Source organism: Muntiacus reevesi, chromosome 7 (genome assembly GCF_963930625.1).
Source record: "Muntiacus reevesi chromosome 7, mMunRee1.1, whole genome shotgun sequence".
NCBI classification, from domain to species: domain Eukaryota; kingdom Metazoa; phylum Chordata; class Mammalia; order Artiodactyla; family Cervidae; genus Muntiacus; species Muntiacus reevesi.
This window is the reverse complement of record NC_089255.1, coordinates 26,000,257-26,072,345: the sequence shown is the minus strand read 5'-3', so window position 1 is coordinate 26,072,345 and position 72,089 is coordinate 26,000,257. Positions and strand designations below refer to the sequence as shown.

At 37.6% G+C, this 72,089-nt stretch overlaps 7 protein-coding genes across 7 annotated transcripts in view; all 7 read left to right on the top strand.

Moving 5' to 3' along the window:
* Positions 1-2,449: 2,449 nt before the first annotated feature.
* Positions 2,450-3,385, top strand: LOC136171997 (olfactory receptor 11G2-like). Its single transcript, XM_065941100.1, has one exon. The coding sequence runs from the start codon at positions 2,450-2,452 to the stop codon at positions 3,383-3,385; it is 936 nt and encodes a 311-aa protein (XP_065797172.1).
* An 11,453-nt stretch (positions 3,386-14,838) lies between these two features.
* On the top strand, positions 14,839-15,792 carry LOC136171974 (olfactory receptor 11G2-like). The gene has a single exon (XM_065941080.1). The coding sequence runs from the start codon at positions 14,851-14,853 to the stop codon at positions 15,790-15,792; it is 942 nt and encodes a 313-aa protein (XP_065797152.1). The 5' UTR covers positions 14,839-14,850.
* Positions 15,793-31,363: 15,571 nt separating this feature from the next.
* On the top strand, positions 31,364-32,390 carry LOC136171988 (olfactory receptor 11G2-like). Its single transcript, XM_065941092.1, has one exon. The coding sequence runs from the start codon at positions 31,455-31,457 to the stop codon at positions 32,388-32,390; it is 936 nt and encodes a 311-aa protein (XP_065797164.1). The 5' UTR covers positions 31,364-31,454.
* A 13,163-nt stretch (positions 32,391-45,553) lies between these two features.
* On the top strand, positions 45,554-46,586 carry LOC136171986 (olfactory receptor 11G2-like). The gene has a single exon (XM_065941090.1). It carries the CDS (start codon positions 45,651-45,653, stop codon positions 46,584-46,586), a length of 936 nt encoding a protein of 311 aa, XP_065797162.1. The 5' UTR covers positions 45,554-45,650.
* Positions 46,587-58,933: 12,347 nt separating this feature from the next.
* LOC136172569 (olfactory receptor 11H4-like) lies at positions 58,934-59,863 on the top strand. The gene has a single exon (XM_065941998.1). It carries the CDS (start codon positions 58,937-58,939, stop codon positions 59,861-59,863), a length of 927 nt encoding a protein of 308 aa, XP_065798070.1. The 5' UTR covers positions 58,934-58,936.
* Positions 59,864-66,208: 6,345 nt separating this feature from the next.
* LOC136171983 (olfactory receptor 11H6) lies at positions 66,209-67,201 on the top strand. Its single transcript, XM_065941086.1, has one exon. The coding sequence runs from the start codon at positions 66,209-66,211 to the stop codon at positions 67,199-67,201; it is 993 nt and encodes a 330-aa protein (XP_065797158.1).
* A 4,614-nt stretch (positions 67,202-71,815) lies between these two features.
* Positions 71,816-72,089, top strand: part of LOC136171982 (olfactory receptor 11H7) — a 972-nt gene continuing 698 nt past the window's right edge. The window contains exon 1 of the mRNA XM_065941085.1: positions 71,816-72,089. This exon is cut by the window's right edge and continues 698 nt beyond it. Within this exon, the coding sequence (XP_065797157.1) occupies positions 71,843-72,089 (247 nt within the window). The 5' untranslated portion in view covers positions 71,816-71,842.

Genomic DNA, 72,089 nt, shown 5'->3' with positions numbered 1-72,089 from the left:
ATGATAAAGTGATTAACATACACACAAAAATAACCTTTTAAAAGGTTATTTCTTTAAATCATAAGGCTGAGCACAAGACTCAAATTTCATATAAGATAAAGATGACTGTAAATTACATACATTAAAATGTTCTCTTAAGCCAAATTTGAAGACAGTTTTCTTTATAATTTCCAGAATACTTTCCCTTGAAAATAAAAAATTTCTTTTTTTTTTTATTTGGGAGGAGGTTTTTTTTTTTTTTTTCCATTTATTTTTATTAGTTGGAGGCTAATTACTTTACAGTATTGTAGTGGTTTCTGTCATACATTGACATGAATTAGCCATGGAGTTACATGTGTTCCCCATCCCGATCCCCCCTCCCACCTCCCTCCCCATCCCATCCCTCTGGGTCTTCCCAGTGCACCAGGCCCGAGCACTTGTCTCATGCATCCAACCTGGGCTGGTGATCTGTTTCACCCTAAATAATAAACATGTTTTGATGCTGTTCTCTCAAAACATCCCACCCTCACCTTCTCCCAGACCCAAAATTCTGTTCTGTACATCTGTGTGTCTTTTTCTGTTTTGCATATAGGATTATCATTACCATCTTTCTAAATTCCATATATATGTGTTAGTATACTGTATTGGTCTTTATCTTTCTGGCTTACTTCACTCTGTATAATGGACTCCAGTTTCATCCATCTCATTAGAACTGATTCAAATGAATTATTTTTAATGGCTGAGTAATATTCCATGGTGTATATGTACCACAGCTTCCTTATCCATTTGTCTGCTGATGGGCATCTAGGTTGCTTCCATGTCCTGACTATTATAAACAGTGCTGCAATGAACACTAGGGTGCACATGTCTCTTTCAGATCTGGTTTCCTTAGTGTGTATGCCCAGAAGTGGTATTGCTGGGTCATATGGCAGTTCTATTTCCAGTTTTTTAAGAAATCTCCACTTAAAATCTTTTGCACAACAAAGGAAACTATAAGCAAGGTGAAAAGACAGCCCTCAGATTGGGAGAAAATAATAGCAAACGAAGCAACAGACAAAGGATTAATCTCAAAAATATACAAGCAACTCCTGCAGCTCAATTCCAGAAAAATAAATGACCCAATCAAAAAATGGGCCAAAGAACTAAAAATTTCTGATATAAGCTCCTACTCTGAAAGAAGCAATACTGCCAAGAAGACAACTATGCAGTCTTTTATTACAAAAATAAAAGAAAAGAGAGAGAGAGAAGTCATTAAAATGCAGTGTATATCTCACTCCCTGTTGCTGCTGCTGCTAAGTCGCTTCAGTCGTGTCTGACTCTGTGTGACCCCATAGACGGCAGCCCACCAGGCTCCCCTGTCCCTGGGATTCTCCAGGCAAGAACACTGGAGTGGGTTGCCATTTCCTTCTCCAATGCATGAAAGTGAAAATTGAAAGTGAAGTCGCTCAGTCATGTCTGACTCTTTGCAGCCCCATGGACCGCAGCCTACCAGGCTCCTCCGGCCATGGGATCTTCCAGGCAAGAGTACTGGAGTGGGCCGCCATTGCCTTCTCCAAATAGAGACCTTACCATTAGAAAAGAATGTTGAAACTGGAGCTTTCACACACTATCAGTAGGAGTGATAAACAGTGCAATAATGATGGAACACTGTTGAACTTATCTACTGAAGGTAAAGATACACATGCCCTTATGATCTAGCCTACAGAAATGCATGCATGTGTGAACCAGGAAAAGAGAACTATATTCATAGTACCATTACTCCTAACAGCGCCAAACTAGAAACAGCCAAAATAGTCATCTATAGTACAATGGTTTAATAAGTGGTGGTTTATTCATTGAGTATAGTGGAGTATAAATGGGCACACTCTAGATGCATGTAACAACATGAATGTAAAAAACCTTACTGTTGAACAAAAGAAGCCATCCAAATACTACATATACTAGGATTTCAATTATGTAAAATAAAAACCAAGCAAAACTAAAAAAAAAAATTTTCAGAATGCTTTTATTAAAATAACTTTTATTTTAGTTATTAAAATAAAGAAAAATAGGGAGGTGATTATCATTAGGAAAGGAGAGTGTTAACAATGGAGGGACTAAGAGGCAGAGGACAGTCATCCTCTTATTGGGATGGAGCATAAGAGCAGATTCTAGGGTACAAGTGATCCTCTATTTCTCAACTTCAGTAATAGTTACTGCAGAGTTTTATAAATAAAGATTTAAATGTTGAACATGTTTCCATACCTTTCACAATAAGTAAATATCTCTATATATACTGATATTCATTGACTTGTGTTTTTATAATCCAACTGCTAAACTAGGACAGTAAATCAGGTTTAGACTAAAATAGTAACTATTGATACATAAATGTCTATTTCATTTCCTAGAGTGACTTCAATTCATATCTGGATTCTCACCTGTCTTTACAATCATTCAACAATGTGATGGTGTTTTCACAGCTCGCAGACTCATGAAAATCTACAACAACCCCAACACCTCCAGCACCATCACTGGCTTCATCCTGCTGGGCTTCCCTTGCCCCAGGGAGGGGCAGATTCTCCTCTTTGTGCTCTTCTCTGCTGTCTACCTCCTGACCCTCATGGGCAACGGTTCTATCATCTGTGCTGTGTGCTGGGATCAGAGACTCCACACCCCCATGTACATCCTGCTCGCAAACTTCTCCTTCCTGGAGATCTGGTATGTCACCTCCACTGTCCCCAACATGTTAGCCAACTTCCTCTCTGACAACAAGCTCATCTCCTTCTCTGGGTGCTTTCTCCAGTTTTACTTTTTCTTCTCCTTGGGTTCTACAGAATGCTTTTTCTTGGCTATTATGGCATTTGATCGATACCTTGCCATCTGCCGACCTCTACATTACCCCACCCTCATGACTGGACGTCTCTGTGCCAATCTTGTGATCAGCTGCTGGGTACTTGGTTTCCTCTGGTTCTTGATTCCCATCATCATCATTTCCCAAATGTCCTTCTGTGGATCCAGGATCATTGACCACTTCCTGTGTGACCCAGGTCCCTTGTTGGCCCTCACCTGTACTAGAGTCCCTGTAATAGAGTTAACTAGCTCCACCCTAAGTTCTCTCCTCTTATTTATCCCCTTTCTCTTCATCATGGTGTCCTATGCTCTGGTCCTACAAGCTGTACTGAAGGTCCCTTCAGCAGCTGGACGAAGAAAAGCTTTCTCCACCTGTGGGTCCCATCTGACTGTGGTTTCTCTTTTCTATGGATCAGTGATGGTCATGTATGTGAGCCCAACATCTGAATATGATGCTGGAATGCAGAAGATAGTGACTTTATTTTATTCTGTAGTTACTCCACTCATTAATCCTGTAATATATAGTCTGAGAAACAAAGATATGAAACATGCTATGAAGAAATTATTAGGAACATAAAAGTGAGGATCTTGATTTAAAATATTTGGGGGAACAAAAGCTGTTTTAATTTCTTGGTTAAAAAGAAGACTAACTGAGTATAGGATTATAAGGCATCTCAAAGATGCACTGCATATCCCCAATTTTGCAAATGATAGAGCCATAGATTGAAAAACTGAGTTTAGTTTGCTGGGAAATATAATTAAATATAAATTTCCTGCCAATCTAGGAAACCTCTCCACAATGGTGGAAGAGAATAAAGCAGTTCTATTACTTATTATCTATGGGTGTGAGAGTTGGACATAAAGAAAGCTAAGAGCAGAGGAATTGATGCTTTTGAACCTTGGTGTTGGAGAAGACTCTTGAGAGTCCCTTGGACTGCAAAGAGATCAAACCAGTCAATCCTAAAGGAAATCAGTACTGAATATTCACTGGCAGGACTGAAGCTCCAATACTTTGGCCACCTGGTGTGAAGAACTGACCCATTGGAAAAGACCCTGGTGCTGAGAAATATTGAAGGCAGGAGGAGAAGGGGATGACAGAAGAAGAGATGGTTGAATGGCATCACTGACTCGCTGGACCTGCGTTTGAGCAAGCTCAGGGAGTTGGTGATGAACAGGAAAGCCTGGAGTGCTGCAGTCCCTGGGGTCGCAAAGAGTCAGACATGACTGAGCAACTGAACTGAACTGACTGATTATTGAATAAGCATTAAAGCGTTTTCAACTTGGAAATTAGGCCACCAATGTTAGGCTCCTATCTTCCCACAGGAAATGGAAGATTGGGGCCTTTCTATCTTGATTATTACATTTCAGAGAGACTTCCCAGGTCCTTGACAGAGACATTCCTAGGTCATAAATCTGGTAATGGTGTTGAAAACCCCTTAAAATTTAAAACTTTTTAATTTTATATTCATTTCAATGACAGAGAAACAAGTATAAGTTTTCTAAAGTAAGTGCTCTGAGGAAGAGGGGAAACTCCCTTCATCTTCAGCATGGATACTTACACCTCTTTTTTTCCTTTCTTTTTTTTTTTTTTTTTTTTTTTTTTTTTTGGTATTTGCTTTTACATATTGTACAATCCTAGGGCAAAACTTGTCTCCTATTACTCTTCCAACACCAACAAACTCTTTACTCTTCTGTCAGTGCTTATATTTCTGTCTTCTAAAACATCTATCATGATAACATCAATTTTAATATTGTATATATCTTCATGTCAATATGAAAAATAGCATCAGCACAGTAAAAGTGGTAAATATATGAAAAAAAGTAAAGAGCAAAGGAAAGAATTTTAAATATCTAAAAAGACATTCTATTTTATTCAGAATTAGAGAAGTACAAAGAAAGCTATAATAAATTTATCTCTTTTCCCCCCAAATTGACAAAGATCAAAAATAATGTTGAGAAAAACAGCAATCTCTTCCCTTACTGGTAGAGCACAAATTAGTACAATATATAGGAGGACATTTTGCCAAAAAACTATCAGAATTTAAAGGGCATTCCCTCTGACTCAGCAATTCCACTCTTAAGTATTTATCTGAGGAGTATACTCACAAATAAGAAAAATGACATGTGTACAAGAATGTTGACTACTGTTTCTAATAGTAAAAGATTGGAACAATCCAAATTCCCATTAATCAAGGACTAATTAGATAAATTATTGTATATACATAGGGTGGGATATACTATATAACTGTTAAAAATGAAGATCTGTACATGTTAATATAAAAGTACCCTCAAAGTTAAAGGAAAAGTGAGATGAAAGAGATCTGTGTCTTGGGAAGGCCATCTTTTGTATGAAGGAAGATTACATAAATATCTACATATTTATGTTCATAAACACATTGTGTATCTCTGAAAGAAGAAACTAAGAACAGTGATGCTTTTGGGAAATAGAATTGGGTGTCTAGGGACAGGGAAAGAAGAAAATATTTTCACTATATGTACAAGCCTTTGTATATTTTAAATTTTTCCATATGCATGTATTTCATTTAAACACACATTTAAACAACATTTATTATTATCATCTAAAAATAAATTTTAAAACTATTTTACTATGAAATTGGAACCAAGGTAACATTTATTCATAATTCTGTGATTCTTTAGGAAAATAAAAAGAAGACTGTTTCTCAGAGCAAAAGAAAAAAAGAAAAGAAAACTGACAACCACTTCATGTCATCTCACTAAAATTATTTTGTTCAGCTGGAGCAAAGTAAGAAATGTCCTCCTCTTCTGAGGACCTATGAGAGTAATGAACTATGAAAAAGTGAAAACAGCTTTTTAAAAATAATTGTTGTATCATCTTCCTCCATAGTCACTTATTCACTAAAACACATTCAGTATGTTAGGTACTGAGCCTGAAGGGACAAGTCATATACAGAAGTAATAAGACACATTTCCTTCTCTTCTGGGGCTCATGAACATGTAGTAAATGAAGCAAGATGTTCTATAACAAGGGAATTAAAAGTTGCTATGGGAGCATGTGAAGGAAGACACAGATAAAAACCCATGAGTATGAAAGGGTAAGAAATCATGGCAAATTCTGAAAAATGCATTTAACCATTCCCAGACCACTGTCTATTTACAAGTATACTACAATATACAGAATAGAAGTATTCCTCAAATAGATGTCCATGTGGCATTTACCACCCATCATGACTTATACTTGGCCAAACTTATTAATATATTAATGAGCATCCTTAATCAAAATAAATACAGCTTCAAGATGTAATATAATTCAAAATTCAACAAACAGGTATAGATAGATAGAAAAATGGCTGATTCATGTTGATGTTTGGTAGAAACCAAAGCAATACTATAAAGCAATTACCCTTCAATTAAAAATAAATAAATCAAAAAAAGGCCCAAAAAAAGACAAATAGAGAGAAATAAAGAAGTACATCATTGGGATATAGGTATTAAAATATAAAACTCAGTCTTCAGCTGCCATCACAGTACAAGCATTACTGATATTTATTATTAGTATTTGTTTCCAGGGAACCCAACCTACAAGACCATGTCACTTAGAAAGAAAATAGCACGTGAGTGCTTAAGTAAATCAGTGAGCCAAAAAAGACATATCAACCTACCTCTTATCTTTCATGAGAATGAAATATTTCAGTGCATGGCAGATGACCAAGGGCTGATCATTTTCCATGACAAAGTAGAACTGTGCAGTTGTGCTGGTGAAAAAAAGTAGAACCAAGTGATGCAACCAGAATAGGAAATGGTCTTGGTTTTTTAAAGCAAATTGTCCTATATGTTGGACTTAAAAGTTGTGAAGTAATTTTCAAAATCATGATAGCTGCACTAGCTAACTCTCAATGTGCCTAAAATGAGCTTCCACTTTAGCCATTCAAGTAATGTACAGCCTCAAGCATACCATTCATATCTTCATTTTATAGATGAAGTAACTAAAGCCTAGATTGAATAAGCAAGTTGCTCAAACAGTTAGTGAGTGTTGGGACCAACTATGACTCCAAAAACCATACTATAAAGTGTTATGCTATGGCATCTCTTAATGTTAGGTTATCATATGTGAGCTCCCGAGCTAAGCATTTTGTATACAGTCACTCTTTTAATCCTCATTACATTTTATGAGCCATTATTTTACATGTTTTACAAAGTAGAAAACTAAGGCCTGGAGAGAATACCTAACAATTTACTAGTAATAATGTCTAATGGTAACTAGGAAAGCAAGGATTCAACCAAGTCTCTCTGAGTCCCAACTCATATTCATCATCACTACTAATTTGCCATAGCAGACTTACATATATTGTTTTAAAGCAGGAAAAATTCTCCATGTACCTCTAAAGCTGAAATAATATCCAACTATTATTGTTTGGGTAAATGGTTGATAAAAACTTAATGAGTAAGTATAGTATTGTAAATACAATATGACACATGTGCAGGAAAGTTAAAATCTGGTCTTTAGGAAAAAAAATACAAAGGGAAGCATTTCAAAATATTTGAAATGGCAATGTTTGGGCAGTAATATGGAGGTTTTGGAGGTCTTTTGTTTTTTCCCTTTTTGGATTTTTTTTTTCCAATTGTATGCTTTATTTTCAAATGTTTCAATACCAAGTACAGATAGTCCCCACCTTACTATTTAACCAGTTTTCAACTTTACTGTTGTGAGAAAGTAATACACATTTGGTAAAAACCATACTTTGAATTTTTACATTTTCTGGCCTGTTGATAAGTAGTATGATACTCTCTCATGATGCTAGGTTCAGCTCTGAGCCACAGCTTCCAGTCAGTTACATGATCACGAGGGTGAACAACACATACACTTAAACCATTCAGTGCCCATGCAGCCATTATGTTTGTCATTTTCTGTACAGTACTCAATAAATCAACAATAATATCTATTATGAAAATTCAGCAATTTTATTATGAAATAAGCTTTATGTCAGATGATTTTTGCCCAAAAGTAAGCTAATACGTGTTCTGAGAACATTTAAGGTAAACTAGGCTAAACTATGATATTCAGTAAGTTGGGTGTAATAAACACATTTTTAAGGCTCAAGAGGGAGGAGATATATGTATAATTATGGCTAATTTGTATTGTTGTACTGCAGAAACCAACACAACATTGTAAACCAATTTTCCTCCAGTTAAAACTGAAAAATTTTAAAGCATTTATTTACTTATTATATTTTCAATTTTAAAGGTTTTATTAGGCTGTAAACCTATTTCAGGTCAAAGAAGATATGCAATAGTATATAAAAAATATTTTGAATCTCCAGTAAGTTATTTTGTAAATAATAATAATGATAAATCTAGCTCAGTTTCCCAGTTTAAAAGAACTAGCATACCTTAAAGATGCTCATCTATATAAAACCTCATGACCACATTACAGTATACTAACACATATATACGGAATTTAGATAGATGGTGGCGATAACCCTATATGCAAAACAGAAAAAGAGACACAGAAGTACAGAACAGACTTTTGAACTCTGGGGGAGAACGTGAGGGTGGGATATTTCGAAAGAACAGCATGTATATTATCTATGGTGAAACGGACCACCAGCCCAGGTGGGATGCATGAGTCAAGTGCTCAGGCCTGGTGCACTGGGAGGACCCTGAGGAGTCGGGTGGGGAGGGAGGTGGGAGGGGGGATCGGGATGGGGAATACGTGTAACTATATGGCTGATTCATGTCAATGTATGACAAAACCCACTGAAATGTTGTAAAGTGATTGGCCTCCAACTAATAAAATAATATTAAAAAAAAAAAAAAAAAAACTCATGACCATGATGTCCCTTATTTTTTCTAACAAAACTAATATTTGTAACTTCAAAACTGTGTTTTCTTAATTTTCTGAGAATTAAATTAAGAGGCAGCCACTAGGTCCCCTGAGGAAATGGGAGTCAGAGTTGAAGATTGAAAAGTGAGCCCTTAATACTGGACAGAAGGGGAAAGGCCTGTTAGCCCATCCAGCTTCTCATCAGTCAGTTTCACTGGTACCACGCAGAAGAGGGGAAGTTTCTCAATTTTGATATATCAGCTGATATTGTATAAAGGGAGGTGAAATCATGCTAGCAATATTTCAAACTGAAGACTGTTCTCAATCATACTGCATACTTTCTAGCTCTGAACTAATATGTCCCTACACAGTTGGCCACAGTTTACATCTCACTACTATATAAATTGATATTTCTCATAAGTACAAATGAACTTCTAGAATAAAGTAAATAGGTCTGCAAAATTTAACACAAATCACAATTTACAACTGTGTTTATAAATATGGATATATGCATACTTAACTATATATATATAAGCATATTTGAGAAGATATGGAAAGTAATTCTAAAGAAATATCACAAAGTATAAACTGAAGAAGCTTTTGCATTTTACTTCAGTGATACAGTCATATGAAATATGTTTTGAATCATGAATGGACCTTTATATCTAGGATATAGTTCATTTCCTATCCCAAGGTCAATGTTCTTTAGAGCTCCAAGTTCTTAGTCATTAATAATTGTATAAAATATCTGTGGCATCTTTTTCATATTTTTTCTTCTGAAATATTCATGTTAAATCCCGTGATAAATGAGGGCAAGTTTTAATGTTCTTTGCATTTCTCTATTTTTCCAATTTTCATATACATTCACAATTCAGAGGAGTGGTACATACATAGTAAATATTCAGTGATGGATTTCTGAAAGTCATACATTCAGTCAGGCATAAGCCACAAAAGATATGCAGCAAAAAGCAGAATTACATTTACTTGCTAATATGTTACTACAGCTGAAATAATTCCCTAAAACCTTTCTCTATATTTTTGCAATTTTTCTTCTTTTTGTTATCTTCTTTAGGACCCAGCTAAATCATAAGAAAAAATGTATTTTGTTTGCAAATGTTTATAAAGACTAACTGCTCCCAAATAAGACCTTGAGAACCAGGGGAAAAAGGCATATTTGAAAAATAAAAGTGAGCTGATTAAAGTTTTTTATTATCAAACAAAACTTCAGCTTTGCAGAAAAGTTGCAATAATAGTAAGGTGCAAAATGTCTATATGCCCTTCATTTGGATTTCAAGTTATTAAAATTTTACCACAATTTCTTACAGTCTATCTGTGTCCTTTTACATCTATTACCCTCTCTCTGCCCATATGTCTGACTGTCTTTCTCTATATATATACCTATTAAGTGTAAGCTGAAAACAACTTATTTAAATGATTTAGTGTGTATTTCCTAAAAATAAAAAATGTTTTCTCACATAACCTCACATAATTGTCAAAGCTAAGAAATCTATACTGCTATAATACCTTTATGCAATATAAAGACCTTATTCTGTAATTTCCCAAATTATACTGCTCATATCTTTTATAGCAAAAGGTGAAGTTTTTTTTGTTCTGGCCCATGATCCAATCAAGTTTAGATATTGATCATTTTTAAAATCTAATGAGTCTTTTTGTGTTAGTAAATTGGTGAAAACCTCAAAGTTCTAAAACATACTTTTTAAAAGCAAAGTCAATTCTTGGGAAAAAAATTTTATTCAAAATTAAATTTTCTTATTTGAAACTGTAAGTAACTGTTTTGCAGTGTAAATAAGTAGAAATAAGAACTATTGCATTCTAAATGATAAATGCTTATCAGATTCAACACAAGATTTCTAAAGATTTTTTTCTACATAAAAAAGCCATAATGGTCTGGGGAAAAGAGTGATTGCACCGCTTCGTTACTCCCTAAAACCAGTCTTCTTTGTCTGATAGCAAGACAAGCATCTGTCTCCAGCACCCACAATTGACAACAACTTATCAGAAGACCAAAAAACAAACTCCAGCAAGACGAACACCTTGGCTTGGGTTTTGTTTGACAGAATCTCCCCTGATCATATGAGAGGTATTCTGAACAGATTTGGTGAATGACTAATGAACCTGTCGATTGAATCTCTGGCCATCTCTAAGAGACTAAAACTAAGGAAAAGCTATTACTTCCTCCATCACTGGGGAAAACAAAGGCAACAATGAAGGCACACCTGTCTCCAGAGGAGACAGGGAGTGAACAAGGGAATAACTCACACAGACCTGTCTCCTGGCACAATCCTCCTTCTAGCGGCAGTAAATGATTCCTCAAGGAGGACAAGACAAGCTGTGCTTATAATCCATGGATCCTAAAGCACATACATTCACTGGTCCCCATCCAACCTACTTTTTACACCTTCTCTCCCAGCTGGTTACTACAAAGACAACTGCTTCTACTCAGAAAAGTCTGCCAAAAATTAAGAAGCTTCAGTTGAGAATCCCTTTCTTACTTCAGGAAAGAAGGTAATTCAGTTCTTAGAGGAGAAAAATAGTAAAATATAGCTGGAGAATCTACATGTCTGGGGGAAAAAGTCTCCTGTTAAGTCTGCCACAGTTTTACCCAAAACGTCTAATATTTATCATATGTCAGATATTGAGAAGTTGCTTCCACCTTGTCAATTTATTATTCTATTCAATAGTTTTCATAACAACCTTCTGGGGAAGGTGTTAACATCTCCATCTGACATTTGAGGAAACTAAGAGTCAAAAAATAACTGGCTTATAGAGTTTGCCACAACAATGCAATGTTTAAGTGTTGGATTTCAAATCCTGGGCACTTGTATCCAAATTCAGTACTATTTCTAGCATAACATAATTGCCTGCCACTTATCAGCAGTGGATAATTACACTTTTCTTTCGGGCTTTTGAAAAAGTTTAAACAATAAGCTATATATATATATGTATATTGTATATATATGTGTGTATGTTGTATATGTATATGTATACAGTATATGTATATATTTATGTACATATATATACATATATATATATATATATATATATATATATATATATACCCTATATATATTGCTAGGCATTTTAAAACTATTCTTTCTATAATCTTCAAAATGCCCTCTGTAGTTGTATTCACTTCCCCAACAGAAAAGGGCACCAAAGTATAGACAGGTTAACACTTGGTCTATCATCCATGACTATAATGTGGTGGAGGCAGGATTCAGACTCAGATGGTCCAGTTCTGGAAGTAGAGTTTCTGTATGGAGTAGCCTGTCCAGGCCAGCAAGGCAAAGGACTGTGCTCACAGGGGAATCATCCAGGCTGGCTGCTGAGAGAAGTTAGTGAGGATACCAGGATTCCAATCCACTGTGGAAAACAAAACTCTATTGTTTTCAGGCTTGGAATATATTTCTTACAAAACATTATCTATGTATTGATATTGTTAGGTAAGCTTTTATTCTCTTCCTTATAAAGCATACATTTTTCCAAATTTCAATAATAACCAAATTTTATAATCAGAAAAATAATTTTGAAAAAGAGAACAGTTAAAAAAAGTTTATTAAAACTGTTTTGTGCCACAATTTTAATACAACAATGAACCCAACAGACAAGGTTCTTACCCTCATTTGGCTGGCAAAGATACACAAGTAAGTAAAGAAACAAAATAATTTCAGACTTTGATAAGTATGAGAAAGAAAATAAATAGGAATTTATGAACAAAAGAATGACAGATATACTTACATAGGGTGTTCAGAAGAAGAGGATAATTAGGCTGGAAAGTGAAAAATGGGCTCCAGATACATTTCCAGGCAAAGAGAACATTTAAAGCAAAGAACCCAGTCAGTGGAGAAGTTGGCATATTCCAGGATACAAAGAAGGCCCCTGTAAATGAAGGAGGGGGAATAGGAAAAGACAGATCAGAAAAGGGAACAGGGAAGAAAATGATAAAATAAGTGGAAGCCAGATCATTCAGGGGCCCATGTATCATAAAAGGGAGCTTGGATTTTATTCTAGGTTGGGAAAGTTATGGAATGTTTTTGCATAAGAAAATTGCATGATCTTATTTACACTTTTAAAGTTCAATCTGTCTGCTATGTAGAGAATTGTTTGTAGAGAAGCAAAGGCAGGAAGCAGAGAAATCATTTGGGAGACCTTTGCAGTAATTTAGAGAAATAATGTGGGTGACTTGAACTAGGAGGGTGCAAGGGAAAGAGAGAGAAGCAGATGCATCAGGGCTCAAGGCATATTTTAGAAATAAACAGAACTGCAGCTGAACTGTGCACGAAGGATAGTAGAAAGAGAGATGTGCTATTAAAGCATAATGAAAGTTTTAATTCAGCATTCACTTCAACAAAGTGAATCAGCTGTACATATACATATGTCCCCGTTTTTGGATTTCGTTCCCATTTAGGTCACCACAGAGCACTGAGTGGAGTTCCCTGTGCTATATAGTAGGTTCTCATTAGTTATCTAGTTTATTCATAGTAGTGTATACATGTCAATCCTAATCTCTCAGTTCATCCCAACTCCTCCTTCCCGCCCTTGGTATCCATACATTTGTTCTCTATGTCTGTATCTCTATTTCTGCTTTGTAAATAAGTTCATTGGTATCGCTTTTCTAGATTCCACATAAAATTGATATATTTGTTTTTCTCTTTCTGATTTACTTCACTTTGCGAGTCTCTAGATCCATCCATGTGTCTGCAAATGGTACAATTTTTCCTTTTTATGGCTGAGTAATACTCCATTGTACCACATCTTCTTTATCCATTCACCCATCAATGGACATTTAGGTTGCTTCCATGTCCTGGCTATTGCAAATAGTGTGGCAATGAACATTGAGGTGCAATGTATCTTTTTGAATTATGGTTTTCTCCTGGCATATGGCCAAGAGAGGGATTGTTGGGTCATACGGTAGCTCTAATTTTAGTTTTTTAAGGAAGTGACTGTATCAATTTACATTCCCACCAACAGTGTAAGGGGGTTCCCTTTTCTCCACACCTTCTCCAGCATTTATTGTTTGTAGATTATTTTGATGATGATCATTCTGACTAGTGTAAGAGGATACCTCATTATAGTTTTGATTTGCATTTCTGTAATAGTGAGCAATGTTGAGCATTTTTCATGTGTTGGTTGGCCATATGCATGTCCTCTTTGGATAAATTTCTGCTTAAGTCTTCTGCCCATGTTTTGATTGGGTTGTATGTTTTTTGAAATTGAGTTGCATGAGGTGACAGATAAATTTACAAGCTGAGCAAAAGCATATAGAAGATGGAACTCACAATGCAGTCATCTTCTCCCCCTCCCAATCTCACTCTACCTGAAGCCAGCAAGGCACTGTGGTAATGCACATTAAGACAGAAATGGACAGAATCATGCGAGTTCTTATTGAATACATGAGTACCCTTTGGCCTGAGAATCAAGTAACACTGATTCTGACACAGAAGAACAGGTTCCAAAGTGCTGTGCTCCCCAGCACAGCACTGCATTCTTATCACAGAGAATACACAGAACTATGTCAACATGGTCATATTATTGATATATTCATTTTTATCATTCAAGAAATGTATCCAGATGGCCTCTTTCTTGGAGCTATTTTTTCAGAAGCTTTCCCCATCAAAGTTGATTGATTTACTTATGAAATTGTCAGATAATGGTACTAGAGAGAATGAATCACCAAGTTAGGTTGGAAGATAGTCAAATGTCAATTTTTAAATGGCATCAAAAGTCACACATGTTTTCCTGCTTCAAAATCACATGATCCAACAAGGTACCTGCCTACAAGCAGCTGCATTAGGTGACAACTCAAGGAGTACATAGGAAATGCAGTTTTCCACTCATTATAAGGAAATTATAGAAACCTTTCTAAATGCAAGATCATGTACATCCCCAGTCATCACCATGACACTACTGTTTGACATAGCAATAACTTCAGCCTACCCTTAAAAAGATGTTTGCCAAGAAGAACAATAACTCGATATATTTAGTTCAAAACGGAGAATTACACATTGCATTCTCCTACTGGGATGAGCTACACAAGGTATGGGTTTTAATCTCATGTGTTCATTGCTGTATCCCCAGTATCCAAAAGTAAACACTCAATTACAATAAATTAATAACAAGTAAATAAATCTCAGTTTCTTTTTTGGACAAAGAAAATAAAGCTCCTCTGCTGTTCCAGGGATAATCAGTAATTATGACCTTTCACAGCTCACAGACCCATGAAAATCTCCAATACCTTCAACAACTCCAGCACCATCACTGGTTTCATCCTCCTGGGCTTCCCTTGCCCCAGGGAGGGGCAGATTCTCCTCTTTGTGCTCTTCTCTGCGGTCTACCTCCTGACCCTCATGGGCAACAGTTCTATCATCTGTGCTGTGTGCTGGGATCAGAGACTCCACACCCCCATGTACATCCTGCTCGCCAACTTCTCCTTCCTGGAGATCTGGTATGTCACCTCCACTGTCCCCAACATGTTAGCCAACTTCCTCTCTGACAACAAGCTCATGTCCTTCTCTGGGTGCTTTCTCCAGTTTTACTTTTTCTTCTCCTTGGGTTCTACAGAAAGCTTTTTCTTGGCTATTATGGCATTTGATCGATACCTTGCCATCTGCTGGCCTCTACACTACCCCACCCTCATGACCGGACGTCTCTGCACCAATCTTGTAATCAGCTGCTGGGTACTTGGTTTCCTCTGGTTCCCAGTCCCCATCATCATCATCTCCAATATGTCCTTCTGTGGATCCAGGATTATTGACCACTTCCTGTGTGACCCAGGTCCTCTTCTAGCTCTCACCTGTGCTAGAACCTCAGTAATGGAATTTTTTTGGGCAATCATAAGTTCTCTCCTCTTATTTATTCCTTTCTTCTGCATCATGGGGTCCTATGCTCTGGTCTTGAGAGCTGTATTCAAAGTCCTTTCAGCAGCTGGACAAAGGAAAGCTTTCTCCACCTGTGGGTCTCATCTGGCTGTGGTCTCACTCTTCTATGGTTCAGTGATGGTCATGTATCTGAGCCCAACATCTGAGCATGATGCTGGAATACAGAAGCTTGTGACTCTGTTTTATTCTGTGGGAATCCCACTCATTAATCCTGTGATCTACAGTCTGAGGAACAAAGATATAAAATATGCCCTGCAGAAATTTCTGGAAATACAAAAATAAGAAACTTGGTCCAAAAAAAAAAGAAAGAAATCTTTGGGCAACTGGGCTATCTTTATACTTTTCCAGATTAAAAAACCTTAAGTAAATAACAAGTACCAACTCAATGGACATAAGTCTGAGTAAATTTTGGGAGTTGGTGATGGACAGACAGGCCTGATGTGCTGCAGTCCATGGGGTCACAAAGAGTCAGACATGACTGAGTGTCTGAACTGAACTGAACTAAACACTTCGAGAATTCTTCATCCCATTGTTGAACCTATTCATCATGGCTATTCTTACTTTCCCCAAAATCTTTCGGAGAAAGGACTTAGAGACTTTATTCAACTCCCTCATTCTGCAGATTAAGAAGCTGAAAAATGGAAAATTTGAGTGATTTGCTCTGGTAATAACTTTAAAATGCTTAGAAAAATCTTCTTTATGCTTCTCATTCTACTCATAGAGAAATGCATAATAAATTATAAGAAAGTATTGGGGGTTTGGCATTCTGGCATACAGCCATCAAGTCTTCTTTCATCTAAGAGGGGTAAACATATATTACTGATAAAAGTCTAAACTGGTGCAACTTCTACTTAAAACCTTGCAAACAATTTCAGAAAATTTAAAATTTACATATCCGGTATCCCAGCAATTGTACTCACTCCTAGATACACATATAATCATACATATGTGAAAAGTGCATTTTTAGAAGCCACTTAAATGCCTATTTATTGAGACATACTTCAATATGTATGACATATTCATGCGATGGAATTTGATGTAGCATTTCTTAAATGAGAGAATTTTAGATATACAGATATGGACCTCCAACTTATATTTGTTATTAAGTGAATAAATGATGCATAGTATATAAGTTGTCATTTATTGATGAGATTATAAATTTGTCCTCGTGGTTTAAAAAAAGGAATATCTTTCAAAGGATAAATAAGAAACCTAACCATGGCTGCATTTGGGAAGAGTATATCTTGAATTCAAGTGAAGGAAAAAAGACTTATTTTAACTCTCTGGTATCTTTGAAAAAAATTTTATAGATAATAATGATAGCTCTACTGGTAAGTTTTTTGAGAACTGGAGCCTAAGAAACAGTCCCCCACAATTCCTAGGTTTCTTGGGGAATCTATGCCAAAGCACAGGCTGTTTCCAATGCAAACAAAGGAGCCAGGATCCAAAAATCCACAAACATCATTTCATTCAGACTTCTCGGTTCTGGAGGGAAAATATGGGAAATTATTTTGTTCTCTGAAGATGTTTTCCAATTTCAAAACTGGGAAAGGAGTATGTCAAGGCTGTATATTGTCACCCTGCTTATTTAACTTACATGCAGAGTGCATCATGCAAAATGCCAGGCTGGATGAAGCACAAGCTGGAATCAAGATTGCTGGGAGATTTATCAATAACCTCAGATATGCAGATGACACCACCCTTATGGCAGAAAACAAAGAAGGACTAAAGAGCCTCTTGATGAAAGTGAAAGACAAGAGTGGAAAAGATGGCTTAAAACTCAACATTCATAAAACGAAGATCTTGGCATCTGGTCCCATCACTTCATGGCAAATAGATGGGAAACAATGGAAACAGGGAAAGACTTTATTTTCTTGGGCTCCAAAATCACTGCAGCTGGTGACTGCAGTCATGAAATTAAAAGACACTTGCTCCTTGGAAGAAAAGCTATGACAAACATAGACGGGTAGACAGCATATTAGAAAGCAGAGACATTACTTTGCCAGTAAAGGTCAGTCTAGTCAAAGCTATGGTTTTCCCAACTGTCATGTATGGAAGTGAAAGCTGGACCATAGGGAAGGCTGAGTGAAAAAGAATTGATTCTTTTGAACTGTGCTGTTGGAGAAGACTCTTGAGAGTCCTTTGGACTGCAAGGAGATCAAACCATTCAATTCAAAAGGAAATCAACCCTGAATATTCATTGGAAGGACAGATGCTGCAGCTGAAGCTCCAATACTTTGGTCACCTGATGTGAAGAACTGACTCATTGGAAAAGACTCTGATGTTGAGAAAGATAGAGGGCAGGAGGAGAAGGGGACAGCAGAGGACAAGATGGTTGGATGACATCACTGATTCAACGGACATGAGTCTGTGCAAGCTCCGAGAGATGGTGAGGATAGGGAAGCCGGGCGTGCTGCAGTCCATGGGGTCGCAGTCGGACACAACTGAGCAACTGAACAACAACAACAACTGAAGATGTGTGGGAGGAAATGGTTTGTTAAAGTGTTATTTGGGGCTTCCACCAGGTGGCACTAGTGGTAGAGAGTCGGCCTGCCAATGTAGGAGACCTGGGAGACCTGGGTTCAATCCTTGGGTCTGGAAGATCCTCTGGAGGAGGGCATGGCAACTCACTCCAATATTCTTGCCTGGAGACTCCCATGGACAGAAGAGCCTGTCTACAGGTGGGTACAGTCTACAGGTCACAAAGAGTCTGACACAACTGAAACGACTTAGCATGCATGCAAAGTGTTAATTAGTCTTGTTTTAGGGCTATTATATTTACATTTCTTACTGTTCACTAATTCATTAAAAACATTTAGTGAATACCTGTAATATGTCAAGTATATATTTAGGAAAGGAATCAGATAAGTCAGCAAGTCACATTTCAGTCCCTCATGGAGTTGACAGTCTAGGATGAGAAAAAATTAAACTGTGAGATGTGCTATGACCAAGAGAGAGACTAATTGTTACAGGAGTCAGCTGGGGAACAGTATATGCAAACAATGGAGAGGTAAGTGGTGAGAGAGCAGGAGAACGTTATCTAAGTATCTGAGTATTTCACACAGATAATTATAGCTCATGGATTACGGGGTCACATCAAGGTAAAGATCAGGAGTGTCCCTGATAGACATTCATAGAAAGGATCTCTCAGACTCTTAAGAAAATCTCTCTAATGGTTTGCAGTTTACTACTACTACTACAAGCAAAAGAAATCTGATTGTATTATATGATAAAATAATTTTATATGATTTTATGATTTTATATGATTTCATATGATTTATATGATTTTATTATATAAAATATGATATAATTATAGTGTATTATATGATTTCCCTGAGGGTAGGAAGCAAGAAAGCTGGAAATTGCTTCAGCTCTTTGCACAGCAGCTTACATTCAGCATTTTATCTCAAATGCATTTGTAACATAGTAATTGTTTGATAATAAATATCTTAATTTCTCTTCCTTATTTATATACTTGTTCATTTTAAACATTTATTTTTTTAATTTATTTTTTTATTGAAGGATAATTTCTTTACAGAATTTTGTTGTTTTCTGTCAAATCAACATGAATCAGCCATAGGTATACATATATCCCCTCCCTTTTGAACTTCCCTCCCATCTCCCTCCCCATCCCACCCCTCTTGATTGATTCAGAGCCCCTGTTTGAGTTTCCTGAGCCATACAGCAAATTCCCGGTGGCTGTCTATTTTACATATAGTAATGTTAGTTTCCACGTTACTTTTTCTGTACATCTCACCCTCTCCTCCCCTCTCCCCATGTTCATAGGCCTATATTCTCTATGTCTGTTTCTCCACTGCTGTCCTGTAAAGAAATTCTTCAGTACCAGTTTTCTAGATTCTGTATATATGCATTAGAATACAATATTTATCTTCCTCTTTCTGACTCACTTTACTCTGTATAATAGGTTCTAGGTTCATCCACCTCATCAGAACTGACTCAAATGTGTTCCTTTTTATGGCTGAGTAATATTCCATTGTGTATATGTACCACAACTTCTTTATCCATTCATCTGTCGATGGACATCCAGGTTGTTTCCAGGTTCTAGCTATTGAAAATAGTGCTGCAATGAACAATGGGATACATGGATCTTTTTCAATTTTGCTTTCCTTAGGGTACATGCCTAGGAGTGGGATTGCTGGGTGTATGGTGGTTTTACTTCTAGTTTTTTTAAGGAATCTCCATACCTTCTTTCACAGTGCCTGTATCAATTTACATTCCCACCAACAATGCAAGAGCATTCCCTTTTCTCCACATCCTCTCCAGCATTTATTGCATTTTAAACATTTTTTAAACAATAAAATATAAACATATTTCAGTCACCTAAATAATACTGGCCAGGGTTCCATATCATTAAGTTTTAGTTATTCATCTTTTCAGATGTGTTTATGTGCATATGTATATTATATAGAGAGTATATAATTTATATTAATGCATATAATTTATATACATATGATTGTATACATGCACACATATAATTTTTCATACATGGTCACAACAGACAAGCTATCTCTCTGCAAGCCATCTTCTTTTTTTTCTTTTCTTCTCGTTACCTTTATTCTTTCCCAACTTCTCTCCACAATTACCTCACACTTTAGTTAAATAAGCAGTATGAATAATCTAATGTGTATCCTTCCACATTATTCTTAATGCACATGTAATTGTATGCTTATACACACATTCACACAACTCTTTGTGACCCCATGGACTGTAGCTCCTCTGTCCATGGGGTTCACCAGGCAAGAATACTGGAGTGGGTCACCATGCCCTCCTCCAGGATATCTTCCCAATCCAGGGATCCAACCCAGGTCTGCCACATTGCAGGCAGTTTCTTTACCATCTGAGCCACCAGGGAGGCCCTTATTCTAAACTACTTATACTTTTATTTTTATAAGATAGATTTCTAGGAATCTATTGATATTTTTGGATCAAAGATCAGTACACATAATATTTAGATATTGTTAGATTGCTTTGACTTAAGGCTATGCACAATCACATTTCCACTGTTAGTATAAGTACCCATTCACCCTTGGGAGCTAATAAAATTACTTTAAATTTTGTCACTTTGGTGGGTTAAAAGAGGCAATCCACTTCTTTTACTAGTGATAGTTGAGCATTTTTTTTCCTTATGACATTGGATTTTCTCTATTTGCTTGTTAACATCCTTATCCATTTTTAATTGTTCATATTTTGCTCAAGGAAAAATTTTATTTATTTTAGATATTAACACTTTAGCTGTCAAATGTATTGCAAATATTTTTCTCTACCATTTTATTTTATGCTTATAGTATCTTTACTAAAATTTGATTACACATGCTGAATATTTTTTCCTTGTACTAATAGCTAGAGATTTATAAAGAATAAAAATAAGTCAATTTAGATTGTCAAAAGAGGTTATTCTCCCATACACCAGAAAAAGGCAGCGTTAGCTACAGGGCTATCCAAAGACAATTCATGAGCTCTGATTAATTCTCATTCCACAAAGATCTGTAAGATCCAGATTATTGTCAAGTAGGTTGGAGATTACAGGGTTTGAGATTGATTTCACTGCAGACTATACTAATATCATGATGTGATTATTGTCTGCATTTTAACTGAACTCCTAGATGTGGAACTCAAGGAATGTATTTATGTAATCTATGATTCAAATGAGGGTACAGGACAGGGTATCATTGGGTCCATGTCACAAAGAAAGTGATAAATAATGTTAGGGAGAAATGAGAATTAAGCACATAAGGACATGAATGAGCAAACACAAGAACACTGGAATACCCAGAGCCACCCATGCTGGGATAGTGCAGCAGATGCTCAGGTACAAATCATTAGCAAAGAAAGAGAGAGCCAGTACTATTCAGTTGTATGCAGGGAAATGAAGCAGAAGTGAGAAAAGAAGCCAGAGAAGGATAGAGCGTTTGACTGACTATTAACAAATATGTTGTGAACTGTGCAGGCAACACCCAAGAATGCAATCATTGCCCCAACAACTCATCGACACAGGCTCAAAGAGCAACAGATCCAAACACCCATGACCTTGGTTTGAATTCTAGTTTTGTCATCCCCATGGACAGAGGAGCCTGGTGAGCTACAGCCAACGGGGTGCAGAGTCGGACATGACTGAGCAACTGAGCACACAGCATGGAAAGTGAAACAGCAAGTCTCTCAGTTGTGTCCAACTCTTTGCGACCTCACGGACCATACAGTCCATGGAATTCTCCAGGCCAGAATACTGGAATGGGTAACCTTTCCCTGCTCCAGGGGATCCTCCCAACCCAGGAGTTGAACCCAGGTATCCCGCATTGCAGGCGGATTCTTTACTGTTTGAGCCACCACGGAAGCCCAAGAATACTGGGGTGGGTAGCTTATCCCTTCTCCGGGGGATCTTCCCAATCCAGGAATGGAACCGGGGTCTTCTGCATTGCAGGCGGATTTTTTACCAGCTGAGCCACAGGGGAAGCCCACAGACCATGGAAGACTATGAAAAGAGGGGAGAAAGTGAGGCGGTGAAGAAAGAGAGAAAGAAGGACAGGGAGGGAGGAAGACAACAAGAGGGGGAAGGAGGGAAACAGAGAACAGGAAAGGGGAGCAGAAGGGAGAAAAAGGAATGAAGAAAGGGAGGAAAAGATTTACTCAAACCAACCGTGTGTGTGTGCTCAGTAGTGTCCAACTCTTTGCAACCCCGTGGACTATAGCCCGCCAGGCTCCTCTGACCAACCATAATGGGATTTAAAACGAGAAAATGATGATGGGTAACTTGACACTGGACAAAAGTATGAAAAAATGGTGGCATCATTCTGTAATTGTTTATAGTATTGAATTAACCAGTGGTACAGACATTCTAGGAAAAAGGTCTGTAACAACATGACTTGAAAGCTCTTCAGAAACCAATTGGCTTGGCTACAGAATGAAGTGATCTCTACTGCACATGCTCTACAAGAAGATGGTTCTATACCTCAGACATCTGCCACTGAGTCACACAGCAATCTTTTGGGCTCTCTAAGAGAAGAGGCAACAGCATTTGTTCACAAGTGGTGTGTTAATCAAGCTGTGTCCTCAGTGGAATATTATCTTTTGAAATTTCTCTTATAAGAAAGCTTATTACTAATAACCAATTAAGAGAAAACAATTAGTGACCTGTCACATGAATCCATTATTCCTTTACCTGGAAAATCTTCATGCATGCTCCATCTTCCACAGTAAAAAGGCCTGACTGCAGATAGGTGGTGTTTTGATGATAGTACTCTTTCTTCTTTATAGATTAAATTTAGGATTTAATTTTTTTAATTGAGGCAAAATTCATATAACATACAATCAGCCATCTTAAAGTATACAATTTAGTGGTATTTAGTGCATTCACGGTGTGGTATGCCACCACTCTTCTGTAATTTCCAAACTTGTTCATCACCCCAGAATAACACCTCATATCTGTTACAGTAAGTCACTCCCCCTTCCTCCCTCCCCACCTTACCTGGCAGCCACTAACTTGCTCCCTGTCTCTATGGGTTTGCCTATTCCAGACAGCCCATATGAAGGAATCATACAATATGTGACTTTTTGTGACTGCCTTCTTTTACTAAGCATAAAGTTTTCAAAGTCACCTAAGTTGTAGCATATTTCAGTACATCATTCCTTTTTGTGACTGAGTTAAACATTTTTTATGTTTATAATTAATCTGTTTGATGATAGTACTCTTAAAGGAACCATTATAACGAATAGTACCCACCTGACAAAATCAATACTTAAGTTGCTAAAAAGCTTAATGGAAAAAAATTTAAACTTGTTTGAAACTGGCAACAAACTTGATTGTCTAAATGTGTTACAAATGGAAGGTAGACCAAATATACCAACCCCTATGTCTTTATTGCTCTCCCCAAAAATAAATCCTGAGACAAAGATTCCAATGCAGAGTTCATTTAGGTAATGAAGGGAATGCTGATAGAGAAAAGTCAAATAAGGAAAAGAAGTCTTCTAACAAAGGGTAAGTAGTCAAACCAATTCCCATTGGAAATATATGCAGCTAATCTCTCCAGAGGATCCCAAGGTAGGCAATTAGACATTCCAGACTTATCCCGATATTTTGCCAAAGGAGCTGGGATACTGATACTCCAATTCCAATCTGTCCATAGCTGAGGGTTTCAGGAAGTGTGGAGGTCATTAACTTCCAGCCTGGAAGAATGAAAAATGGGCAGCCAAAGCAGGTTTCCCAGTTATGAAAAAACTCTCAGGAAAGCAAATGTAGAAGCTTGCAGTTGCACTGAAGTGGAAAGGAGGAGAAAATACAATGGGATATGGACCAGCAACCAATGAGCTCTGTTACAATGTACTAATACCACCTTCAAGAATTCTGTAAGAAAATATTTTGAGCTGGGGGAAACAATGACAGGAAAAGAAAAGAAAAGGAAAGAAAGAAAGAAAGCAAAGAGAACACTTCATAAGTTATCTCCCTTCTGCATGATTAAGTCTGTCTCCTGGGATCCCCACTCCACAGGGCTCAACTTTCCCACTGGTAGTCATCAATTCACCAGTGTTCTTGTCTGCTTTTCAGAGGGTAAAATTATTCACCCCACCGAAATATATGGTATTCCACTGTGTGTCTAAGCAATTTAATCTGACTGTGACACAAGAATTTCTGCAAGAAATAGGGGTGAAAAGATAAAAATATAAAATATGGGCCTACTGTTTAGCACAGGGAACTCTGCTCAATATTATGTGGCAGCCTGGATAGGAAGGGACTTTGGGGAAGAGTGGATACGGGTATATGTATAGTTTGATTCCTTTGCTGCCCATCTGAAACTATCTCAGCATTTTTAATTGGTTATACTTCAATATAACAAAAAAGTTAAAATATATATATATATATATATATATATATATATATATATATAAAATTACAACAAGGATAACAATAGTTACAGCTGAATTGCAACTGTCCTTGTTTGCCAATTTCAAATCTCATGTTGGAAACAGAGGGAAACATCAAAGCAGATCAAACAAGGAAGTTAAACGACCTGATAAGTCATTGACTTGAAACTCCTTCACAAATGGGACAGAAGGACAAGAAATGGGTTGTGCTAAAACACCTGTACCGCTGTCAAGATGAGGACGCCTTAGATCCAACCCTGAGATGAGCTAAGGAATGTTCTGCTCTGGCTTCTCTTGGACCTAAGTTAACCATCAAGACACCAGTTTGAAACCCACAGGGCTCAACCACAAAAGAGAAAGGGTAGATCTATAAAACAAACAGGGAGGTCCTGGAAGGGGATTGATTCCTGGAGTAACTGCACAGGCCTCTATGGCTGAGGTCACATCATACCTCCAACCCATCTCTTCCTTCAGGAGAATCAGAGAGGGCTTTGTTCCCAAAACCCATAATTGACAGCACTCACTAGAGGCTCAGGAACATCTTCTACCTAACAGCCATCACACTGTGTTTTCTTTAATAGACTTTCCCTTGAACAGCGTTCTGAGTTGGCTCATATTGGCAAAAGATTGATGAAATCTCATGCCATCACTGAGAAGTTTGGGGCTGGAAAAAGTAATGTTTTCTACTCTACTGGGAGACAAAGGTAGAAGGACCACAGTCTCCTGAGAAGACAGGTCCCAGAGGAAGGGAATAACTAGTAAGAACAGTCTCATAACACAGAGATCCTTCTGGAAGTGGTAAATAGATCCTCATGGATTCTCACTCTCTGGAGTCTTTGCTTGTAATTTTTGCATCCTTCAACAGGCGCAGAAAGATCTTTACCCAGTTTCTACTCCTTCACCCCTTGATGGTTTCTGTAGAGAAGACCAACTCTCCTCTCCAGGAAGACCAGACAGTCAGAGAAACTTCAGGTCTGGATAGTCTTCTTGTTCAAGAAAGGAGATGATATAATGTTTAGAGGAAAAATAAATATAGAAGAGTGAGAAAACTACTATCCTCTGAGTAAGGCTTCCTTTTACTTTGCTTCAGCTGTATATTATACAGCTAAAAATTCCTATGCATTACAGTGTGTCAGGCCCTAGACAAGGTTCCACATGTTTTATAATTCAGAGTCCTCAGTACCTTGGTGAAAGTGCTACTGTACCCATTTTACAGTTGGAAGAACTAGAAATAGTTTACATCCTCAACTCGTTACTCCAAATCTTTTGCTCTTCTATTATGCTTTAACTACCTACCACTTCTCAGAAATGAGAGTTTTTCTTGTTTTCAAAAGCATTGCAGAAATGGGACAGCTGTGACATCTCCTGACCAAACCAAATGAAACAGATGGATGTGCTGTTGTGAGAGTAGGGCATGATGCTTCTACCCCATTGTGCCTCTGTGGACTAACCCTGGGGGAAAAGCAACATTTCAGAGAAATATCTTTCCTTCATCTTATATATTACAGCTGAGAGTCTGGCTAATCTCGATTGGGTTTAACCCAACCTTTCCAAAATAACATGGAGGTGAGGGAGTAGTTTATCTTGCTTGGCTTTGTTAATAAACTCAGTCAAAACATCCTGCATACATAATACAACTTTGACACCACTGTATGCATATTCCCAATCCTTCTGCCACAGAACTTTCTGCAGCTAATTCAGGGGACTGCCCTGCCTCTCTGGACAGCTCCAGCTCCCCCTTGGTTCAGGTGAACAGGACAGCTCTTCTGTACAAAGGAGTGAAGTAATAAAAGGTGAGTAACAAATGATATGTCTTATTCAAAATGTCTTTTTTCACCCACTGACAATTTATAGTTAGGTTGAGCATGAAATGGTGGTGACACACAGAGAATCATTTTTTACACTTTTCTTATTTTCTAGGGCAGCTTTGTCAGACTCTCAAAGTAGGAGAATTGCCCTAAAGGGAATCACCTGGATATTTTTGCCTCATGTAAATGTGAAAAACTAATGGATTTTCTCATCTGAGAGATTAATGTAAATAAAATATCACCTCTAGATCTATAAAACCTTCATATCATGTGTACTTGTAGTATACTTGGAATAGGAGTAACATGTTATAATGAAAGGTTATTAAAAATTATATAACCCTACTCCCTTTTCACATAAAGAAAGCAAAGTTTATAGACAGTAGGAGACTCCACTAGAGCCACCAAGCAACTCTGTCACGATGCTAAACCTGGAATTTCCATCCTACCCTCCCTATCCCCTATTTTAACATCTACAGCTGGGGGCCATTATTATCTCTAGCAATACAGAGTAAGCCACCTGGGGTGGGACACGTTGTTTCAAATTGTACATTAGCTCCCGTTACTTCCTTTAAATGAATTCCTCTCATGTCCGGGCCAATACTCTCATAGTCTCAGGTCATTTGGAGCCCTTTCTTATTTATTTCCTAAAACTTCATCTCACAGGCTCTTTGAAGCTCAAAGAAAGTAATTGGTAGATATCTATATATTATCTACCTATATCCTCTATGTTGGTAACAGTGAGGACAATCATTTCTTTCAAAAAAAATCACAAATATATAGCATCTTCCTCATATTGTGCTGAGAACTAGGAATTAAAAATGACCATGGAGGACAACAAGAACAAAGACCCTGGGTCAGAAAAGTACTTGGCTATTTCTAGAAACTGAAAGAAGGCCAGTGTTATAATACTGAAGTACTGTGGGGAAGAGGGAAGCCGTGCATGCATGAGTATATGAGTGTCTGTGTGTGTAGAGACAGAGAGAGAAAGAGGCAAGTGGCTTTGGAAGCTCATCTTTTTTAAGCTAAAGCTGGCCCAAAGGTGCTGCCTGAGAAGACTAGGCTGATTCTAGCTGCCTCTAGTGGTCTCCTCCCTTTCTATAAGAATCTAATAAGATTCTTGCTGGACCAAGGAGCTTCTATTGTTCCACAGTAAAGTGATGATCATTGCTTTCCTATCCGTAAAAATGCATGGAACAGGAGTCAGCAAATTATAGCCAATGGTCCAGATCTGGCCTGCTGCCCATTTTTATATAGACAGTGAGCTAAGAATTCTTATATTTTGAATTTAAATTAAAAAATCAATAGAAGACTAACTTTCTGTTAGTCAGAAACAAGGTTAATATAACACATCAGAGTTACATTAAATTCAAACTTCAGAATCCTTTGCAAAAGAGAATGTGTGTTTCTATGTGTGTGTGTGTGTGTGTGTGTGTGTGTGTGTGTGTGTGTATGTATGTGTTTGAGAGATATAGTATGTATATGATTGATTAATACAGCCAAGAGATGAGGTTGGAGATGTTACAAGGGGTCATCTAATACTATGGTTTGAAGATTTTATTTTCAGTGCATTGGGAACTAACTGAAGTATGTGCACAAGAAAAGGGATTGATCTGATTTTCTTTTTTAAAGAGTACTCTGGCCATGACAGGGATAACACACTATCTAGAGGCAAGGATGGAAACAGGAAGCCAGTGAGGACAGTATCACAGTGGAAGAAAAGATGATAGCTTAAACAATAAAGTGTTAGACATGAGAAAAACTAACAATAATTTCTGATGAATTCAATGTGAGGGTTAAATAATGGAGAAAAAACTACACTGACATAAATTTCACCAAAAAAATTATTCAACATTCAATTGAAGAGGTCAATTATGTGATTGCTGAGCAGATGCTTACTCCTAAAATGAAATTCCAGGAACACCAGCAAAGCAAACCTGGTCAAAAATACTTAACAATTGTTTTTAATTGATCATAATACTTTCCTCTGAATTGGTACAAGAATTATAGACTTACACTTTTTTTTTTGCGCAGACACAGACTTTGTTAGGACATTTCATAATAAGCATAAGCCTGCAGTGTAATGTACAGCAAAGGATTTTGGCAAAGTTAGGATTAATCCAGGCTGGCAAATCTAGATTTATCTTTAGATTCTAAAATACTTAGAACTCATTAAGGACCTTTTCACATAGCAGAATTATTCTTTTGCATCCTTAACTTTATTCTTTACTAATCAGTGGGCTCAAGCAACTAATACAGCTTTGTAAATACACTAAAAAAGCCAGGGTAAGAAGCAAAAAAAGGGTAAATGATTACTGTCATTGATCATGAGTGAAACTGGTACAGAGTGACTTAAAAGTCACTCAGATATTATAGTCTTCTGCTGTCTTCCTTCAACTCTCCTTTATAAAAAAAAATAAATGTGTGGTCTCAGAAATTTACTGGGCCCCTAGAAAAATGACTTTACAAGCAGAAGAGAAAAAGACAGTAAATGGAATTGCATGGTATAGGTACCAGAAGCTATACACTCTTCCCCTCACCAAATAGAGTCCATTAAATCCTATTCCAGTCCAGTTTTATACTCTAAAAGACAATCTGGCAGATCTGCAAGACTTTTATTGACCCCAAGCATCCCTCATGCAATAGGAATCAGGGAATCCTGTTTAAAATGACCCAGAAAGGGTTTTTAAAGAAAATGTATTGTATTATAATCTCTCCCACAGCCTTCTTCCCCTGCCTCCACCCAACACAATTGTATTCCTCCTCCAACACATCATGTAAGCAGCCATACCTTTACAGGAGAAGGGATGACACCTTGCTGCCACCACCTTTTGCTCCTGATCCTGGAGGTTTCTCAGAAATTGAATATTTCTGGTAGGAAATTATTAGACTTCTTGAGTCCTTGTGTCAAATTTCAAAAAGCAAAATATGGATTTACAATAGAACAAGGAGTAGGGAACATAGATTTTCTTTATGTTGCACATTTATATGTTATCTTACAGGGCTCTGATTGATTTCAAGATCAATGTGGAAGATTATTTAACAAAAATATTCTCATTTAGAACAAGAGAAAAAGACATGTTGCAGATATGCAAACTTTAAGAGCTACTCTGCCTTGAGATGCTCCAAGTAGTTACTGAAGGATAAGCAAAATTTTAGTTCTGAATCCTTACAAATCCACTGCTATTAGAATATTTAGAATTCCATGTTATCAGTAATATTCATAGCTCATATCATTTGAGATAGAAATATATCAATAACTGCAGCTTGGAAAATTTCATATATCTGTTCCAGGTAAGTACAGACCTGTTTCACATGCTCTGTTAATAATTCTTATACATTGGTCCACCGTGAATGACTAGGATTGCCTTTTTAACACAATAGAAATCAAGACTAATTTCCTCTAGTTGATCTGATGATTGCAATCTGATTATTACAGATGATTAGTGTAAAACATTGTGAAATTAAGAAGCTAAATCATTTAATTTGAAATAAAGGCTGCTTCAAAAGTCACATAAAAGAAGTAATTAAAAAATTCCATTAATTTAAGTTACATGGCAACATAGGTCTGTACTTACCTGGAACAGAGATATGAAATTTTCCAAGCTACAGTTATTGATAAATTTCTATCCCAATGATATGAGCTATGAATATTGTTGATAATATGGAATTCTAAACATTCTAGTAGCAGTGGATTTGTAAGGATTCAAAACTAAAATTTTGTTTATCCTCCAGTAACTACTTGGACTATCTCAAGGCAGAATAGCTTTTAAAGTTAGTATATCTGTAACATGTCTTTTCCTGTTGTTCTAAAGAAAGCTGAGTACCGAAAAATTGATGCTTTTGAACTGTGGTGTTGAAGAAGACTCTTGAGAGTCCTTCGGACTGCAAGTGGTGTTGGAGAAGAGTCTTGAGAGTCCCTTGGACTGCAAGGAGATCCAACCAGTCCATTCTAAAGGAGATCAGTCCTGGGTGCTCATTGGAGGGACTGATGCTGAAGCTGAAACTCCAGTACTTTGGCCACCTCATGCGACAAGTTGACTCATTGGAAAAGACCCTAATGCTGGGAGGGATTGGGGACAGGAGGAGAAAGGGACAACAGAGGATGAGATGGCTGGATGGCATCACTGATTCGATGGGCATGAGTCTGAGTAAACTCCAGGAGTTAGTGATGGACAGGGAGGCCTGGCGTGCTGCGATTCACGGGGTGGCAAAGAGTCAGACACGACTGAGCGACTGAACTGAACTGAAATGAGAATACTTTTGTTAAATAATCTTGCACATTGATCTTGAAATCAATCAGAACCTTGTAGGATAATGTATAAATGTGCAACATAGTTTGATTCAACTTCTGGCACAACTGCAATGATGTCACCTCTTTGAAAAGTGGAAGAAATCCATTCCATTTTTGTGACAATAGATCAGTAGGTTGGTTGGTAGATAGATAGATAGATAGATAGATAGATAGATAGATAGATAGATAGATAGATCTATTAAATGTAATATTTGTATGCATGCATGCTAAGTCACTTCAGTCCTGTCTGACTCTTTGTGACCCTATGAACTGTAGCCCACCAGGCTCCTCTATCCGTGGGGATTCTCCAGGCAAGAATGCTGGAGTGGATTGCCATGCCCTCCACCAGGGGATCTTCTTGATCCTAGGATCGAACCATTGTCTCTTATGTCTCCTGCTTTGGCAGACGGGTTCTTTACCACTAGCGCCACCTGGGAGCCCTAAAGGTAATATACTTATATGTATATTCTCTATTAAGTCAATATAATCTTCAAATACTGCTACAGCCCTTTCCTAGAAGGGCTTATCTATTCTGACCAGAAATTTTCTGGAATCCAGGATGAAAATATGAATGAGAATAAAGAGGAAATCCAGGTCAATATTTCATCTCTCAAGAAAAATTATTGATATGCAAGTCCTTATGGGCTTCCCAAGTGGCACTAGTGTTAAAGAACCTGCCTGTCAATGCAGGAGACATAAAAGATGTGGGTTCGATCCCTGGGTTGGGACGATCCCCTGGAGGAGGGCATGGCAACCCATTCTAGTATTCTTGCCTAGAGAATCCCATGGACAGAGGCACCTGGTGGGCTACAGCCCCTAGGGTTGCAAAGAGTTGATAAAGTGACTTAGCACTCAGGCATGCAAGTCCTTATATCTTTCCCAAGAAGATTTAAGTATAAATCTGGGTCCTCATGTCACTATACAAACTCATTTGATATTTGCTGGTCCTTTCCACAGCTCCCAGATCCATGAAAATCTCCAACACTCCCAACACCTCCAGCACCATCACTGGCTTCATCCTCCTGGGCTTCCCTTGCCCCAGGGAGGGGCAGATTCTCCTCTTTGTGCTCTTCTCTGCTGTCTACCTCCTGACCCTCATGGGCAACGGTTCTATCATCTGTGCTGTGCGCTGGGATCAGAGACTCCACACCCCCATGTACATCCTGCTCGCCAACTTCTCCTTCCTGGAGATCTGGTATGTCACCTCCACTGTCCCCAACATGTTGGCCAACTTCCTCTCTGACACCAAGCTCATCTCCTTCTCTGGGTGCCTTCTCCAGTTCTACTTTTTCTTCTCCTTGGGTTCTACAGAAAGCTTTTTCTTGGCTATTATGGCATTTGATCGATATCTTGCCATCTGCCAACCTCTACATTACCCCACCCTCATGACTGGACGTCTCTGCACCAATCTTGTGATCAGCTGCTGGGTACTTGGTTTTCTCTGGTTTTTGATTCCTGTCATCATCATCTCCCAAATGTCCTTCTGTGGATCCAGGGTCATTGATCATTTCCTGTGTGACCCAGGTCCTCTTCTAGCACTCACCTGTGAAAAAGCTCCTGTGATGGAGCTTGTCTTCTCCACTCTCAGCCCTATTCCCCTCATCATTCTCTTTCTCTTCATCATGGGGTCCTATGCTTTGGTCATAAAAGCTGTATTGAAAGTTCCTTCAGCAGCTGGACAAAGGAAGGCTTTCTCGACCTGCGGGTCTCATCTGACTGTGGTTTCACTGTTCTATGGTTCAGTAGTGGTCATGTATGGGAGCCCAGCATCTGAACATGGTGCCAGAATGCAGGTGACTGTGACTCTGTTTTATTCTGTTGTCACCCCACTTCTTAATCCAATAATATATAGTCTTAGGAACAAAGATATGAAAAAGGCCCTGAAGAAATTTCTGAGACTATAAAAACTATTAACCAAGAAGACTCGTTAGCAAGTAGAGCTCCCAAATTTTTATTTACTAATTTGCAAAAGTTTATAAATATTCTATTTAACTTATTTTCAGGTTAAAAACAACATTATTCAGAAAATTTTTCATTCTAGCATTGACAAAAACTTCAGTATCTTATGAGCATGTTATCTGTTGATGTTTTCTTCTCTTGGTTCTTGACCATTTGTCCTCTTTCTTCATATGCTTCCATATTTTTAATTGAATGCTGCACATTATATTTTGACCTTGTAAAGACAATGGATACAGTAATGCAACAAAGGTTAAATTTTCCTCAAGTAGCAGATAGAGTAAAAACAGATCAATTTGATCCCATTTAAGGATTCATGTTGTAAAAATAGCTTTAACCACTTTTGCTCTTATTTCTGGGATGTGACCAACCCTTACTCAGGAATATGACCTTTCTGAGATCTCAGCTGCAAACCTGGACTGTTTTTATCATACCTCCACCTTAGCAATCCCTGAATTCCTATTTTTGTACTCTGAAAACCACGACTCCTAAAACATCTGCTCAGCTCTTTAAACTCCCAATTTCTGCTTTCTGCTAAATTTTTTTTGAAATTTCATTTTGTATATGAATGGCTGGTTGAAAAATCAAAAATGCCTTGAAAGGAGATTATATTACCCTTTGATCCTCCTTCTCTGTGGTTCTCCTTTTCCAGAATTTGTTTCTCAAACCCCAAGTGCCTTACTGGCCATAAGCACCAAACTTTTATCTCCTCAGTTCAGTCTGAGGAGAAGCTACTGCTTTTTGCTGAGACAGTATTCTTCCTTCACCCCAGTCTTGCCCATATGCCTTTCTATCAACATATTCCTGCCCTACTGATTGCTATTCCTCAGGAGAAAACCCCCAAGGTGAATGTGAAACTCATCTCCTTGTTCCTCCCTTCTTAGAGTTGTATCCCCTGAAGTCTTTTCTGTGTTAACTGCTTTCTAGTGCCTTAGAATGTTCCTTTTATCTATTTTGTCAAGGTTTTATAGTTATTTTTAGTGGAATGGTTAGTTTAATGCAAGCTGTTTAGTCATGACCATAGTCAGAGATTCTTATGTTTTATATCCAAATTCCAGACATTCTCACTACTATTCTCGCTTTCAGAATATGATCTTATATCATAAATATGCAAAAACCCACAAAACAAAGAACAGTGAATACAGAGGCTGATATAAACACAAATCTAGGAAGTAGATCTGCTTTTTTTCAATGCAAGAAGCTCCCGATTCCTGAAGGGAGTAGGGTGGGGAAGGGGAGTTTACTTACAGTAAAACATGAAAAAGCAGAACCACAGAGAAAAGATTTAGGCCATTTTTTCATTGCTGTATAGTTGATTTGCAATCTTATATCAGTTTCAGGTATACAGCATAGTAATTCAGTATTTTTATAGACTACACTATAAAACTACTGCACATTTCACTCATTGTTCAAACTACTGCACAATTGCACTCATTTCACATGCTAGCAGAGTAATGCTCAAAATTCTTCAAGCAAGACTTCAATAGTCCATGAGTTGAGAATTTCCAGATGTTCAAGCTGGACTTAGAAAAGGCAGAGGAACTAGAGATCAAATTGACAACATCCACTGGATCATAGAAAAAGCAAGAAAAGTCCAGAAGAACACCTACTTCTGCTTCATTGACTACATCCAAACCTTTGACTGTGTGGATCACAACAAGCTGTGGAAAATTCTTAAAGAGATGGGAATACCAGATGACCTGACCTGCCTCCTGCAAAACCTGCATGCAGGTCAAGAAGCAACAGTTAGAACTGGATATGAAATGGACTGGTTCCAAATTGGGAAAGGAATACATCAAGGCCTATATTGTCACCCTGCTTAATTAAATTATGTGAGAGTATATCATGTGAAATACTGGGCTGGATGAAGCACAAGCTGGAATCAAGATTGCCAGGAGAAATATCAATAACCTCAGATATGCAGATAACACCACCCTTATGGCAGACAGCAAAAGGGAACTGAGGAGCCTCTTGATGAAAGTAAAAGAGGAGAGTGAAAAAGATGGCTTAAAAGTCAACATTCGAAAAATGAAGATCATGGCATCTGGTCCCATCACTTCATGGCAAATAGATGGGGAAACAGGGAAAGACTTTATTTTCTTGGGCTCCAAAATCACTGAAGTTGGTGACTGCAGCCATGAAATTAAAGGATGCTTGTTCTTTGGAAGAAAAGCCATGACAAACCTGGACAGCATATTAAAAAGCAGAGACATTACTTTACCAACAAAAGTCCAGATAGTCAAAGCTATGATTTTTCCAGTAGTCTTGTATGGATGTGACAGTTGGACTATAAAGAAGGCTGAGCACTGAAGAACTGATGTGTTTTGAACTATGCTGTTGAAGAAGATTCTTGAGAGTCCCTTGGACTGCAAGGAGATCAAACCAGTCAGTCCTAAAGGAAATCGATCCTGACTATTCATTGGAAGGAACGAGGCTGAGGTTGAAACTCCAACACTTTAGTCATCTGATGCAAAGAGCTGATTTATTAGGAAAGACCTTGATGCTGGGAAAGATTGAAGACAAGAGGAGAAAGGGACAACAGAGGATGAGATAGCTGGATGACATCACTGACACAATGGACATGAGTTTTAGCAAGTTCCGGGAGATGGTGAAGGACAGGGAGGCCTGGCGTGCTGCAGTCCATGGGGTCTCAAGGAGTCAGACACGACTGAGCAACTGAACAACAACACAGATTACACTCCAGTACAGGTTAATACACAATAATGGTGATAATAATACTTGTACCAAAAGCACAAGCAACAAAAGAAAAAAATCAATAAATGGGACAACATAAAATTCAAAACTTTCTGCAAAACAAAAGAAACAATTAACAAAATGAGAAAACACCTTACTGAATGGAAGAAAATACTTCAAACCATGTAACAGATAAGGGGTTAATATTCAAATAAAGAATTCAGTCACCTCAACAATAAAAAATAGACAACTTGATTAAAAATGGGCGAGACATGAATAAATGTTTTTCTAATTATGTCATACAGTTGGCCAATAGGACATGAAAAGATGTTCAGCTTAGATAATCCTCAGAGAAATGCAAATCAAAACCACAGTGACATGTCACCTCACACTGGTCAGAATGGCTATCATCAGAAAGATAACAAATAATCAGTGTTGGCCAGGACATGGGAACAATTCTACACTGTTGGTAGGAATATAAACTGGTGCAGCCACTATAGGAAACAGTATGGAGGGAGTCTCAAAAACTAAAAATAGAACTACCATATGATCTTGCAATTCTACTACTGGGTGCTTATCTGAAGAAAATGAAAACACTAATTCAAAAGATAAATCCACCCAAATGTTCTTAGCAGCAATTTATTTACATGAGCCATGATATGGTAGTAACCTAAGTGTTTATCAGCAGATGAATGAATAAAGAAGATATGGGGGGGGGGGGTGTGTATATATATATATACAAAGGAATGCTATTTAGCTAAAAATAGAATGAAATTTTGTCATTTATAACAACATAGATGGACCTGGAGGATATTATGCGTAATAACTCAGAGAAAGACAATTACTGAGTATTATCATATATATCTGGAATCCAAAAACTAAAACAAATGAATAAATATTTTGAATGAATATAACAAAACAGAAGCACATTCATGCGTTTGGAGAACAAACTAGTGGTTACCAGTGAGGTGAGGGAAGGGGGAGGGTATTAATAGGTACAAACTGCTATGTATAAAATAAGCCACAAGAATACATTGTACAGCACAAGGAGTGTAGCCAATATTTTATAACAACTTTATATGGAGTAAATTATATTCAAAATACTCAATCATGATGATGTATACCTGAAACTGATATTATATTATAAATCAACAGTATATCAACTTTAAAAAATGGGATGGGAAGGGGAAAAAAAGAAAATGACTTGGTTCTCATAGCCAGAACCAGAAAAAAAAATAGCTGGATCTTTTCTTAATATACAATAAATGCTTATTATTATAATTATCAAGCAAGAGAAAAAGTATAAAAATATTTAAAATTAAAAGTTATCTAAACCTATCACCCTCAGTTAAACACCATTGATATTTAAGTGAACAATCTTTCATGTATTATTTTATACACATACACACACTCATATAAGTTGATTTTATGCAAGTGGGATATTGTACATGCTGTTTTTAAGACAGACTCCTTTATTTTTTTTCCTTACCACTCCCTACTACCATCATTTCACCCACAATATAGTTTCACACATCCCATCTCTACTAGATCAACAGTAATAACAACCTAGTATGTATGCTTCATACTATTATCCAAGATCCTAATTATATAAAAATATTTAATTATATATAAGGATTTTTTCATTATCTTTCAAAAATAAAATCATTATTATATAGGTTTCTGTACAAAGTGCTTTTACATTTAGCCTTATAATATGCAATTATCTCCAAGTTTGATACCTGGGTCAGAAAGATCCCCTAGGGAAGGAAATGGCAACCCACTCCAATATTCTTACCTGGGAAGTCCCAAGCAGAGAAGAGTCTGGTGAGCTACAGTCCATGGGCTCACAAAGTAGTCAGACATGACTTAGTGGCTAAACAACAACAACATTAAGTATACCAAATATGTTCATTTTGTATAGTAGACTGCTGCCGCTGCAGCATCGCTTCAGTTGTGTCCGACTCTGTGCGACCCCATAGACGGCAGCCCACCAGGCTCCCCCGTCCCTGGGATTCTCCAGGCAAGAATATTAGAGTGGGTTGCCATTTCCTTCTCCAAAGTGAAAAGTGAAAGTGAAGTCGCTCAGTCGTCTCCGACTTCGCGACCCCATGGACTGCAGCCCACCAGGCTCCTCCATCCATGGGATTTTCCAGGCAAGAGTACTGGAGTGGGGTGCCATTGCCTTCTCCGATAGTAGACTAGAGATATATAACTAATAAAACCAGTCTTCCACAGGACACTTCTATAGGAAGAACTATTCATGACCTTTGGTTAATATTCATTCCATAAAAGAGTTGACTGAGAACAAGTTTCATATTCTTACTGAAAAGGTTTTCATTGAGGAAATTTAAGATTAGAGTCTTTATAGAGGAATCATGATAATCAGGTAAATTATTGTCTGCATTTCTACTAAATGCAGCTAACTCGCAATGTGCCTTAAATGAACTTCCACTTCAGCCATTCAAGAACTGTACAACCTCAAGTAGACATCAGTATCTTTTTACAAATGAGGTAACCAAGCCTTGATCGAGTAAGTTGCCCAAACAGTTAAGAGTGTTGGAACCAGGTTGAATTAAAGAACTATGACTCCAGAACCCAAACTGTAAGCTGTTATGCTATGGTGTCTCCTGATGTTAGGTTATCATATGTAAGCTTCCAAGTTAAGCTTTTTATATACACTATCTTTTTTAGTCTTCATTATGACATTATATGAGCCATTACTATTTCGCCTGTTTTACAGAATAGAAAACTAAGGTCTGGAGAGAACAGATAACAATTTGCCAGTAATGCAGTCTAATAACAACTTAGAAAGCAGGCATTCAACCAAGTCTCTCTGAGTCCAAAACTCATATTCTTCATCATTATTAATTTGTTGTAAGAGAGTTTTACACATATACACATATGTTATTGAGTGAAAGTGGGGGAAATTCCCCTTGTACCTCTAAAGCTGAATAATATCCAGCTATTAGGAAGAGTTTATGGGAAAAGGCTGATAAGAACTTAGTGAATAAGTAATAGTTGTTGTTTAGTCGCTAAGCTGTGTCCAACTCTTTGCAACCCCATGGACTGTAGCCCTCCAGGCTCCATGTCCATGGGATTTCCCAGGCAAGAATACTGGGGTGGGTTGCCATTTCCTTCTACAGGGAATTGTCCTGCATTGGCAGGCTGATTCTTTCCTGCTGAGTCACAAATAAGAAGTGTTTATGGGGAATGGCTGATAAGAACTTAGTGAATTAGTATAGTATAATATTGTAAATACAACACATGTGCAGAAAAGTTAAATCCAGTCTTCAGAAAACAATACAAAAAAGTATAAAAATACTTTAAATGGCAATCTTTGAGTAGTAATGTGGAGGTCTTTTTTTCTATTTTGTTTTTTTTCCCCCAATTTTATGCTTTATTGTCCAATGCTGCAATATTAAGTATTGAATGCCCATGACTTAACGATAGTTTGACCTGTGATTTTTCAACTTTTCAACTGCATGAAAGCAATATTCATTTAGTAGATACCATACTTGGAATTTTTAATTATGATCTTTTCCCAAGCTAGTGATACACGGTAAGATACTGTGTCATGATGCTGGGCATCAGCAGCATATCACAGCTCCCAGTCAGGCACGTAATCACAAGGGTAAATAACCATGCTGTACTGATACAACCATTCTGTTTTTTCACATTTAATACAGGAAGAAAATTCTTGAAATTTATATGGAAACACAAAAGACCATGAGTAGCCAAAGCAATCTTGAGAAAGAATAACGGAGCTGGAGGAATCAGACTTCTTGACTTCAGACAGGAGTACAAAGCTACAGTAACCAAGACAGTATGGTGTTGGTATAAAAATAGAAATATAGGTCAATGGAACAGGATAGAAAGCTCAGAAATAAACCCACACACCTATGGTCATTAATCTATGACAAAGGACAAATGACTAGTGGAGGAAGGACATTCTCATCAATAAATGGTGCTGGGGAAACTGGACAGCTACATGTAAAAAAAAAAATGAAATTAGAACATTGTTTAACATAGAGAAAAATAAATTCAAATGGATTAAAGACCTAAATGTAAGACCAAATACTGTAAAACTCTTACAGTATAACGTAGCAGAATACTCTGACACAAAATGCAGGATATCTTTTTCACACCGTCTCCCAGAGTAATGAGAATGAAAACAAAAATAAACGAATGGGACCCAATTAAACTCAAAAGCTTTTGCACAGCAACAGAAATCATAAACAAACTAAAAAAAAAACACAGAATAGGAGAAAATATTTGCAAATGATGCCAACAACAAAGAATTAGTCACCAAAGTTTAAAAGCAACTCATGCAGTTCAATATCATGAAAAAAAACACCAATAAAAAATGGGCAGAGGACATAAATGGATAGATATCTCTACAAAAAAAAGACACACAAAAGGCCAAGAAGCACATGAAAAGATACTCAACATTGCTAGTTATTAGAGAAATTTAAATCAAAACTATGATGAGATGTTACCTCATATCAGTCAGTAGGCCATCACCACCAAAAATCCAAAAAGAACATATGCTGAAGGAGATGCAGAAAATAGAGAACTCTCCTACACTGTTGGTGGAATGTAAACTGGTACAGCCATTATGGAGAACAATATGGAGGTTCCTTTAAAACTAAAAATAGAGCTATCATATGATCCAGTAATTCCACTCCTGGACATATATCCAGAGAAAAATATGGCTCAAAATGATACTTGTACACCAATGTTCATTACAGTGCTGCTTACAATAGCCAAGACATGGGAGCAACCTAAGTGTCTATCGACAGATGAATGGATAAAGCAGACATGACACGCATATACAATGGAATATTACTCAGTCATTAAAAAGAAGGAACCAATGCCATCTGAAGCAACATGGATAAATCTGAAGATTAGCATAGTAAGTGAAGTAAGTCTTACAGAGAAAGACAAATATCACATGATATTGCTTATGTGTGAAAATTTTTTTTATGATACAAATGAACTTATTTATAAAAAAGAAACAGATTCACAGACCTGGAGAATGAACTTACGATTACCAGGGCAGAAGGGTGGCAGGCAGGGATAAGCTAGGTGTTTGGGGTTGACATGTACACACTGCTATATTTAAAATAGATAACCAACAAGGACCTACTGAATAGCACAGGAAACTCAATATTCTGCAATAACCTATATGGGAAAAGAATTTTTAAAAGAACAGTTACATGTAGAACTGAATCACTTTGCTGTATATTTGAACTAACATAACATCATTAACCAACTATGTTTCAATATAAAATAAAAATTAAAAAAATAATTTTGTGAGAAACTGTCTCAGCTGAGGGGCAAAATGACAGGAAAGATTTTAAAAAATAAGGCAAAGAGAACATTTAGTAAGTTAGCTCTCTACTTCTGCATGAATAAATAATCTCCTGGGATCCTCACTTCACAGGGCTTAACTCTTACACTAGTTCTTGAATGCTTTTCAGAGGGTAAGATTATTCACCCAACAAAAATATACGGTCTTCCACTGTGTGTCTAAGCAATTTGATGTGACTGTTGATACAAGGACTTCTACAGGAAATAGTGGGGGAAAGGTAAAAATATAAAAATTTATCAACAGTGGTAACAATAGCAATAGGTTAAGGCTCCAGTGAAAGAGTTTTTATTTGGCAATTTTTAATCTCATGTTGTGGACAGAGGGAAACAACAAAGTTGTCCAAACAAGAAAGTGAAATGACCTGATAAGTCTTTGACATGAAAATCCTTCACAAATTGGAGAGAAAGGGACAAGAAGTGGATTGTGCTAAGACATCTGCACTTCCATCAAGATGAGGAAGCTTAGATCCAACTCCATGATGCGACCCCTGAGTAGAGCTAAGGAATGTTCTGCTCTGGCCTCTCTCAGACCTGGCAAGTGGATGCTCAAAACATCTGCTTGACACTCACAGGGTTCAAGCACAAATGAGAAAGGACAGATCTATAAAACAACCAGGGAGGCCCTGGAAGGGGACAGATTCCTGGGGCAGCTAGCTGCACAGCCCTCTATGGCTGAGGTCACATCGTACCTTCAGCCCATCTATCTCTGCTTTCCGGAAAATCAAAGGAGGCTCTGTTTCCAAAACTCATAATTGATAGCATTCACTAGAGGCCCAGGAATAGTTTCTTACATCATAGCCACCACACTGTGTTATTTTTATAGACTTTCCTTTAACGCCCGATAGGCAATCTGAGTTGTCTTATACATTGATGAAACCTCTTGTCATCCCTGAGAATTTGGGGGCTTTAAAAAGTAACATTTTCCACTCTACTGGGAGTCAGAGGTAAAATAGAAGATCAGAGTCTCCAGAGAAGGCAGGCCCCAGAGGAAGGGAATAACTAGTAAAGAACATTGTCCTAACACAGACCTTCTTCCGGAAGTGGTAAATTGATCTTCATGGATCCTCACTCCCTGGAGTCTCTGCTTAGAATCTCTCTATCCTCCAGCAAACACAGAAAGGATTGTCACCTTATTTCTACTCCTTCACTCCTTGATGGTTTCTGTAGAGAAGACCAACCTTCCTCTTCAGAAAGACCAGACATTCAGAGAAACTTCAGGTCTGGATTGCCCTCTTTGTCCATTTGCTTAGAAGAGAAAGTAAATAATAAAAAGTTAGAAAAACTACTGCCCTCTAAATAAGAGTTCTTTTACTCTGCTTTACTATATATATTAGATTGGCCAAAAAGTTCATCCAGGTTTTTCATGTTATATCTTGTGTTTGTGTGTGTGTGTGTGTGTGCACGTGCACACGCGTATGCACACTCAGTTGTGTCTGACTCTTTGCGTCCCTATGGACTGTAGCCTGCCAGGCTCCTCTGCGCAAGAGTTTCTCCAGACAAGAATACTGGAGTGGGCTCACACTCCTTTCTCCAGGGTATCTTCCCGATCCAAGGATTAAAACTCAGATCTCCTGCATTGCATGGGACAGGTGAGCTATCTCCTGACCAAACTAAATGAAGTAGATGGATGTGCTATTGCGAGAGCAGGCCAATAATGCTTCCACCCCATTGTGCCTTCTTAAAATAGCTCTGAGGAAAAAGTAGAATATCAGAGATATGTCCTTCCTTCATTTTATATAATATAGCTGATGACCTGACTATTCAAGACTGAGTTTAACCCAACCTTTCCAAGATATAATGCAGGTGAGTACGTAGTTTTTCTTGTTTGGCTTTGTTAAGGACTCAGTCCAAACATCCTGTATACATCACACAGCTTTGACACCACTATTTGCATATTCCCACTCTTTCTGCCACACCACTTTCTGCAACTAATCCAGAGGACACTTCCTGCTTCTCTGGACAGCTCCAGCATCCCCTTTGTGCCAGGTGAAACCACAGCTACCCTGTACAAAGGAGGAAATTAATTAACGGTAAGGAACAAACAATAAAATCTTGTTAGAAATATCTTTTTTTTTCATCCATAGTCAATTTAGTTAGGTTGAGCCTGAAATGTTGATGACACACACAGAATCATTTTTCACATCTTTCTTATTTTCTAGGGCATATTGTCAAACTCTCAAAGTAAAACTGCCCTGAGAGGGAACTGGCCTGGATCTTTTCCCTTCTTGTAGAAGTGAAAATCTATCCAGCTGTTTTTCTCATGTAAAAGATAAATGTAACTACAATATCACTTCTAGATCTTACAGATCTCACAGCCTTGATATCATGTGTACTTGCAGTATACTTGGAATAGGAGTAAGCATGCTATAATGAAAAGTAATTAAAAATCATACAGTACTATTCCTTTCTCATATAAAGACAAGAAAGCTAAAAAGACAGAGTTGTGGTTGCCAAGGGGGAAGAGGGAGAAAGAGGGATGGGCAGGATGCTTGGGGTTAGTAGATACAAACTATTACATTTAGAATGGGTAAACAATATGGAACAAATTTTTCAAGCAATGGTCCTATTGGGAACTATATCCAATCTCCTGTGATAAACCATAATGGGAAAGAATATTAAAGAGAACATATATATGTGTATAACTGAGTGAATTGCTATACAGCAGAAATTAGCACAACACTGTAAATCAATTATACTTCAATTAAAAAGAGAATAAAAAATTTAAAAATTAAGAAAACAAAGTTTATAGACAATAGAAGACCCCACTAGAGCCAACAAGCTACTTTGCTATGAGGCTGAACCTAGAATTTCCATCCCATCTAACTCCTGTCCTACTTTAGCATTCACAACTGGGGGACCATAACTACCTCCAGAAACAGGGAGTAAGCCACATGTGATGGGACATATTCTTCCACACAGAACATTAGCTTCCATCACTTCTTTGAATGGATTCATCTCAAGTCTGGGCCAGCACTCTCCTCACCTTGATCATTTGGAGCCTTTCCTGTATAATTCATTTCCTAAGATTTCATCTCACAAGCTATTTGAAGCTCAAATGAAGTAATTGGTAAATATTTCTATATTATCTATTTTCTCTACATTGTTCACAATGTAGACAATCATTTCTTTTTTAAAAAAAATAGTTTACAAAGTACATACCCTCTTCCTCATAGTGTGCTGAGCAGTAGGAATTAAGAGTGACCATGAAGGCCAACAAGAACAAAGACCCTTAGCCAGGAAAGTACTTGGTTTTTCTAGAAACTGAAAGAAGGCCAATGTTATATTACTGAAGTATTGTGTGGAGGAAGGAAGCGGTGCATGCGTGAGTGTGTGTGTGTGTTTAAGGAAACAAAAAGAGAAAGGCAATCCTGATGACTTTGGAAACTGAATTTTTGTAATTAAGCTGAAAACTGGTCCAAAACATCTGTGAGCGCAGAACAGGCTAGTTCCAGCTGCCCTCTAGAGGTCTCCTCCATTTCTTTTTTTTTTTTTTTTTTCATTTATTTATATTAGTTGGAGGTTATTACTTTACAGGTCACATGATGGACCAAAGAGTTTCCATTGTTCTACAGTAAAATGAATGTCTTTGCTCTCCTGTCTCTATAAATGTATTGACCAGGGCTCAGCAAATTATGGCAATAGGTCAAATATGGCATGCTTTTGTATAGCCAGTGAGCTAAGAATTTTTACTGTTTAATTTAAATTTAAAAATCCATAGAAGACAAATGTTCTGTAATACATCAAAGTTACAGGGAATTCAAATTTCTGTGGACATAAATAAAGTTTTATCAGAACACAGCCATGTGTATTCATTTAGGTATTGTGTCTATGGCTACTTTCATACAACAGTAGAAATGAATACTTATAATAAAGACTATATGGCCTACAAGACTAAAATAGCTAAGAAAATATTTGCTGACCCCTGGCGCAGAGTATCTCAAAGTGAGACCCTCTCTACTGTTATGCCGCCTAGCACAGGTATTAAAGTCCAAACACACGTAGCTTGCGACAGGATCAGTAGAGTACAGGGCATGGAATACATCCTGCTACCCCACTGTTGAACCCTGTTTTATATTTGCACTGTTTATGTGAGTAGAGGGTGTGTATATCTCCCTTACACACAGAGTGTGTGCTTCTGTGTGTATGCGTGTGCATGAGAGACACAGAAAAAGTATTTTGACTAACAGAATCATGAAGAGAGTTTGGAGATATGAATAAGGGTCAATTCAAAGACCCTAGTTTGAAAATTTGCTTGATCCTAAGTGCATTGGGAAGCTATTTGAAATCTGTGGGATCTGATTTTCTTTTTTTTTTTTTTAAGAGTCACTCTGGCCATGGTGTGGATCACAAATTGTAGAGAGACACGGATAAGATACAAGAAACCCAGTTAGGACAGTATCACGGTGGTCCAGTGAAGAAAAGATGATGATGGCTTGAATTAGAGAGAGGTGAATGGACATGAGACTTATTTTAGAGACAGACTAACAGAAATTGCTGATGAATTAGATGTGAGGGTAAAGGAAAGGGAAGAAATACTACACTGAAATATTTCATCACAAATAAATAAATAAAAACAGTTCTTAAATATTTAATCTGAAGGGTCATTTATTAGAGTAAGTAGATGTTTACCCCTAAATGAAATTTCAGGACAGAACAATCTGCTCAAAAATACCTAAGCATTATAACTAACAATTGCTTTTAATTGACCATAAAAAAGCTACCTTCCTCTGAATTAGTACTGGACTTACAATCATTTTTAGAAACCATAAAGGACCTTTACACACAGCAGAATTATTCTTTTCTGTCCCTATTTTTCTGAGAAACTAGATAGGCGGTAGGATGGTAGATAGCTAGGTAGGTAGATAGAGTGTCAGACAGATTCTCCATTAAGAATAAATTCTAATGTTCAAATACCTCTACCACATTTCCCTTCAAGAGTTTACCATTCTGATTAAATATTTTCTTAAATCCATGATGAAAATGTGAATGAGAATAGTTAACCCAGTTTACAATGGAAAAAAATAGCTATTAATATATAAATCTCTCTTTACTTTTCCAAGATGATTTAAATGTAAATTTGGGTCCTCATATCTCTATACAAACTCATTTGATATTTGCTGGTCCTTTCCACAGCTCCCAGATCCATGAAAATCTCCAACACTCCCAACACCTCCAGCGCCATCACTGGCTTCATTCTCCTGGGCTTCCCTTGCCCCAGGGAGGGGCAGATTCTCCTCTTTGTGCTCTTCTCTGCAGTCTACCTCCTGACCCTCGTGGGCAACGGTTCTATCATCTGTGCTGTGCGCTGGGATCAGAGACTCCACACCCCCATGTACATCCTGCTCGCCAACTTCTCCTTCCTGGAGATCTGGTATGTCACCTCCACTGTCCCCAACATGTTGGCCAACTTCCTCTCTGACACCAAACTCATCTCCTTCTCTGGGTGCTTTCTCCAGTTTTACTTTTTCTTCTCCTTGGGTTCTACAGAATGCTTTTTCTTGGCTATTATGGCATTTGATCGCTACCTTGCCATCTGCCGACCTCTACATTACCCCACCCTCATGACTGGACGTCTCTGTGCCAATCTCATAATCAGCTGCTGGGTATTTGGTTTCCTCTGGTTCTTGATTCCCATCATCATCATCTCCCAAATGTCTTTCTGTGGATCTGGGATCATTGACCACTTCCTGTGTGACCCAGGTCCTCTTCTAGCACTCACTTGTGAAAAATTTTCTGTGATAGAGCTTGTCTTCTCCACTTTAAGTCCTTTGCCCCTCATCATTCCATTTCTCTTCATCATGGGGTCTTATGCTCTGTTCCTGAGAGCTGTGTTGAAAGTCCCTTCAGCAGCTGGGCGAAAAAAGGCTTTCTCCACCTGTGGGTCTCATCTGGCTGTGGTTTCACTGTTTTATGGTTCAGTCCTCGTAATGTATGGGAGTCCAACATCTGAACATGAAGCTGGAATGCAGAAGATTGTGACTCTGTTTTATTCTGTTGTGACACCACTCCTTAACCCTGTAATATATAGTCTTAGAAACAAAGATATGAAAAAAGCCCTGCAGAAATTTTTTAGACTATAAAAAGTGTTCATCAAAAGAGTTCTTGAGCAATTAGAGACCTAAATTGTGTTTACTTCATTTTCAGGTTTTTTTTAAAAATGTGCTTTGCTTTTTTCAGATGATTGTTCTTCCTAATATTGACTAAAATTTCAGTCACCTGTGAACATGTATCTGTTGCTTGGTTATTCTTTTGGTTCTTGCTCATTTGCCCGATTTCTTCTTTTTTTTTTTTTTTTTTTTGTCCTTTTTCTTATATACCTCATCTTTTACCAAATGCTGAACATTATATTTTAAAATTTTTTAAATAATGTAGCAAAGAAAGTTTTCTTTTACCAGAAGATAGAGTAAAACAGATAACTTTGAACTCATTTAAGCAGTATTTATTTTAAGGTGTAATAAAAACAGTCTAAAACAGCTTTGCTCTTCTTTGTGATTCTTACTCAGGAACATGACCATTCTGAGATGATCTCAGTCACACACCTGAATTGTTTTCAGGACACCTCCACCTTAGAGAGCCCTGACTTTCTATTCCTATATTCTGAAACCCATGTGTCCTAAGACCTCTGCTCAGCTCTTTGAACTCCCAGTTTCTTCTTTCTGCTAGACTTCTTGGAATCTCATCTTGGACATAAATGACTGAGAAATCAAAAAATGCCTAGAAAGGAAACTACATCACATTTTGCCCCTCACTTCTCTGTGGTCCTCCTGTCTCCAGTACTTTTTCTCAAACACCAGTTTCTCTGGCAGCCACAAACTCCAAATCCCTTATATCCTTAGTTCAATGAAACTACTGCTTTCTGCTGAGACTTTATTCTTCCCTCCCACCATTCTTTCTCAGATACCTCCCTGTCCCCATATGCCCCAACCCAGTGATTGCATCCTAGGGGAGAAACACTCAAGGTAAATATGGAGCTCCTCTTCTTATTCCTCCCTTCCCTGGAATTGTAGCCCCTGAAGTCACGTCTGTGTTGACTGTTCTCTAGTACCATCAAAGGTTTGTTTTATGTAATTTCTCCAGATTTTGCAGTTACTTTTAGTAGAAGGATAAGTTTAATCCAAGCTGATTAGGTATGACTATAACCGAAAGTTGTTTTCTATTCTGTCTAATTTTCATATTTTCTCCCTTCTCCCCTCACTTTCAGAAGATGATCTTGTAGCATAATCATGCAAAAACCCACAAATCAGAGACAAGTGAATACAGGGACTGATATAAACATGCAAAGGCCTGATTTTCTTTTCACTGCAAGGACTTCCAGATTTCTGAGTGTTCTAACCTGCAAACGAGGTGGGCAGGGAGAAGAGGTTGATTTCAATAAAATAAGGAAAACCAGTAACCCAGAGACAAATTTAGGCCTAATTCTTTTAAGGGAGGGTGCTCAGGAATTGTTCAGTTCAGTTCAGTTCAGTCACTCAGTCGTGTCTGACTCTTTGTGACCCCATGGACTGCAGCACGCCAGGCCTCCCTATCCATCACCAACTCTTGGAGTTTACTCAAACTCATGTCCATTGAATCGGTGATGCCATCCAAGCATCTCATCCTCTGTCATCAGCTTCTCCTGCTGCCTTCAATCTTTCCCAGCATCAGGATCTTTTCAAATGAGTCAGTTCTTTGCATCTGGTAGCCAAAGGATTGGAGTTTCAGCTTCAGCATCAGTCCTTCCAATGAATATTCAGGACTGATTTCCTTTAGGATGGACTGGCTGGATCTCCTTGCAGTGCAAGGGACTCTCAAGAGTCTTCTCCAACACCACAGTTCAAAAGCATCAATTCTTCGGTGCTCAGCTTTCTTTATAGTCTAACTCTTACATCCATACATGACTACTGGATAAACCATAGCTTTGACTAGGCAGACCGTTGTTGGCAAAGTAATGTCTCTGCTTTTTAATGTACTATCTAGGTTGGTCATAACTTTCCTTCCAAGGAGTAAGTGTCTTTTAATTTCATGGCTGCAGTCACCATCTGCAGTGATTTTGGAGCCCAAAAAAATAAAGTCTGTCATTGTTTCCACTGTTTCCCCATCTGTTTGCCATGAAGTGATGGGACCACATGCCATGATCTTCATTTTTGTAATGTTGAGTTTTAAGCCAACTTTTTCACTCTCCTCTTTCACTTTCATCAAGAGGCTTTTTAGTTCTTCTTCACTTTTTGCCATAAGGGTGGTGTTATCTGCATATCTGAGGTTATCGATATTTCTCCTGGCAATCTTGATTCCAGCTTGTGCTTCATTCAGCCCAGCATTTCTCATGATGTACTCTGCGTATAAGTCAAATAAGCAGGGTGACAATATACAGCCTTGACATACTCCTTTCCCTATTTGGAACCAGTCTGTTGTTCCATGTCCAGTTCTAACTGTTGCTTCCTGACCTTCCTACAGATTTTTCATGAGGCAGGTCAGGGGGTCTGATATTCCCATCTCATTAAGAATTTTCCACAGTTTGTTTTGATCCACACAGTCAAAGGCTTTGGCATAGTCAATAAAGCAGAAGTAGATGTTTTTCTGGAACTCTCTTGCTTTTTCAATGACCCAGCGGATGTTGGCAATTTGATCTCTGGTTCCTCTGCCTTTTCTAAAACCAGCTTGATCATCTGGAAGTTAACGGATCATGTACTGTTGAAGCCTGGCTTGGAGAATTTTGAGCATTACTTTGCTAGTAAGTGAGATGAGTGCAATTGTGTGGTAGTTTGAGCATTCTTTGGCATTGCCTTTCTGTGGGATTGGAATGAAAACTGACCTTTTCCAGTCCTGTGACCACTGCTGAGTTTTCCAAATATGCTGGCATATTGAGTGCAGCACTTTCAAAGCATCATCTTTTAGGAGTTGAAGTAGCTCAACTGGAATCCCATCACCTCCTCTAGCTTTGTTCATAGTGATGCTTCCTAAGGCCCACTTGACTTCACATTCCAGGATGTCTGGTTCTGGGTCAGTGATCACACCATCGTGGTTATCTGGGTCATGAAGATCTTTTTTGTACAGTTCTGTGTATTCTTGCCACCTCTTCTTAATATCTTCTGCTTCTGTTAGACCCATACCATGTCTGTCCTTTATTGTGCCCATCTTTGCATGAAATATTCCCTTGGTATCTCTAATTTTGTTGAAGAGATCTCTAGTCTTTCCCATTCTGCTGATTTCCTCTATTTCTTGGCACTGATCACTGAGGAAGGCTTTCTGATCTCTCTTTGCTATTCTTTGGAACTCTACATTCAAATGGGTATATCTTTCCTTTTCTCCTCTGCCTTTCGCTTCTCTTCTTTTCACAGCTATTTGTAAGGCCTCCTCAGACAGCCATTTTGCCTTTTTGCATTTCTTTTTCTTAGGGATGGTCTTGATCACTGCTTCCTGTACAATGTCATGAACCTCTTTCCATAGCTCACCAGGCACTTTGTCTATAAGATCTAATCCCTTGAATCTATTTGTCACTTCCACTTTATAATCATAAGGGATTTGATTTAGGTCATACCTGAATGGTCTAGTGGTTTTCCCTACCTTCTTCAATTTCAGCCTGAATTTGGCAATAAGGAGTTCATGATCTGAGCCACAGTCAGCTCCCAGTCTTGATTTTGCTGACTATATAGAGCTTCTCCATCTTTGGGTGCAAAGAATATAATCAGTCTGGTTTCAGTATTGACCATCTGGTGATGTTCATGTGTAGAGTCTTCTTTTGTGTTGTTGGAAAGGGTGTTTGCTATGACCAGTGCATTCTCCTGGCAAGACTTTATTAACCTTTGCCCTGCTTCATTTTGTACTCCAAGACCAAATTTGCCTGTTGCTCCAGGTATTTCTTGATCCTACTTTTGCATTCCAGTCCTCTATAATGAAAAGGAATTATAGATCAGTAAAATTGTTTACTCAGGATTTTTATTAGCAACTTGGACTAGCTCTCCTTGAAGTACCCCCTAGATCCTGAAAGAAAAGTTATCCTATTATTGTATATATTTATCAATTCAGCTACCTGATTCTGCAGATGAAGAAAATGAGAACTGGGTATCAGGAGTGATTTTCTAAGGAAAATATTTTAATGGTAAAAAAATTAAAATGTCCTATCCACCACCCTTTTCATCTTCCTTTCCTTTTCAGTAAACAATCCTATATTTTTAACTTTAGAACTTCTCAATTATTTCTCCTTCAATAATTCTCAATGATTTGCCAATAATGTATTGGCAAATATATGATATCAGTGATATATTGTTTTCTTAATATATATAAAGCTCTATAAACAGTAAGAGAACAGAACAACATCGTAATAGGAAAATAAGCAAAAAGATACAAACAAATAACATATAGAAAAGATTCTTAAACATTTAGAAATATCACTAGTTCACTCATAAAAAGATAAAGAGAGAATATCATGAGACAGTATCTCACGTTTAGCCTGAGGAGTGACAAAGATCAAGAAGTTTGATAACACACTATATGGTTGAGAATGTGACATGGGTTCTCTCACACTTAGTTGGTGGAGTATAAGTTTTACACTGTATTTAAGTCAGTCAAAATTTAAAAGGCCTATGACCTGGAACCCAGCAAAGCTGCTTCTAAGGTGCTTAGCCTGTGGCTTTTTTCACACATATAGGAAACTATGAAAGTATAAAAATGTTCATTGTATCATTGTTGTAATAGCAAAATGTTAAGAAAAATGTCAGTTCCCATTAATGGAAAACTAATTAAATAAGCTATAGTTTAGTCATACAGTGGAATACTAAATCTTCAAGTTCATAAAATATGAAGTAGCTCTATAAGTAATGTAACATAATTAATTCAAGATACATTGTTGAGTGAAAAAAAAAAGTGAGCTGAGGGAGGGAGACTCAAGAGGGAGGAGACATATGTACACCTATGGTTAATTCATGCTCATGTATGCCAAATCAAACCAATATTGTAAACCAATCACCAATCAATTAAAAATAAATAAATATTAAAAAATAAGTGAGCTGCAGGGTGTAAATACCTGTAATATAAATGTATAGACCATCTCCTGAAGGAGATCCAGACTGGTTACAGGGCTTGCTTCAATAAGGAGAATTTGGTGTCTGAGGAAGAAGACAGAAGAAAAGATTTATTTTGAATGTTTTAAATTCTTTTCCACATGACCACATGATTTACTTTTTAGTTAAAAAATAATACAGTTTTCTTTAAACAAAGGATATCTTTCTAGAGGAATATTTTTTTAGCAACAGAGACATCAATGACTAATGGCTGGGGCAGCTTACATGTCTGAAGCAAGATCCAGGAGTGACACCCCATTATGTGGGCAGGATATGATGGCAGTCTTCACTCTCTAAAATATTCTTTGTTGTTGTTCAGTCGATCAGTCAAGTCCAACTCTTTGTGTCGCCAGGTACTGCAGCATGCCAGGCTCCTCTGTCCTTCACCATCTCGCAGAGTTTGTTCAAACTGATGTCCATTGAGTCAGCGATGCCATCCAACCATCTCATCCTCTGTCATCCCCTTCTCCTCCTGCCTTCAATCTTTCCCAGCATCAGGGTCTTTTCCAGTGAGTCCATGTTTCGCATCAGGTAGCCAAAGTATTGGAGCTTCAACTTTAGCATCAGTCCTTCCAATGTATATTCAGGATTGATTTCCTTTAGGATTGACTGGTTTGATCTCCTTGCAGTCCAAGGGACTCTCCAGAGTCTTCTCCAACACCGCGGCTTGAAAGCATCAATTCTTTGGTGTTCAGCCTTCTTTATGGTCCAACTCTGACATCCATACATAAATATTGGGAAAAACCATAGCCTCGACTAGACAGACCTTTGTCGGCACAGTAATGTCTCTGATTTTTAATATGCTGTCTAGGTTTGTTATCGTTTTTCTTCCAAGGAGCAAGTGTCGTAATTTCATGGCTGCAGTCACCATCCACATTGATTTCAGAGCTCAAGAAAATAAAGTCTCTCACTGTTTCCATTGTTTCCCCATCTATTTGCCATGAAGTGATGGGACCAGATGCCATGATCTTCATTTTTTGAATGTTGAGTTTTAACCCAACTTTTTCAGTCTCCTCTTTCACTTTCATCAAGAGACTTTTGAGTTCTTTGCTTTCTTCTGGAAGAGTGGTGTCATCTGCATATCTGAGGTTATTGATAGTTCCTTCAATCTTGATTCCAGCTTGTACTTAATCCAGCCTGGCATTTCCCATAATGTCCTGCATATAAGTTAAATAAGCAGGGTGACAATGTACTGCCTTGATGTTCTCCTTCCCCAATTTGGAACCAGTCCACTGTTCCACACCTGGTTCTAACTGTTGCTTCTTGACCTGCATACAGGTTTCACAGGAGGCAGGTAAGGTGGTCTAGTATTCCCATCTCTTTAAGAATTTTCCAGTTTGTTGTGATCCACACAAAGGTTTTAGCATAGTCAATGAAGCAGAAGTAGATGTTTTTCTGGAATTCTCTTGCTTTTTATCAAATGGATGTTGGCAATTTGATCTCTGGGTTATTCTAAAGCAAACAGCTAAAAACTGTGAAGAATCTGGAGAAATTAGAGTACTTGTACATTGCTGGTGGGAATATTAAATGGTTCAGCCTCTGTGGAAAATAGTACAGCAGTTCCTAAAAGCCATGGATTACCAATGATTCAGCAATTCCACTTCTGGGTATATATATAAAAGAACTGAATGCAAGGAATCAAGCAGATATTTTATACTGATAGTCAACAACAGCAATATTCACAATAGTGACATGGTGGAAGCAACCAAAGTATTCTTCAGATATGAATAGATAAATAAAATTTTATATACACAAACAATGCAACCTTTGGAAGGAAATTTTGACATGTTCTAAGACATGAATAAACCTTGAAGACAATATGATAGGTGAAATAAGCCAATCATAGAGGACAAATTTTGTGTGATTCCACTTATATATTTCTTAGAGTAATAAAATTCAAAGATAAAAATTTCTAATAGTCTGTTGTCAGGGGCTAAGGGAAAGTGAAATAAGAAGTTATTATTTAATGGGTATTGGAATTTCATTTGGGATAATGAAAAAGTTCTGGAGATGAGTGCTGGTGATGGATGCTTAACAATATGAATGTAATTAATGTCCAGAACTGTACACTTAAAGTGGTTATGATGATCATTTTTATGTTACATGTATTTTACCACAATAAAAATAGTTTAAAATCATAAGAAAATAATAAAAGTAACTGAATAATCCAAAAGAAAATTAAAAAGGAGTAATAAAGGAACAAAGAACAGAAGAACAAATAGAAAAATAGTAGTCTGTTGGTAATTGAAGACTGGAAACAAAAATTTATAATTGTAAAGTATGTGAAGAAAATACACTCCCATAGATTATAAACAATATACATTGTGAATATTCTTTATATTTCAGAAATAAATGTTTCCTGAAAACAAAAAGAAATTCTCTGTAAATCTGCACAGACAACTCAGCAGTGCCTTTAAGACATTATCCCTGTCTTCACTCTGGGAGCCAAATTAACCTAAACTATACGAAAACTTTGGATAAGAAAAGGATGTTACACCAAAGAGTCTTGAGGGAGTCATAAACCAGCCCAAGAGGACTCTGAAGACTTCACAGTAATCTCTAAGATGAAACTTTAATTGCACCCTGGGGAGTCTCAACAACACTTCCCGCCCCTTCATTCACCTGCAACCTCCCTTACTGAAATCTCCTCTTGATGTTTATAACCCATTTCTTTCAATTAATCTATAGCAAAAGTAACCAAAATATAAAGTTCTGTTGAGTTGTCTCTTCTGGGTGAGACAAGTGAAAGATCTGGCTGCCTTGGGTAGACTGAGGTCTCTTATGTAGTTCTTGATGAAAATATCAGTATGTCAAATAAGGCCTATGTCTCCATGACTGATTATGGGGCTGTAGTTCTTTTCACTGGCTATCACATTGCCCAACAGAAATGCCCTGTTGCTATAACTGTTTCTTTTGAGTAATTCAGGAAGGGAGGAAAGGACGTTTCAGCATTTAACTTTGTACATTGTAGGATCAGGCCCTAGGTTTTGATTTCAAGTAAAGGAAAAAGCATCAGTGAGAAGACACAGACTCAGTATTTATTCCGAACTTTGTCCATAATTAGTCTTATCATGAAGGGTAAGTAACTTTTCTTCCTGTCTTGGCATCACTGTATTTTTTCTAAGACACCTACAAATTGATCCTAGCTACAGTGAAATTACATTTGAGTATTAATATACTTTTGCAAACTTTTGTGGCTTTATATTTCTGGATATGAAGTTTCAGTCACTAGTAACATAAGTTGATGCCCAGATACTCATCTCCCTCAGTTTAACAATCTTTGAAGCTTTTTTTTTCCCTAAAACTTTTTTGCTTAGTGATTCATAAAAGAATGTTTCATTATTCAGAAATGTAGTAAACTTTAACTTGGTATGAGAAGACTGTTTAGAGTTGTACTTAGGAACTCATGGGCTTCCCAGTGGTGCAGTGGTAGAGAACCTGCCTGCAAATGCAGGAGACATAAGAGATGTGGGTTAAATTCTTGGGTCAGGAAGATCCTCTAGAGGAGGGCATGGCAACCCACTCCAGTATTCTTGCCTGGAGAACCCCATGAACAGAGAAGCCTGGTGGGGGACAATTCATGGGGTTGCAAGGAGTTGGCCACGACTGAAGGGACTCGGCACACAGTGAGTCGTCTTCTACAGTGCCCCCAATTAAATGTAACATTTCCACTCACTCTCATGCACATCACAAGTAATGCAGCACACTCTTTTTATTTATTTTGTGTCTTGAATCACAATGTTTCAACATCTTCTTCCTTTATATCATAACAAACTGTATGTTTTTAAGTGTCAGAATATACAAGGAGGTCAGTAAAATCAATCTGAGCAACCAAAGAGAGTTGCCCATAGCTTTGCTGTGTGATATGTTGGAACTGAGTAACTTTTTAATCACTAAGGTTTTTAAATAATTATGCTAAAAAGTTTACACTTTGTAATCATGTTTGTTGATAGTACTATTATTCACAGCGATGGCTATGAATTTTTTTAGGTCCAATTATATTCCTGGAACTGTACTTAGCATGTATTGAATATATTCAACAGCATTTTCCCAGGAGCTCTGAAAAACAGGTGTTAACTTTCCCAAGAACACACAGTGTATCATGCTCTTTGAACACAAATCAAAGTTACATTATTTATTTTCCTTAAAGAAGGAAAGTTATGACCAACCTAGGCAGCATATTAAAAAGCAGAGACATTACTTTACCAACAAAGGTCTGTCTAGTCAAGACTATTGTTTTTCCAATAGTCATGTATGGATGTGAGACTTGGACTATAAAGAAAGCTGAACACCAAGGAATTGATGCTTTTGAACTGTGGTGTTGGAGAAGACTCTTGTGAGTCCCTTGGACTGAAAGGGACTGCATCCCTTAGGATGCAACCAGTCCATCCTAAAGGAAATTAGTCCTGAGTGTTGATTGGAAGGACTGATGTTGAAGCTGAAACTCCAGTGTTTTGGCCACCTGATGCGAAGAACTGACTCATTTGAAAAGACCCTGATGCTGGGAAAGATTGAAGGTTGGAGGAGAAAGGGATGACAGAGGATGTGGTGGTTGGATGGCATCACCAAGTCAATGGACATGAGTTTGAGTAAATTCTGGAAGTTGGTGACGGACAGGGAGGCCTGGAGTGCTGCAGTCCATGGGGTCACAAAGAGTCGGACACGACTGAGAAATTGAACTGAACTGATGGTGATACAACAGGACTACTGAGTTAAGTATTATTGGATTTAGTCAATCAGTCAATCAGTTGTGAACTTGATCCAGTTGTGGAATATCACCACATAGGCTGCAGGTAAATGTTCTCTTTTTTCCTCACCATCCCATGTGAGGATCCATTTTTTTCCTAAAATGTCATTCTTAGCCCTTCCTAAGGAGGCTCAGTTTTCTTTTTGGTTATATATGTAGCTGTTCACTCTGCTCCTAGTCCATCCAAACAGATAAAGCATTTACATTGACCTCCTGCATGCCAAGAACAGATTCAAAAAACATTTGGGAGGGAAAATCAACAGGAGTTGGTGATTGATTGCAAACTGGACAAGAACTGAAAAAATTAGAAAGTGCTTTGAATAACTCCAGTTTCTGACTTTAGCAAATGTTAAATGGATTAGTGAATGGAGAGTAAGTAGTTCCATTCACAAGATGTGAATACTAAAGGGAAAAGGAAAGTATGGAACAAGGAGAAGTAGTGATCAACCATATACTCCAGTAAGAAAAATTAATTAAAAAAGGAGAAGTGCTGAACAGAACGTTGATAATAGGCCTGAAAATATAAAAGAGGGTAAATAACTCAGTTCAGTTCAGTTCATTTCAGTCACTCAGTCGTGTCTGACTCTTTGAGACCCCATGGACTGCAGCACGCCAACCTCCCTGTCCATTACCAACTCTCAGAGTTTACTCAAACTCATGTCCATTGAGTTGGTGATGCCATCCAACCATCTCCTCCTCTGTTGTCCCCTTCTCCTCCTGCCTTCAATCTTTCCCAGCATCAGGGTCTTTTCAAATGAGTCAGTTCTTCACATCAGGTGGCCAAAGTATGGGAGTTTCAGCTTCAGCATCAGTCCTTCCAATGAATATTCAGGACTGATTTCTTTTAGGATGGACTGGTTGGATCTCCTTGCAGTCCAAGGGACTCTCAAGAGTCTTCTCCAACATCCAGTTCAGAAGCATCAGTTCTTCGGTGCTCAGTTTTCTTTATAGTCCAACTCTCACATCCATACATGACTACTACATACTACACCCATACTACATCTACATACATACTACATCCATACATGACAAAACATGGTCCACTGGAAAGTGGCAAACCACTTCAGTATTCTTGCCTTGAGAACCCCATGAACAGTATGAAAAGGGTGAGTAACTAGGGAGGCTTATATTTAGAATGGGCACTCACAAATGACAGGGACATGAGCCAAGTGGGGATTAGATCTTCGGTTTGGTCAGTCACAAGTCTCTGCCCAATGAGTTCAGATTAGAAGCTCAGTGATGGTGATGTCCGTAAATGCAGTAGGTTAGCTTTTCAGTGACATAATTGACAAGTTCAAAATTCATTCAACCATTAAGTCATTGAGCAAGTCCCTACTAAGAACCAGGAACTCAGTCAACTGAGAATATAAAGATAAATTTAACATCATTTACGAATTATAAAAGTTTTCAGTCTAGAGGAAACATAACACATTATTCAGTCATTATGGCACATGCTCTAGTATGGATGTGAATTAACATGCTATGGAATTATTATGCAGGAATTTTTCTTATATGTAAAAGGGTTTTGCTTTGTTGACTTCAGTAAATGATGGGCATCAAAGGATATCTAAAAATCTTCATCATCAAAAACTAGGACACAATATATTGATTAGTTTAATTATTAAATGTTGAATCATTATAACCTCACTTTATGGATCAAGTATACTAAGAATACACTCAAGAATATAAGTTACAGTATTTATTATAATATAAAACACTAAAACTCAAAATCTACCACTAAGGAGTTAATAAAATCTACAGAAAACAAGGCAGCCATTGAACTAATGCTGCAGTTATAATTTGGACATGGAAAAAATACAAAAGATATTGTTAAAAAAACAGTTTATACAAGTACCCACCAACAGATATATGCAATATGTGTGACATATGTGTGTGTGTGTGTGTTACCTATGTGTGCATGTGTGTTAGCTGCTCAGTCATGTCCAACTCTTTTGCAATCCTATGGATTATAACCTGCCAGACTCCTCTATCTATGGGATTCTCTAGGCAAGAATACTGGAGTGTGCAGTCATTCCCTTTTCCAAGGGATCTTCCCAACCCAGGGATTGAACCCAGGTCTTCTGCTTCTCAGGCAGATTCTTTACTATCTGAGCCACCAGAGAAGCCCATATATTACCTGTATACATATATGTAATGGAATATAACTCAGCCATAAAAAAAAGAATGAAATATTGCCATTTGCAGCAATGTTAATGGACATAGAGAATATTATGCTTAGTAAAATAAGCCAGACAGAGAAATACAAATACTATATGATATCATATGTTGGGACCTAAAAAATAATACAAATGAATCTAATACAAACTGATAACTTTTTTCTTTTCACAGAGGGTATTACTTCTGAGTTTTCAAATTTTTCAAAGGGAAGGGAGGATTTTTTTTAACCCAATCCTTTGATAAAGAAAATCCAAGTAATATAAAGATTTTATTGTTATGAACACAATTTTATTGAAATTTGTTTGTTGATGGCTTTTAAATAAGATAGGAGTTAATAGATGGGTTATTCCAAACTCAGTGCAAAACAGTCAACACATATACCTTGCATAGGTTTCCTATAAGTTTTTCAAGAAACAAAGCAATTTATATACTGGTATTTTCTGCCTTCTATGCAGTCCTGGGATTCATGAACAATTCAGCAGCAAGCACTGTGACAGAGTTTATCCTCCTAGGCTTCCCTGGCTGTCAAGAGTTACAGTATTTCCTCTTTTCACTGTTCTTTGGAATCTATGTATTTACCACGGTGGGAAATGGGGCCATTGTTTGCGCTGTGAGGTGGGACCAAAATCTCCATACGCCAATGTATATTCTCCTAGGGAATTTCGCTTTCCTTGAAATCTGGTACATTACCTCCACTGTGCCCAGTATGCTAATCAATTTCCTCTCAGAAACAAAAACCATCTCTTTTGTTGGCTGTTTCCTGCAGTTATATTTTTTCACTTCCCTGGGTACAACTGAGACATATTTGCTCTGTATCATGGCATACGATCGGTATCTTGCCATCTGCCGCCCGTTGCACTACCCAACCATCATGACCCAGCAACTCTGCTCTCTTCTGTTGTCTCTTTGCTGGGTGTTTGGGTTCCTTAGCTACTTTGTCTCCACCGTGCAGCTCTCTCGGCTGACTTTCTGTGGCCCCAACACCATCGACCACTTTGTGTGTGACGTAGATCCACTGATGGCTCTGTCCTGTGTCCCAGCTCCTGTCACTGAGACTGTCTTCTATGTCCTCAGCTCCCTCATTATCATGCTAACTCTTCTGTACATCCTAGGCTCCTATACCCTTTTACTGATCACCGTGTTTAAAGTCCCTTCAGCAGCAGGCCGACAGAAGGCCTTTTCTACTTGCGGATCCCATCTGACAGTGGTGTGCTTATTCTTCGGGGCTCTTTTGGCAATGTATGTGAGCCCTACAGCTGATAACCCAGCTGAAATTCAGAAGATTATAACTTTGTTCTATTCCGTGGTGACTCCATTCTTAAACCCCCTGATTTACAGCTTAAGAAACAAGGAGATGAAGGCTGCACTGAAGAAAGTCCTGAAAATAGAATGAACATAAACTAATCTACATGAGAACAAGCAAAGCATTGTCCAGGCATAAAAGATTAATTAAAAAAGACTTCATATACTGCTGTTAATTTTCCAATGCACACAGTAAAGAAGACTTTTTTAGTGGATTCCATCCATGTTTTATTCTTCAACTAACCTGGCAGAGCTAAACCATGGCTGATTCAGATTGCATCCTAAGTATAATAACAATATTTTCAACATGAATAACTTCTTAGATAGTAATATGAGGGCATTATATTTGTCCTATTTCACACACTGTCTTAGTTTTGATTATTAGGGGAAGGAGGTAAAGCTAGACTAAGAGAAGTTATCCTAGGTGAATCATCATCAGTGTACAGAAGGCATTTCTTAAGACAGTACAATATCCTTTAAAGTGAATAAATAATCTAATTTAAATGTCTAATGGATATATAACCAAAGGATTTAGTAATAGAAAAAGTTTCTATCCTCTTAGCTCCTCTTGGTCCAGAATCTTCCAGATTAGGGACAGACTGAAAGTTTCATGCTTACATAAGTTATGTTTTAACATCATATAAAATAGCAATTTTTTCAATTCAACAAAAAATTTATTGAGCATCTACTTTATTCTAGATACTCTCATAGGCATTAGAGATACACTATGACCAAAATGGTCAAAACACTCTATGTGTGGAGTTTATTTTCTAGTGAGGGACAAACAATAAAAAAATAAGCAAAAATATAGTTACATTGGAAAATGATAAACAATATGGAGAAAGAGGAAGGGGGACAGGAAATGAGAGAGAAGAGGTTGAAATTTTAAATAGGACCATCAGGGAAGGCTACCAGGAGAAGGTATTATTTAAACAAAAGCTTGAAGGAGATGAGGGAATGAGCTGTGTGGATAGCTGAGGGAAGAGCATTCCATGCAGAGGGAGGCAAGTTCTCCATAAGACCCTGAGGCAGGATTGTGTTCCAGTAACAGCAAGTGGTTTGGTTTGGTTGGAATAGAGAGATTAAGAGGGAAATATCAGAGATGAAGTCAAAGACAGCATACAGAGGGCCAAGTTGTCCAGGCCCTTGTGAGTCATAGTAAGAATTTTAAATTCTGAATGAGATAGAAAGCCTTTCTGAGCAGAGTTTTAAGCAGAGGAGTAATAGAATCCCATTATATTTTAAAAGGGTCATCACCGCGGTTGTTTCATTGATAACAGACTAAATAGAGGCATGGGCATTTAAAAAAATTCTGTATTTCTAGTTGTCAAATAAAACTTTGTATTTCTTTTTAAAGGAATTTGTATCTGCAAACTGATCTTGGGAATATATATTTGGGGAGGAGGAAAAGTTAAGGAACTGGTTAACCCAAGAGGAATGGAAAGTCCTCCTAGATCCTCAGAAAGGAAATTCTACTTCTGGAATGATATTTCCGTGACAAACTGGAGAGATAATGGAGTTAGGAATCCACTCCTGAGGCTTTTCAATCACAATCATATTATGATTGTATAGATATTTACAAAATATTTTCCTATCGATTATTTCATTCTCATGTCAACCCTATGGAGAACACAAAGAAGGTATCGAATATTTGAAGACATGAACTCAACAGGCTCTTACAGCTAGTAAGTAAAAGCACTCAGGCCAGGACCTAGATTTTCTGTGTCCTAGTTTTCTATCTCTTAACCCACGACCTTCCCTTTAGGTTCAACTCTATTCAAGCCCAGTACCCCTTTTTATTCCCAGGCCACTCCCTTTCACATGATGCCTGAATAATCTTTTACACCATTTCCCTGCCTATCCCTGGTCTTTTTCAAAAGTCTCCCAGATGCCTAAAATTCTAAGCCTGTTTCTCTACATACAACATTATCTAAAACTCAGCTTCAGATGTCAATTATCCCTACAAATATCATTCTTGATCCTTTCTCCAAACCATGCTCAATTAATTCCTGATCCTACTGAAATCCTTCCCAAACTTAGAAGCTCCATCAAACATACCCATCCTTAACCTAGTCTTTAATGATCTATACAGTGGTTGTCAAACTTCAGCATGCAGCAGAATCACATAAAGGTTTGTTCAAAAGGGGGTTTTCTTGGCCCCACACTGAGTGTTTCTGACTTACTAGGTAGGGGTGGGACCTGAGAATTTGTATTTTAACAGGCTCTAGAGTGATGTTAATACTGCTGGGACAGGGACATTTTTAGAAGTTGTTCTGTCCTTATACAGCCTCACTTGTAAACTCAGTAGGGTTCTTTACTTGAGTTCTTGCTATGATTGAATTCTTCCCCTCAGGTTCTCTGCCTCTTCTTGTTTGTTCTCCTTAACCTGATATCAATGAAAGAAATCATACTTGCTGTCTCTGAACCATTTACAGTGCTAAATTTTTATTTTCACTAATATTGCATTATGTCAGTCAATAGCATTGCAAATCCACTTTTACAAAAAACTCAATTCTTTCAAACAAGCGTGTTCAATTTATCCTTAAAATTTTAAAGGGAAATTCTTTCTTGTATATCAAGTATAACAAATTTAAGTAACTTTGTATAGACAAAGAATTTTTTTAACTTAAGTCCTTACAGGTTAAATACCAAGAATGAAATGGATGTACTTTGGAGAAAAGATCACAGACACCAACATAGATACACACACTCTTAATTGCACACACATTCTTTCTTTCTCTTTCTCTTTTTTTTTTGTATGTCCTCTCTCATTAAGTTGTCCCACTCTCTACCTCCCTTCCTGCACTCAGATCAGTTCTTTAGAGGAAGGTTATCACCACAAAGAAGAAAATTTTCCTGACTTCTCTTGGATATCTATGCAGACCTCTGTATCTCACTAGTTAAACCACTGGGGAAATACAAACAAATATAGGGAAAATTAGACGGATGCACAGAGATACATGCACAGGCAACCAGGTGTCTTCCAATGAGCACACCAGGGAACTACGGGTCCTATTCAAGAGAGACTTGCAAACTTAATAATCACTGACATGAAAAATATACTTCATCTTGTTCAGAATACTAAAGGAAATGAGTCTCTGGAGCCACAAATATGCCTATCCATCCATGAATGAGCTTTTGATGGGGTAATGAGGACAATCTTGTGGCTGGAAATTGTCTCACATTCTCCTCTTGGAGACAGACACATCATCAGGTATGTAAGGAAAGTCTGCCTCCATCCTCCTGTATACCCACTGCACGCTATTCTTCTGTAAATCTGTTAGCTCTTTGTTCCTTTGTTTTTTGTAGGAACAATGAGTTATGGCCTGCAGTTCTCTTCTCCCAACACACTCCCAAGGAGTTCTTGGGTGAAACATTCACATTAAGGGTTCACTGTGGTATCACAGAATTCCCACTATATAACTCACTTAAGGGAAATAGTGCTCAAATGTCTTGGATATACTGGAAGGAGAATTAACTGTCCTTCGGTTAGAATGCAGCCTGAGTCTTGAATCACTTTCTTTCTAATATTGGTCAGTGAAGTTTTGATTGACAAATACCTTCAGCTAGAGCAATTAAAGCAGGTTGTTATTATTCTTTCAGAGTTGTCAGCCAGTGACAAGTGATGAGTAGAAACTGAAAAAAAAGTAGGCCAGCAGACTCTTTTGTCCTTTGGATATATCTGTAGGTTAACCTTAAAATATAAATATTTAAAGAAAGAAGAATCCTTGCAATTATAATTTTTAAAGTGCTCTTCTCTGGGCAAGGTAGTTTAAATCCTAAGCAAGTGGTTGGAGTTATAGAGGAGGACCTGGCTTCCTTATTAGTTCGTACAGAAAGAACTGCCCAGGTTCCTTTTTCCTCCTCTTCTCTCCAACTGTCCATTTGTTGGATCACTTGAGGTGAATAGAAAGAGGTGGACTCACATTTATCATTGAAGAGACTCCCCTGACAGTCCAGTGTTAAGACTCTGCCCTTCCACTGCAGGGAGCACAAGTTCAAGCCCTAGTCAGGGGAACTAAAATCCCACACGCCACACAGGGCAGCCAAAATAAATAAATAAATTCATCATTGAGCTTATAATAGATATACTTTGGAGGTGGAGGCAATAGGAATGGATGCAAAGATTCCAAATTATCTGTGAAGTTCATTTATACATGTTTCTCTGATCCTATATTCCATAGTAACTAAAATTTCACTGCAGCACGAACATCAAAAGGTTATAAACATTATGAAGTCAAATGACCAAGTGGGAGTTAAGATTTATGAGGCTCAGTTCCAGGTCCAAAACCATGAATTGAAATTACATTTCTCATCTTGGTACCAAGAACTTTCCAGTAGGTGAATGCAGTTAATCAATTCATGTCTCAGGTCTCTACCTTCTGTCTTAAAAAGCCAAAAATATCTCACTTATGTCCAATAAAATTTGTTATCATGCTACTGCATTCACTATGTAGATTTATCTAAGTTTAGTTCTAACTGGAATACATGTCTTTTTTAGGTGCACAGTACACAGTTGGGTATATGGTGAAACACACAGTTGAAGGAAGCTCCAGTCACATACAGTGTGACTATACAAATGTAAGTGACAATATGGATAGTTTTTATAAACCATAAATTCCAAAAAGGGATGAATTTTATTTCCTATGCTTACCATTATCCCAGAATTTGCACACTGCTAGAAATACAATAAAAAGTAAATAAACATTTATGAAACACACAAATGAATAAGTAAAATGGATAACATGATACAAGTTAAATTCATTATTCAACATTTTTTGCTGAAAGCCTAGTAACTATATTTTCCAAGAAAAATGACAACATGTGGCCTGGCAAATATAGGTATAGTTATGGAAAGCATATCTGACCTTGTAACTCTCCTATAAGTTTTAATACATATGGTCATTACAATTGTAGTCCATTGAACTAAACTGCTTGGACAAAATTTAAATTTTCATGTTTATGAGTCACACTTATAGAGGCAACCTTTGTCATCATTATAAAAATACTGTTAATCAATACAAATATCCAAAGCTACCTTGGCAATAAAACATTTATCCTCTGAGTTTGCTCCAGGTTTGCTGAACTACTGAGAGTCAAGCCTTTTGCACTCTGAAGATTGTATAAACTGCAAAAGGATGAAACTTTGTGAGTATCTTAACAATGACATTAGCAATATAGCCAGTTATCCTATTTTGTAGTTAATATATTATGGATTTTAAAATATCGATGGTGGCTTACCCAGTCAAATATTTTCATCTTTAACCAGGAAACTCTAGGACATAGAAATGAATCTATACAAATAGTTTTAGGAAGGTTTTTAGCAAATTATCCAAGTTTATAGCCCTGTCCCAAATCCTAAATCAGCCAATATGAGAAACATCTTTCTGATCTTAGCACAACCTAAAATGACCTCTCTATTCATTACTAAATTAAATTAGGTAAAAGCAAGATATTGAGCAGACAAGTTATGGTATTTAGGGCTTAATTCCTAGCAAAAATGGAGTCATGTGGTTTTACATTCTAGAGAAATTGGCATGTCCAGCTGCAAGTTATCTCAAGAGCTCAGTTATGATGTGAAATAGTGCAGCTTGGGGGACACATACCAGGAAAAATGATGGCTTCCAAAAGAAATCATGTATAGAGGACATAATAGCTGCCATCAGTTATTTAAGTCCCCACCATCATCATAATGGAAGAGGAATTAGACTTATTTTGTGTAGCTTCAACAAGGGGAGTCCCAAGTAATAAAGGAGATTTTTTTTTCCCAACAAAATATAGTGCTTTGGGAGAACTAGCTCCTTAGGAGGGGATTGGGCTGAACTGTTCAACAAATCCAGAAGCCACATAGCAGAATGTGACCTAGAGAAAAATGGATAGATGGTTTTCAAACCATTTTATAGAATCCTGGGGATCTGCGGCACCTCCCTGAGAGCAGCAAAAGCAAGCAGGCTTAAGACTCCCATCCTGCATTTCCACTCTTACATGCTTTTTAATTGGACTTCTACAGCTATTTGCTTCAGATCTATACTCAACTTTATTTCAAAGCAAAAAAGATGTGTCTAAAGTTTATATTTGTATGTAGATTATCCAAGGGATAATGATTTAAACATAAAAGATGAAACATTACTAAGACTCAGGGTTATAGCAATATTTGAAATGAAGTAGGATTTGTTTCAAACCAGTGGGATTTGTTTCAAACCAAATAAGCCAGTGTATCTAGAAGTTTTGCACATTCAAGTAAACTCATTAAATCTGATGTTCCATTTTCTTATCTATTAAAAAAAAAAAAGGATAAAGCAGTCTCCTCCATACTGCTCAAAGGGGCATTGAAAGTGAAAGTGAAAAATGAAAGTGTTAGTTGCTCAGTTGTGTCCAACTCTTTGCAACTCCAACCTTTGTACCTTTCCAAGCTATTTGTTAGCAAAACCTTAAAATGTTCATGATTATTTATTGCTTGTTAACTTCAGTTTCTCTAACAGCTTTGGGATCCCAGAACAAAACAATGCATTTTGTGACTGAGTTTGTCCTTCTGGGTTTCCCTGGTGAAAGGGAAATGCAGATGTTCTTCTTCTCATTAATCCTGGTGGTCTATCTCCTGACGCTGCTGGGGAATGGGGCTATTGTCTGTGCAGTGAAATGGGACAGGAGGCTTCACACACCCATGTACATCTTCTTGGGAAACTTTGCCTTTCTAGAGATCTGGTATGTTTCCTCCACTGTCCCAAACATGCTGGTCAACATCCTCTCTGATACCAAGACCATCTCCTTCACTGGCTGCTTCATCCAATTCTATTTCTTTTTTTCCCTTGGTACAACAGAGTGTTTCTTCCTATCAGTTATGGCCTATGATCGGTACCTGGCCATCTGTTGCCCACTGCATTACCCCTCCATCATGACTAGGAAGTTCTGTGTGATCCTAGTCTGTGTTTGTTGGGTGAGTGGATTTCTCTGCTATCCAGTCCCCATTGTCCTTATCTCCCAACTTCCCTTCTGTGGACCCAACATCATCGACCACTTTGTGTGTGACCCAGGCCCATTGTTTGCACTGGCCTGCATCCCTGCTCCTTCCACTGAGCTTATTTGCTACACCTTCAACTCAGTGATTATTTTTGGCCCCTTCCTTTCCATCTTGGGATCTTATGCACTGGTACTCAGAGCTGTACTTCGTTTTCCCTCTCATGCTGGTAGAACGAAAGCTTTCTCCACATGCGGGTCCCACCTAATGGTGGTGTCTTTGTTCTATGGGACCCTTATGGTGATGTATGTGAGCCCAACATCAGGAAACCCAGCAGGAATGCAAAAAATCATCACTTTGGTATACTCAGCAGTGACTCCGCTCTTAAATCCACTTATCTACAGTCTCCGAAACAAAGACATGAAAGATGCCCTAAAGGAAGTCCTGGGATTAAGAATTAATCAAAACTGAGACATCTTTAAAATAGAAGCAGAATTTGTCATTTCTGACCTTAACTATTTATAGTAACAATGATAGAGAATGGCTACAATAAGTCATATTTTGTCTCACAATAAAGGGAAAGCCTTGTTTTTCACAGTTCCTTAGCAGTTCAAGTTCAACTCTTCAATGATAAATGTTGAATAAACATTTTAAACATGTACAACATCACTGAGTAATTATATGGTGTTATTGTATGTAGATAGATAAATAGATATTTTTTATGTAAGTGTAATGTATCTTTGCTGGTTTAATCTTATCTGGTGAAAGAATCAAATGAATGTGTACTGGGAGCCTTTCAAGAATGGGTGCAATCCTCTAAATTCAGAAAATAAGTATTTTTTAAAAAATGGGTCAACAGGCCACCAAATAAAATACATAGTCATGGATATTATCCATTGTCTGAGGTTGTCTTCACATCAAAAACAGAGTATACTTCATACCTCTATCACTTACAGATAAAGTACAAACTCCTTCCTGCCTTCCAAATGCTCACTCAATAGATATTCCAGTCGGTCTTCTCTTCTACTTATCCCCTAAGGCCCTGCACTTCACCCGGATCAATCTTCTTATTTTACCTTGAATAATCTTTTTCCCAAATGTGCATTTTTACTCACACTGCTTCCTCCTAAATCAATTGTGACAACCCATTACCACTGGTAGTATGGAGTAACAATGCCTTAAACATATTTTTGTGCTTCTCAGAAGGCTATCAGACAAAGTCTAAGAAAAATGTTTAGAGGGAATTACACCGATAACAAATTCCATTTTTGTGCCCAAACCCCATGCTGTGACAGGAAAATCAGAAACTAAGAGGTCAATCTACTTAAAATGAGAGAACACCTCATTAGTTATGGCCATACTGGGAATGATATTAGGTATTCATAGGGAGAACAGGGAGATAGGCCCATTGGTGCTAGGTGATGAAGTACTCTAGTACAGTGTTTCTCAGACCTTTCCACCACCAAAGCATGTTTGGCACCAGTGGTCAGAAAACATAGGGAATGTAGAGACAATATTTCCTTTAAATTAAAAATTTTATCTTAAAAATTATACTTTTTGTTTCATGGCATATACACATATTTGGCATAATACAAAATTATCTCCTCTGAGTAAAACTGTCCCTTCCTCAGAAGATATTAATTAGGCACTTTTGTAATCCCACAGCACAAAATCACATATACTTGCTTGAAAAACACAGACTTAAGAAGACCACAGTGTCCCCCCAGAGTCAATGTAGCACATTATTTCTAATAATCCCTATGAGCCAACCTACCAGAAATATTAATGAAATCTCCAGGCAAGAAGTAAGAAGGTCCTTAGGGGAAGCATGAAAAGTTATAAGATCACATTTAAGAAAGAAATAACAGAATTCCCAACAGTGGCCAAAAAGATGCATACGTGAAGACCAGCACATAATTACAACATAGTCTGTAGGAAGCAGACCACCAGAATCTTATGGTGCAAGAGAAGTGAAATAAGGTATGCATGAAGTTCTCACCCAGGGCTTCCACATTAAGACCAGTGAAGGAGAATCTATGGACTCCCCAGGATGATCTAGGAAAGCATCCTTCTATTTAGCAGACATCTTCCCTGCTGGGTACTGATGCTATTATACACCACAGGTAGGCCTGTTTTCCTATACATCTGTACATATAATATACTCAAGAGATTGAGTATCAAAGAATATTGGTTTCTCTTTCAACTTAAGAACAACAACAACAAAAAAAAAATTCAGAGAATTTAGATCACCATGGAACTCACATTCTCCAAAATTAGCACACTAAAAGGTACCAGTCATCCACATGTCTCCCTTTTTAGGAAGTGGCTGGGTCATCAGCAATGGTATGACTTTACTAGATACTTTGAACAAAATAGTATGGAACTAGCTCCATCCACTGGAGTTGAACCCAAGAGAAAATAGAAGTGGAGGGGTTTTCTTGGTATCCTCTCTTAGCTAGCTTCTCTACCTTTGTCCACCCATCTGCAACTTCAGGAAAAGCAGCATTAAGAAATTCTTCTAATAATAAAATCAAATCAGTGTACATGAAGACAGATTCACACAGGGTTTAATGGTTACTATATTAAGTACTGCTTCTCATAATTATGATGGAAATAATCTGTGAAATTAATTTACAATGTTTTCACTACAGTTTGTGAGTTTTATTGTGAGGTTTTCTTTTATTTTTTTTTTTTTAATGTCAAAAAAAGCGGTCTGTTGCTCAAATACTTGAAGTTTTGAGTCATAGTCTGTGACTCACACTGTGAATTCAAGTCATCTGTTGCTGCTGTTCCAGAGGTAAGTGGCTACTCTTTGTTTCACCACTTTCTTGTGTTGTTAAGAAGAGTGGACACTAGCTTAAAAGGTGCCAGGTTCCAATAGTGGGGAGCCCTCCTTTCAAATGTCTCACCAAAATGGGCATCAATGCAAGTTAGTTTAGCTCTTCATAATTATCCCAGTTTAAAAAATTAAAAAGAATTTATCTCCATCTTTCAATTTCCTTCTCTTCCTGGTTTCTTGTTCACAGGACTACAAACTGCTCTGACACAACCTGCTCAATGGGAAGCTTATGTTTGCTTTTAGATGAGGATTATAGTTCATTTTATGCATTACTAATTTAATGAGTCTGCAACATCTATATCATTATAAATATGCTTATCTTTAAATGAGACATATATATTAAATATATAGCCTCACTGAATAGAAGGAATTTTTTTCTATTTGATTATGTTAGATGAATACTATAAATATTCTGTATATACCACTTCATTTTTACTTTCATATACCACTTTACCAAAATTATTTTTAAGGAAAATTTCCTCTTATTAGTCAAAAAAACTAAAGATATCTTGTTAAAAGATGTCTAGAGATTTCATTATGTTAAAGCCATCATTATGATCTTTATTCTGAGTTCTTTTTGATTCTTAAAAAGATATCTTCTTTGATGATGATATTCTAAAGGAAATAAGGGCAAATTTTGGAATGTTGGTAAATAATTATTTTTAAAACATCTTTGATTCAATTGTTTTCTGCTATTTTGAAAACTGAGAGATATTGTTTAAATAAAGTGGGACTTCCTTGATGGCCTAGGGGCTGAGACTCTGAGCTACCAATCCAGGGGGCCTGGGTTCAACCCCTGGTCAGGGAACTAGACCCCCACATGCCACAGCTAAGAGTTCTCATGCTGCAACTAAAGACCTTGCATGCTACAACTAAGACCCAAATAAATAAATATCTTTACATAAATAAATAAACAGACTAAAATACAATCTTTCAAATAGTGAATTTTAGGGGAACTTGTGACAGCAATAAGAGCTTTAGAAGAAAGTCTCTTGATTACTTTAATTTTTTTATTTTTTGTGATACATCTCATATGTTATATTCATCCTTCAGTTCAGTCATTCAGTATGTCTGACTCTTTGTGACCCCATGGACTACAGCACACAAAACCTCCCCGTCCATCACCATCTCCTGGAGTTTAGTCAAACTCATGTCCATTGAGTCAGTGATGCCATCCAACCACCTCATCCTCTGTCATCCACTTCTCCTCCTGCCTTCAATCTTTCCCAGCATCAGGGTCTTTTCAAATGAGTCAGTTCTTTGCATCAGGTGGCCAGAGTATAGGACTTCCAGTTTCAGTATCAGTCCTTGCAAAGAATATTCATCCTTAATGACATACATTTTAAGTGTATATGAAATCAGATAAATTAAGGGTTGGTCACTCAGTCACGTCCGACTCTTTGCAACCCCATAGACTGTGGTTCACCCAAGCTCCTTCGTCCATGGGATTTTCCAGGCAAGAATACTGAAATGGGTTGCCATACCTTTCTCCAGGGGATCTTCCCAACCCAGGAAATGAACCTGGGTCTCCTGCATTGCAGGCAGACTTTTTAACCATCTGAGCCACCAGGGAAGCCTTGTAATAAATTATCATGTGAAATTAATCATAATGGGGTGAATAATAATGACTTTCACTGTGAAAAATAAAGGATTAAATACTGAGTTGTAAATAAGCCATGGTACAATTTAAATGTCTTAAATAGGAGATTGCAAAATATATAAATAATTTATAACCTGAATATTCTTTTTTATTTTCTTCTAGTATCATAGGGGGAAAGTGATAGAAAATCTCCTAATGGAAATAGTTCAAGAAAAAGAGGGAGAGAATCTGAAATAATAATGCCAGAGCTAAAATCACTGAAATCTGTAAGAAGTGTCAGATTCAATCTATTTTTAAATGATAGCATATATGTCCTTTCATTTTGAACTGAATGGCATTAATTGCCCTTATATATATGAAGCTTTTACTGAAAAAAGAGATATAGACAAATAATTTTTATCTCTATTTCAAGATTTCTTTATTTGAGAAGAAGATGAAATTTACCAGATTTGGTCCACTGGCAAAGAAAGTTCAAGCAGCCTAGAATTATACATTTACAAAGAGTCAGGGCCAGAGGGCTTATTCAGAATAGGATAAGATTTACACAAGACATGTTTTAGAATATTTGATACATTATCCTGAGTGAATCAAACTGCCTGTCCTAAGAAAAGTTTCAAATGCCTTAACGGTAAAGCAAGTTGTCTATCTGTCTTCTTTCCACAGACTGGGGACCATGAATAAGTCAGGAATATCTACTGTGACACAGTTTGTCTTGTTGGGCTTTCCTGGTCCCTGGAAAATGCAGATCATCTTCTTCTCAATGATTCTGTTGGTCTACATCTTGACTCTAACTGGCAACATAGCCATCATTTGTGCTGTGAGGTGGGACCACCGACTCCATACCCCTATGTATGTGTTCCTGGCCAACTTCTCCTTCCTAGAGGTCTGGTATGTGACCTGCACAGTCCCCAATATGCTGG

Bases quoted from the DNA above. Each gene is read 5' to 3' on its own strand.
- LOC136171986 (XM_065941090.1), top strand. From the start codon at position 45,651: ATGAAAATCTCCAACACTCCCAACACCTCCAGCGCCATCACTGGCTTC.
- LOC136172569 (XM_065941998.1), top strand. From the start codon at position 58,937: ATGAACAATTCAGCAGCAAGCACTGTGACAGAGTTTATCCTCCTAGGC.
- LOC136171997 (XM_065941100.1), top strand. From the start codon at position 2,450: ATGAAAATCTACAACAACCCCAACACCTCCAGCACCATCACTGGCTTC.
- LOC136171988 (XM_065941092.1), top strand. From the start codon at position 31,455: ATGAAAATCTCCAACACTCCCAACACCTCCAGCACCATCACTGGCTTC.
- LOC136171974 (XM_065941080.1), top strand. From the start codon at position 14,851: ATGAAAATCTCCAATACCTTCAACAACTCCAGCACCATCACTGGTTTC.
- LOC136171983 (XM_065941086.1), top strand. From the start codon at position 66,209: ATGTTCATGATTATTTATTGCTTGTTAACTTCAGTTTCTCTAACAGCT.